A 69,467-nucleotide genomic window follows, 5' to 3' on the forward strand; every position below is an offset into this window, starting at 1 on the left:
TGGGGGGGTGGGGGGGAAGTCATGGAAGATATTTTCTGAGTTCTGCTAAATGTTAATAAATGCACTTCAGTGTTTTCCTCCTATTTTTAGCGGATACAGAAGACCAAGATACTATGCAAGGAAATCCTGACAGAAGTGATAAGCCTTCATCTTCAACATTATGACTCTACATCCAATGACATTTGTTTTAATTCTCAAATTTAATTAGCTAAAGAAAATTAAGGTAAATAAGTGGAACTGATTTTATTCTTTTAAAAAAGCTATAGTATAGTTTTCACACATATTTGTGTAACAAAAGCAAACAAAAACAGTTGAAATGTTTTTCTGTGTACAAAAATACATCATACCCAAAGGACAACACAGAGTGAAGTCTTTAAAAAATAAAAAAAACAATCCAAAATTCATCTACAGTATTACTGCAGACAGACAGTTCCAGGCTTCATGTCTTTTACTTTTCCAAACAGAATTCAAACCTTTTAAATAATTCAAAATATGCTCAAAGATGAAGGATTTGTAGGTTTTTTCATTTTTTATATACATATATGTACACACATTCACAAGAATAAATTTAAGTGGACAATAGGGTTAAAAAAAAGGCAGCCCCAAAGAAATGTCAGTATCTGTATTTAGTGGAATAATCTTTTGGTGATACCACCAAACCTCGACCTTTGCGGGCTCCTCTATAAACAGTTTCTATAATGTCAATCATCTCTTGCTTATCTTCCATTGCCCAGTTGATCTTGTTGTTATTACCTGTACCTAAATCAATCATGATGTGTTTGTTCCTTTAAAGAGAGAGAAAAAAAAACCCAGACAAGTTAATATGGTTTTATAATTCAGAAAGAAACTTTCAAAGAATGAGTATCCACTCCTGTCACTCAAGTTGACATTTTACTGCCTATTTCTAAAGCTAGAACAAAGACTGCAAACATGGTCCCATGATTGCTACTCAGTGCAATTATCCTTCAGCATATTCCTCATTGTTTATATTTCTTTCCCACTACCGTCTAACACCAGAGAGAGTTCCATGCTTGTCAGTAGCACATTTTATCTCATCAATGTAGATGCCTGAGCTCCAAAAAACCTTAACACTTTGGGTATATCTTTAAAGCAAGTTTGACAAGCTTGACTGCCGTATTACTGCAGTATTCTATACAGGCAGTTTCAGATTTAAAACTAAAAACAATGGATAATAAAAACAGTTTTCACTATCATTAATTTTTACTCTATTATCAAAACACTATTACTAGGCTAATTGGAAAACAAGCCATTTTCCTATTTAATCAGTTTACTCTTTTGTAGAGCATAAGCATCAGTATGCTGATATGCATTTAGAAGTGATCTACTGAAACACTGTATTTGACACACAAAAAATTTAACTGAGTTACATTCTAGAACCATCATGTACCTGAAGAAAAACATGACGGTACAGGGATCGTACAACTCGTACATCTTGTTGAAGTCTGGTACTTCAGTGATATCCACGAGATAAATAACAGCAAAGTTTTTTACCTAAAGAGAAGAAAACAGGAAATATAAAAGCAATATATATTACCAAGCCTTTGATTATTTGTATTACCGATTAAAAGGCGTAAGCTTTCATTATTGCAACATTTATTTTCCAGAATAGTAAGTCATAAAATCACAGTAAACAGTCTTGCCATTATTTTTAACCACAACGACCAATTAACATGGGAAATATTTTTAAATATAGCCAAATGCTCATTTCACATCCAGTATCAACTGGAAAGATACTATGCTAAATCAACATCCAGAGAAACAAATGCCTTTTATATACAATTGAGACCTCACAGTGACATGCACAGCTCTAAACAAGTAGAGTAACTGCTTTGTGCAAGCCAAACTGACACATTTTGCCTGTCATCAGCTGCTTACAAACTTCAGAAAATCAATGATCTAAAATGCCCTGGTGCCTGCCTGCAAGCATTTTTCCCCCCCCAAACCATCTAATTTGTTTAATGAGGTTCGTTAAATGAAAATAAAACTGATAATTTAATAATAAAAACTGATAGCTTTTTTGAGAGGTGTAAAGCTAAAACAGGAGCTTAAAAATTCAATTGATAATGAAAAAAAGACCTTGATGAGAAGGTATTCTCTGGACAATTCTAGTAAAATAGGCTTTCATTTTACAGAGTTACTGAATTAAACGCACAAGAATCTCTCCCCTTTAACGTCATAGTTAATGTCTTCATTCCTGAAAGAAAACCATGTCCCATTTTTGCTTCCTAGATGTAGCATATTTAACCTTAAGTGGAATTAGGGGAAGTTTTAGTTTCTAAACTTAGCTCATACGTGTACAGTAGAAATTAACACACACACATGCATTAAAATATAAGTCAGTAGGCATCTAAACTACACAAACCTTTCACTGTAAGGTATATTATCAAATACTCATGCATTATACCATGAATACACAACCTTGCCTCCCATCCTTACTTACATACAAACACAATTTTGTTTCTTCCCATTTGACTATGCAAAATTACCAGTCTGAGGTAACACCTGTGGTCCAAGACTGACGACAAACTTACTGTTTGTCACAGTACCTCCCACTTGTTAATTTTGCTATCAAACATCTAGAAATGCTATGATGAGTATAATTTCTGCTTGATGTACAGATGTTTTATTTTAGTCCACAAAACAGGATTAAACTGTACCAAAAAACCATTATATATGGTGTACCCTGTACTTAAATATCCTAGCAGGTACTTTAATTGAGAAAGTATGGAAATGTTTGTTTACAAAAAAACAGAAGCACACAGTAAATAGATTTAAATGGACTTCTGCTTCAAGACAGTTTCTAAACTATAAAAAATAATCACACTTCAAAGATGTAAATTAGTATTAGTAGTGAAGAAAGTAAAATATCTTCTGGAGTGAAACAGCATTTAAATAGTTCTTACTGTGCTTTTATGGAGCCAATTGTAATCGTAGACTCTGTCAATAATCTGATGAAAACACACCATTTAAGCCATGTTCCAAAACAGGCAAGAGGTAAAGCCTTGAAAATCCAAGCTAGTTCTAATACCAAACTTTAACACCCTCTGAAGTGATCATTCATGCCCATTTCAATTTTATATGAAAGATTTCTAAGATACTTAATGGATTGTTCAGAGTCAACAATTTAGCTGAGAAGTGACTGAAGTTACTCCCTGGTTAGCCTTAGGAGGCAAAAGACAGTCATTGGTGTTTTTTTTTTTTAAAAAAAAAAACAAACAAACCAACCCAAAAAACCTGAAGAGCCATTTTCATTTTCTCCTATCATTTCTTCTTCCATCCTGCTGACCTTTTTTAGCATCAGCAGCACAGCTTTGCTATGTGGGGAAATTTCTACAACACGTTCAGCAGTTCTGACAAACAAAATAAGTCTTTGAACAAGCATTTAACTTGGAGATTAGAAAATGATTTTAAGTTAAACCAAGCATTAATACAACATTCTTAGGACCTGCTTTGTTCACTGAAAGATTAGTCCAAGGAGATTATATGTTGCACCAGAAGACCACTACAAAAGCACTGCTAAACCAAAATTTTACTTCCAAGAACTGTGTACTCTACATAGTACTGGAACAATAAAACTTTTAAAGTTAGTTTTACATTATATAAATTTAATTTAGTTGAGCTGTTGCAGAGCCAGAAATGCTTGTCACTAGCAATGATCATCAACGGTCTAAGATCTTAGAAAAGAGAACCAGAGCTAATGAATGCATTAGCTTATCTTCTGAAACTCAGATACTATTCAAGTCTTAAATAAGTTATTACATATATCTTACTCAAAAGGACTAGATCATTCAAATCACCTTTGCACAGCATATATGCAAGTTATCACCGCAATCCAAGTATCTCAGACGTTAACCGAATTTTCCTTCTGTCCTACATGGGAATGAAAGCACAGCTACCTACTTTTATGGATGTGAAACTGATGAGAGTCACCTGCTCAAAAGCTTGTACAAAGTCTAGACCTCAAAGCTAGATATGAACTCTCAAATTTGAATTCAGAACTTCAAAAGTGGCTCTATTGTTTCCCCATGGCTTTCTTATTTCAAATCTCACAAGATTACCACTCCAAACCACTTAGCTTGCAAGTGCATTGAATAAGGATGTGTTTTGTTGAGTTTGGACACTGGCTGCCTGTGACATGGGCCTTGCCATGCCATGCTCCAACACGCATGGCAGCAGGAGGCTAGGATTCAGGCCTAAGAAGGAACTAGATAAAAACATGGATAAGAGGCTAAACATTGAAAGGGTGATGCAGAAGCACCGCAGTGGCCATAGTATCTACTGTTCAGTAGCCATGCCAGACTGGGAATCATAGAATCATAGAATCATACAGGTTGGAAAAGACCTCCAAGATCATCGTGTCCAACCGTCAACCCAACACACCATGCCCACTACACCATGTCCCTAAGGGCCTCATCTACACGTCTTTTAAATACCTCCAGGGATGGTGACTCAACCACTTCCCTGGGCAGCCTGTTCCAAGGCCTGATCACTCTTTCAGTAAAGAAATTTCTCCTAATGTCCAATCTAAACCTCCCTTGGCGCAACTTGAGGCCATTTCCTCTTGTCCTATCGCTAGTTACTTGGGAGAAGAGACCAACACCCACCTCCCTACAACCTCCTTTCAGGTAGTTGTAGAGCGCGATGAGGTCTCCCCTCAGCCTCCTCTTCTCCAGACTAAACAACCCCAGTTCCCTCAGCCGCTCCTCATAAGACTTGTGCTCCAGGCCCTTCACCAGCTTCGTTGCCCTCCTCTGGACACGCTCCAGCACCTCCATGTCCTTCTTGTAGTGAGGGGCCCAAAACTGAACACAGTATTCGAGGTGCGGCCTCACCAGTGCCGAGTACAGGGGCACGATCACCTCCCTGCTCCTGCTGGCCACACTATTTCTGATACAGGCCAGGATGCCGTTGGCCTTCTTGGCCACCTGGGCACACTGCCGGCTCATGTTCAGCCGGCTGTCAATCAGCACCCCCAGGTCCTTTTCCTCTGGGCAGCTTTCCAGCCACTCTTCCCCAAGCCTGTAGCGTTGCCTGGGGTTGTTGTGGCCGAAGTGCAGGACCCGGCACTTGGCCTTGTTGAACCTCATACAGTTGGCCTCAGCCCATCGATCCAGCCTGTCCAGGTCCCTCTGCAGAGCCTTCCTACCCTCGAGCAGATCAACACTCCCGCCCAACTTGGTGTCATCTGCATGGCTTGTCACTGAAAGGCACAAGCCACTGCATGGCTTGTCACTGGGAAGGCTTGTCACTGAAAGGCATTTTATTTCAACACAAGACAAGCCCTTCAGAACTACTCAAATGTCTCTCTCTGCACAGTATTGACCAGTTTTACAGCCTGAAGCAGCACTTACTGCCTCAGACACAATATTGGAGCCAAGATATAGCAGCACAGAGCCAGCTTCACAGCAGTACAGGGTAGCATCTGAGCTGGCTTCACACACAGCCGGCTCTAATTCACAAGGCTTTAGCTTAGGCTTCATTTTAAGAAAAAGCAATTGAAGTATTTCTGGATTCAGCCTGGTATGGATGCAGGAGTTGATCTATACTTGAGCTAGGAAGTCTGTGGAGACAAACCAAAGCTTAACCTATCCCTATCCATTGGGACATGAATCCATCCCCCAGAGCTGTCAGTTCAAAAACTACATTCCTATATAGAACAAGCTTCACTATCATTTTGAGGCAGTGGTTGCTAAGAAGTTTTCTTTCTGACTTTGAGTTATAACTGGGGATACGGTATGGATACTTTCTGACTTTGAGTTATAACTGGGGATACGGTATGGAGACCTCAGAACAAGAATTAAATACAACTCTGAGCAAGCAAACCACACTAAATAAAAGCAGCTGCAGTTGTAACAATTGAGATTACACTGAGCTTGTTAATGTAAACCAAAATTTTACTGTCCAGATAGCAGGCAAAAAACCTTGTGGTATTTTAGAAGTTGAACACATAATAACACAAGTTTATTCTGAAAGTACTTACGCTCATGACATACACTAAAATGTAGTAAATTTGTTGCAATAAGTCAGCTGCTTTCTGAAAAAACAAAACAAAAAAACCTACAACCTCTAGTGATAGACCTCCTTTTGGACAGCTCCACACTTGTTCCAACACCTGAAGATAATGACATTTTCAGCAGATAAACAAGACAGATATTAACTTCTGAATGTATTTATTTCTAAGACTGACTTCTTTTATCCATCTTTCAATTCAAAACTTTCTGTTTTACCAGGCCATTGTGGCTGATGTCCATGGGGACAGGATGGAGTAGGAAACTAAAAGTCAAACAGCGGCATGGGTTCAAAATTTTATCAGACTTACTTTCATGGGTTGGGCTTCAATTTTGGTTGGGTTTGGGTTTTTTCTTAATTACTGTAGCTTCATAGATTAGTCTACGTTACTCAACGCGCATATACAAAAACCAAAAGTACATTATTGCCCAGCCACAGTTACCTGCTATTTTAATACTTCACAGAATTTTATCTGCTTGGGTGGACTACTATTAAATCTTTAAATGGAATGGCTCAAGACTATAAAGCAGAGGAATCTGTAGGACCCTTAACATTAGATGCAGATTCTGTATCCTATCTTGATCAAGATCACACACTTAGCTGGTAAATAGGAAACACAGATGTAGGAAAAATCATATGCCAGATGAAATAAATCTCATTTGTCCGCCGAAGTTCTCCCTCCTGACTTTCTCCATTAACAATGTCATTCCAATTAAAAAAAAAAAAAAAGCATTCCTACAACATGAGATTGCCTCAACAGTATGATCAATGACTAGGAAGAATGGCAATGATCATGATGTTTCTTTAAATTTCTGTTAGGGGTAAGTAATACTCTTCTTTTTTGTTAAGATTTCAGCTCCCTTTAAGAAGCAAATCTCACAGCCACAAATTACCTTATGGCCCAAAGAGCATACAGCAAATACCTAAGGAAATCTGAGACAAGAGCTAAGATTCCATCTTTTCATCTTCCTAACCAGTTTCTAGACAATGTTTTTTATGTTTAGATGTCTTTATAGACAAGAAAATCACAGGAAAAAAAATACAGGAACTGAAACTAGCTTTTGCAACAAATCATTCAAGTTGAAGGCAGCTAGCAGTCTTGCATTACTGAACTGAAAGAGGCATTACTGAACTGAAAGAGGCTGCGAACACAGTAAGTACAAACTTCAAAGTCTGTACTGTCAATATTTATTTGATTTTTTTTTTTTCTTGCTAATTATGCTGTAAGTTTAGGTGATATATTTATACGGGAAAAGACAAAGACATTATACTGCTGAGAGCAATACTTACAGCTAACAATTTTGAAAACTATAGACACAAGTAAATGGATTAGCTTTGCTCAACTTTAATTGCAAATACCAGTAACTATAATACCAGTATGGTTTTTTTATAGCTCCCTCTTTCCCTGCCCCCTCCTTTCCTCTCTCTCACTTTTCACATAACCTTAACAGAAGGGCAGAAGGACAACTAATGTTTGAGCGAAAGCCACAGCTATTCACACTTCTGATTATGGTTAAATAAATGCAAAACATTTGAACAAACATCCCTAAGCCCACATCGACCCAATACAACCTATTGGTTAAAGTGACCTGGTTTTACAAGAGGTTATCTGATTTACAGTATTAGTCCTAGAAAAATCATGGTTTTAAAATATTTCTTAAAAAAGGGATATTAAAGTAATTTAGCAGCCAAAGCCCTGTATTTCAGGGGATGGGTTTTTATAACTGTGAACCTCCTTTTAAAAGAAAAAGTGTATTTTTGAAAAAGGTGTTCCAGAGGAATTTTATGAAACTCAATTCTTAAATGTTTGGTTGAAACTCTGACAAAGCAAAAATCTAACATCTTACAATCATCATTTGTTTTGAAACTCGGTGAAACCTTGCTTCCTTTTCATGTAACACCGGGGGAAAAAAAAAAGTTCAACTGTAAGTGGAGTACATTTCAGGGAAATATACTGCTTTGTATTTTCATATAGTGTTCTAGCTTCTTTTTCCCCCAAAAGGATTCAAACTGAAAAAATGCTGTTTTCCTATTATAAAGTACAGATAAACATTACTGCTACCCAAAAATATGCTGCAGACTAAAATAATATTGCACCATGGTATCAAATATAAAATATGGCTACATTTTCTTCAAATGTAGCACGCAATTACAGCATGTTAACATTCTGTATTATTCTCTACTATAAACACCTGTACAATTGGAACTTTTACTCACTCTTTAAAACAGCAGAGATCCAAACATGGCTTGTAAGCAAGAGGATGAGGAAGGATCTCCCCCTTTAATCTGCCATTTCTGCAGAGGGAGATTTTTAAATAAGAAGTTACATTGTCCTTTCTTTCCCCAATCACCCCTAACTGCCAATACGTCTGCCAAATTGCCAAGCATCCTGCCAAAAGTCGATACTAACAGTATCTGAACATAAGACACTCCCACCATGTTAAACACTACTAAATTAAACCATGTCACAATTCCTTACTGTATTCTATTATGTCTTAACATTTGGCTATAGGTATAAATCATTCACTATAGGGATTTTAGAGACAGAAGGTTTTTTATTTAAAGATAACATTAAAAGAGAAAGGAGTACACCAAGAAAAGAACCCTGTATCAAGTTACGCAGTACGCACACAATTTTACATGAAGATAACTGACTCCTTTTCCTACCCAAGTTACCATTTCTGGTTCAGATTTTTTTGCTTCATTTTATATGTGGGTCAGTTAAAGAAGGGCTGTCAATTTTCTACACCTATCACTACGCAAAACCTTTACCAAATACATGAAAAGATAAATTATAGCTGATTGTACATGTTGACAGTCTAATTTTTCTTCAATATCTTTCTTAAGTGAGCTACCAGCTGGCAGCAGGCATTCAGTGTCCATCTGAAAACAGCTTCAGAGTTGGGCTCCTAAAATTTAATTCAGGCCATGCAACTCAACGGAATGCCATCTGTCTCCACGAAGAATATTACTGATATATTAATCAACATCATCCTGTACATTTTAAGATCTTACCATTTTTAAGAGTCAGAATGAAAGTAACTTTTCAAGTTATTCAAATTGAAATCTGAAGCTACTATACATTCTGATTGTAAAGGGACAGTGCGGCATTACCTAGAGCCACAGCAGTCCTACTACCAAGCACTTGTTTCTGCTTGAATACTGACGTTCATTAAATGATGGATTATTAACAGGCAGAGATTTTCATTTCAGAACTTGCAACACTCTTTTCACCCCATTAAATACTACAGACATCAGAACAGTCAATGACTTTAGGAGACACTCACGAAAGCAAACCAAACCGCTTTCTCGCTGCCTCCTAAAGCGGGAATACCTCTCCAGAAACCGAGTTATAACCTGCCTCAGGCTTTGCACGAGCCACTTCAAACACTGAGCGCAGAAAGCGACCGTCCCACGTTATAGCTCCAGCTTACCTTCTCAGCAATGCTGTATAAGACTTCATCCATTTTCATGCAGGTCGGGTCCCAGTCGTGCCCAAAGCGGATGACCACGACGCGGTCCTCTTCCGAGAGGATGGCCTGGTCCACCTGCCAGCCGTTGTGCAAGTGCGGCAACATGTACGACATCCTGACGGGCGGGTGGCGGGCCTGCGGGACGACAACGACCACCCGGCAGCTGACAGCCCGGCCTGCCTTCGCACGCCGCCGCCAGCCCCCAACGGCACCGCCCTCCCCCCCGCAGGCCCAGGCCAGCGTTTAGCGGCCGCGGCCTGCCGTGGCGCAGCGATGCCGGCACCTCGACAGGCCCTTGCGGGACGCCGGCGGCCACCGGGCGCCAGGACCGAGCCCCCGAGCCACCCCGTCCCCGCCGCACCCCGTGGGCGTCCTTCCCTCGGCGAAACGGGTCGACGGAGCCACGGCGTGAGAGGAAGCGGAAGTGAGGCAATACGTTCGCACGGCCGGGCAGGTCGCTGGGAAACGCGCTTCCGCCCTGCGGAGGGGGCGGGCTTTCCCTCAGTGGGCGGGGCAGGGGTCGCCGAGGGGGCGGGCGAGGCCGCTTGGACCATACCAAGTGTGACGGCGGGCGGGGAGGGGCGGAAGAACAGCTCGGACCGTACCAAGCGGGGCAGAGGGGCCTAGGTAGCAGAGGGCGGGCTGGGGTGCCGCTGCTCATCGCCGCAGGAGTGACATGGCGGGGCCTGCGAGAGCCCCCAGCGTCAGGGCTGGGGCCAGGCAGCCGTGCCCGGGGCCAGGCGGAGGCGTTGTCCTCTCAGGGGTCTCTGTGCCCCCATCCCACCCACTGCAGAGCCAACCCAGAGCAAGGGGGCCTGGGCTGGGCCTGGCTCCTGGGCGATGGCCAAGAGGGCAACCAAAATGGCAGGTGGCCCTGTGGGGGTGTACCTGCTGCCCGGAGAGCCAGGCACACCCAACTGGGTGGGCAAGTTGTGCTGCCTGTCTGCTGGCCGGGGCCCCGGGCATCTCCTCTCGCAAGCGGGACCTGGAACCGTGCCGCGGTGGTTGGGGCAGTGGACCTGAGCAGCGCTCCTGGGTGGCACTGGGAGGATGAAACGGAGGTCACCGAAGCCCAAATCTCCAAATCTCTGCTACTGACCACTCTACGGATGTTAAAAAACATCCTGTGCCTCCGTTGGATTTGATCAAGGAGAGACTGCAGCAGAGAGAGCAGCTACACGTGTCTCCTGGTTATGGAAGACTTTGTCAATATATTAACCCGCAGCAATAAACATCGTGCTTGAGCTAGTGCTGGCTGTGGCTTGAGTGCTGGGTGAAAATACAGGTACATTTGAACCAGCTGGGTCACAACTGCATATCCATCTTCTGTGTTTCTTTCTGGTATACCCTAGACCCAGAACTAACCCTGCCCGCGGGAGCTGCACTGCCCGGCCCCTGGCAGTGGTCGCGCTTCGGTAATACCATTACGCGCTCTCATCTCCTGTAGCCAAAGTGCCGGTACTTGAACACACCGGGTAAGTGTTTCTGTTGAAGTCGTCAGCAGCGAAACCAGGACGTTTCAGCATTAGGTTTCAGAACCGAGCTGGCCATTGAGATGGGGCATCCCAGGCCAATCTGTTTGCTTCCTGAAAGGCGTATCTGTAATTCTACACCATACACTCCTTTAAAAGGTTAGTTTGCAGCAGACAGGGAGAAAAGCATATTTTCCACTATAAAAAATCCACACAAGCTTGGGCTAGGGCTGTGGGGAACACTTCTGGAACAGTAGCGTGAATTTGTCCCAAATTCCTTTGCCCCGGAGCCCTCCAAAAACTATCCAAGTCCTCGTTTTGCGGTACCTCCTGCCTAGAAAACTGAGTGCCGGCAGCGCGGGGGGAGAGGAAGGTGGCCCAGCCGCGCTTCAGACAGCAGCACTCTGCCTCCAGCTGTCCCCGCAGAAGCGGGCGGTGATCCCCCGCCCGGCGGACCCCAACCGCAGCTTCCCCGGGGGCCTTCAGCGACTTCACCGGGGACCCGCCCGCACGCACGCAGCCGGCTGCCCGGGCAGGAGCTTAGCGAGCGCCCGCGGCAGCATGGCGGGGCCTCCGCCCCCGGAGCCGGGCGCAGGCAGAGCCGGGGCAGCTGCCGGGGCGGGGCGGGGGCTGCGGAGGGCCGGGGCGGATGCGCCCCGCAGGGAGCTCCCGGCACCTCCAGCGGCCGTGAGAGCGACCTGTGAAAAACACCGCCAGAAAGAAACTAGCCCTGGTTAGTTCTTTGGTTGGTTTTCAGGTAATTCGTTTTCTTCTATAGAGAAGTCAGTGGGAGGAATTTATTCTGGATAACGCGTGCTATTAACTTTAATTTAAAACAGAGCTAGGAGAAATGATGTAGGTTTATTTTGCTATGATTTGGCGAAGTCCAAAGTGATACAGCAGTGCCAGACAACAAATCTACAAGTAACTGGTGAGTCAAGCTTCACAACAGAGCTAAGGCCAGCTTAGAAAAACAGTAAGACTACAGTTAATACTTACACGTGGTTCTTTTTATTTGCCCACTTGTCTCAATCTGATTCATATTTTCAAAGTTTTCTCTGCAATGCGAGGACAGGAACTTATTATCAGTGTTGTATTTGATTATAGATGCATGCATACATGGAATCAGATAATCTTATGTAAATAGAAAATAGGAGGAGGGACAGCTTTAAAAAAAAATAAAAAGAGAGTTAGTGATACTGCAGATGACACTAGACCAAAACCAAAATTGTCATATCCTTAACAGGTGTTACATTTAGCACACTGGACAAGACATCTGATATCTGAATAATTATGTTCAGGAGCAAAGCATTCAGTCTGTTAAAACCCATTCCCTTGATGTCTGGCCAGCCAAATTTGGCTTACAAATTTATTCATCCAGCTATTGCTTCTCATGGACATCGCTGTCACAGGAGAGGTGTGGATTACAGACAGAGGTACAAGACATGCCCAGGTAGTGCTGGAGGACAAACAATAAGTGCTCCTCAGACCAAGGTTGGTATCTGGAGAGCCCCCTTCCCTCTGCAAGGTTCTTTTAAGTGTTTTTAGTTTACTGCTATCAATATAATTTTTTAAGATTGTACCTGGTACTAGCAGAACCCCAGTTCTTGAACCAAAGCTGCAGTCTATGAATGGTTCACGTGTGCATCAAACATGGCTGAGATTGCGGTGGACTCAGCATGTCCATACTAATGAAAAGATTAATTACATGCGACTAGCCTGTTTCTAGTGCATCAGCTGGTTTGTATAACCAGCTCTCGCTGCACTGCACTGTGGCTTCCTCATGGATCACCTTTCTGCTTGTGAAGTTTAGGAAGTGCTTTTAAAATGAACGTGGGTCTCGCTCTGACCTTCATGAGTGGTGTGTTGTAATGGAGGAGGAAGTGGTGATGAAAGCAAATGGTGTAATACAGTGCTGCCTTACTGGCATCTGCCAGTCAGTTGATCATATCTGGCGCCCAGTTTTCCATCACTTAACAGCATAAGGCTTAGTTGCCGTCCCGTCTAAGTAAGTTGCTGCAGGAGCATCAGGTTCTGATCATCAAGAAGCTGTGCAACGCTGTCACAATATGACATCAAATCTTGTCTTTTATTCTATGCGTCACTCATTCTGGAGGACGAATCTAGTTTATCCTTCTAAGGTCATGTAAGAAATATAGAGACTACAGCTAGGGAAATCTGCACAATTTTCACAACCATATGGGGCTGGCAAGGTTCAAAATACTTCAGTTAGCAAGAAATAGATTAGATATATTTAAGAACATGGTATTCCTTTGCAATACGGTTGCACTATTAATCTCATTGCTTTGTTTGCTGCTGTTCAGAACTGGTTAGTGTTATCAGAGACACTGTGGTGAACTGCAGACCTGTCCTAACATGGAGGCCCCTTCTAGCCCATGTACAGCAGCAGACTGGAACTGAGGCAGAAATGCAGGTCAAGGCCAGGATAAAGCAGTATTACTGGTGTCAAGATTGTAAGCATTTAATAGATGCAGTTGGGATAAGCCTGAGTTTGCTAAGGACAAGGGTAAATATGGTTTGACAGAGACTTCCAATCTGCATTGATGCCTTTTTGTCACAGGTTTGAATTCTGGTTACTCACAGAAGGCTTGCGTGAGAGGACTGAAGCAGCAGGAAGTCTCTACCCAGCACTGTGTTCCCAGAATAAATCAGAATACGGCTGTAGAAAATTGTTCTGATTCAGTTAGCACAAGGGCAGGTTTCCTGGACCCAAGTCTGCGACACAATGTGGGATAGAGACCTAAAGCAAGTGGAGCACAGCAAACAGAATTGTAGGAAATTAGACACAAATGCTGTTAAGACATGCAGCAAATCTTCAGCTACCATTTTTGTCAATAAGGACTGCCTCTAATTAGGTGCCTGGCTACCTGTGGAGCCCCTGTCTTATCGCAGGATACAATACATTTGCATGAGTGTTGCAGAGAGGACTGGGATCAAAACTGTCTAGGCAGGGGAAAAGTTCTAGTATGAAGGACTGTGCTGTCAGTGGGACTTATCAGTATCACCTCTAGTGCTCTTCCCCACTGGTTCAGCATATAGGCATGGTTGTGCTAAATTTTGCAGGAGGTAAGTTCAGGTACAGATTGGGATGTTTAAAACACTGAAGGCAAGCAGTGTAGCAGCTGTCCAAGGATGGACCTTCATTGTGCAAATTTGTTAGACCTAAACCATTCCTGACAGATGTTTGTCAGACCCACCTGAGCCTCAGTGCCTCCCTACACTACCTGTGGATTCACCAACCATAATCAATAGGCAAAAAACTTTGAATGACTTTCTAGCAGCCTCTGTTTCACACCACTGCTTATAGAAATGTGAATAAGGTTGAGAAGCTACCAGGTTTGTGAGAAATCAATATTGATTCAGGACTAAAACGAAACTATTTGAGAAGAACACCTTGTAGGACTGGATTTAGATCTAAGGGGGTGGATATTCTTCGGTGTTATAGTCTAAATCAGCACTTAGTGAAAATACTGGGAAGTTGTCTAATGTACCACGCTAGTACCGAGTGATTTATTCTGTATCATTAAAAGCAGTATTGAGTTTCATCAGTTTCCTGTTTTACAGATGTGAATTTAAATGATCTCTACAGCATCAATCCTTTAAGGGTGTTCTCCTAAACAAAGGAGTATTTCTTCTATTCCCCTGTTGCAGGTCATGGCAGAAGAAGAGTTGCCGGGTGTTTTGGTTCTGGATATAGGGGGAACTCATGGTGTGCTAGAAAACGTTGCAGCACTTTTGAAGAAACACTTTCGCCTTATCACCATGAAGGAATTTCTTGAAAACAAAAAAGAAATGAGCAAAAAAATCCAATCTGTTTTCGTGTTTGAGGGCAGGCCAACTATTGACCAGGAGCTTCTAGAAAGCCTGCCTAATTTGAAGGTAATTGGAAACTCTGGGGTTGGAGTCGATCACTTAGACTTGAAAATGATTTCTAACTTTGGCGTAAAAGTGACCAACACCCCACATGCCGTGGCGGACCCAACAGCAGACATAGGAGTGGCCTTGATGCTGGCCTCTGCCAGAAGACTAGTGGAAGGTAATGTTTTAAATTTCCTGGATCTTAGCTACTTCTTTGGCTTATCTCACTTTTACTATGATACAGATGATCTGTCCAAATCAATATTTGGGATGCTTTTACAGGGAAAAGAATTTCTGAGGACTCCATTTTCAGAGGCCTCTGCTTTTCCTATGTCCCGCTTCTTTTTAAGGCAATGGTGACAAGAGTAAGGCCTTTGTCTAAGTTATGCACTTCAAAGTCACTTGTGGTATCCTATTTGGAATAATGTCTGGGGCTTAATTCTCCTCTGGCAGTTCAGTGGGTGAGTTGTTTATAGCTGTAAAAACTGAATACAAAATGCATCCAAATCAAATGTCACCACTTCTCCATTTCCCCTTGAAACAAGTGTTAGGAGCTACAGGAAGGTACAAAGCATTAATGGCCATGTCCCCATCTCTAGAGCAGTAATTAGTATAACTCTTCATTTTTTTCCTGCCTCTGTGAAGAGTTTGTCTAAACCAGTGGGTTGTATTTCCAGAAGAGCATCAGCATTATTATTGAAATAGCTGATAATCCTTTTGACAAAGTTATTCAAATTGTACCACCAACATTAGTTTGTGTCCTTAAAGGTAGGTGCTTTCCCCACATACCCTTGCTACGCAATGCCTTTCAGGGGAAGGAAGGTGTCAGTAGAGACTATCACAAGAAGTTGCCTCTGTCTTCAGGGACTCATAGTGTTTCTGTCACTGCTGCTCCATCCCTGAGCACCGTGTTTCCCCATGATGTTTTCTCACTATTCCATCTTGCTGGACCTCAAGTTCGTTATATGAAAGCTCATAGAGGTCCCTGGCTGAGCTGGAATTTTCAGCCTTCATCCCCACTCAAGCAGTAGGGCTGCTTTGTGTTGTGATCCAGGAGAGAAATGGTGAGATTTAACCCCAGCTAAAAAAAAGTTAAGTCAATGCTTGCGGGGTGGTAATTGTCAAAGAAGCTATTTTTGAACTTCCAAGAAAATACTCCAGCCACAGAAGAATTAATTCCCTGAGGAGCCATTTCTCCCAGCACCGTACCCACCCAGGAGCCCCCCTGTGTTGCTGGCTCCAGCCCTGGCTGTTGCAGGGAATGGCACCATCCAGGCGCTTCTATAAACTGGTCAAAACTAGCAAGGATGTTTTGTAAGGAGTGCTCCAGAGCCCTGCTGCTGTGATGGTGAGAAACTTTTTCTTTCCCTCAAATCGACGTTTATGGTTGGTTTGTACCCATTTAGCACGTATTTACATTTAGGCTGCCAGGTTGCAGTTTCTCCAGACACGAAGTATTTTGCTGTTGACTGGCTGGGAGTGGAAGTAACCAGAGCGACGCTTGGGATCATTGGGATGGGCAGCATTGGGTACAGAGTGGCTCAGAGAGCCAGAGCCTTCGACATGAGGATCCTCTACCATAACAGGAACCGGAGGTAAAAACGTCTGTTTTCTGCATGTAATTGGTCAGGGGGCAGCGACGGAAACCACAGCTCTGCTGTGTCCCCAATCTTCCTAGTGTTACAGAAATTACGCATGCCAGCCACCATAACAGGGTTCGACTCTAGGTTTCTGATGAATCAATAAGCCGAAAAGAGATTATTCTATAAAGTCCTTTTTATTAATAGTGCTACAGCTCGAGCTGGGTGCCTCCAGAGAGGGACCTTGAGCAAAGAAATCCCTGGTCAATTATACCCCTACAATCTAAATTCCCCACCCCCCGTGAAATTGTTCAGACCAGTAGTAATATTAGGGTCTGGGGTCTTCCCGTTCTTCATTAGGTCCTTTCATTGTCTTTAGATGGGCCGTTTCTTTTCTTATCCCTAAGGTTGCAGCTTCTGTTAATGAATGTGTCTTCTGTATCTTATCTTCTGGCTTGAACCGGCTCTGGGGCCTTCTTTTACTTGACTAGGTAAAAGTTCAACATATCTAGGTGAGAGTTCACAGCTTGTGGCCTAAGGCTTCAGCAAATTTAGCTACTAATGCTAAGCAAGTTATGCTAGACAAGTTCCATATAAGTAGTATACCAAATTGCACAACGCTTGTGACAGTTACAAGCAGCATGAGGAGCACCAGCGTGCCGCTGCTTCCTCGCTTTGGTTCCCTGCTGCTCCCCTTGGGAAGCAGCCCACCCTCACCTCCTGCACTCACTCTGCCCTGGTTAGCTACTAGCTAACTACTAGTTTGGAACAAGGGCCATGTAACCTTTCTGAAGGCGTTGTCCAAGGAAACCAAGCCTTGTCCCTCATTGTGTCCCCTGTCCTGCCAGACTCTTCAGGCTTCTGGCAGCATCCCTGGCCACCCAGCCAGTCACCCCTCTCCTCATCCCAGCCAGATCACTCATCACACCGGCACCAGTGAAAAGGGTCATTAGTTTTATAGTTCCCTTTCTTTCAGACTTCACTTCCCCTTCATTCCTTTTCCATCCCAAGTCCTAACTCACATGACCGGCAAGGAGAGACTCTACAGGAATTGGCATAGACGCAGGAGAGAAGAGTAGGGTCTGACTGCATCCCCCACCTCCTCTACCTAATATAGCCTGTGTGCTTCACTTTCACACATGAATCACTCCTTCAGTGTCCCACCATTCTTCTAGCCCTCTAGCTCACATCCTTCCCTCCTCCCTTCCACCATCTGTCAATGTCTTTTCTTCAGTCTCAAACCTCTCGATCTCTATGCTGTTCCAGATCTCTCCTAGGGTTGATTGATGGTTAAAGCCAGTTAGAAATAGTTGTGTCAATTTGGGGGTGTGTGCATTTTTCCTTCAGAAGAAAGGAGGAGGAAGAGGCAGTTGGTGCCCACTACTGTGAGAAGATGGAAGACTTGCTGCAGCAATCTGACTTTGTTATGTTGGTTGTGAACCTGACTCCTGAGACTCACAAACTGATTGGGAAAAAGGAGCTGGGGCTGATGAAACCCACAGCTATTCTTATAAACATCAGCCGAGGTAGGATGGTCTAAAAACACCACTGTGGCTCCACAGTTAAGGTTGTGTTTTGTCTGATTATGTTGACATTCCCCCCTCCAACCTCAGTCTGTGATATCCCTGTATTGTTTGTGTCATGAATTTTTGGCAGTCTACAAATGAATGACTTATCATAGATCAGATGCTATGTGTTAAAAGGTTCTGTGGAATCTGCTGATGCTCAGCAGATGTTCTGTTCTCTTCAGCCTTATCCTAAAGACAGCTTTTTTTGGTGGAAATAACTGAAACGTTTGTCATCACTGATGATGAATGGGGTACAATGCAAAACATAAGTTTCATTTGGAACAGCTACCTAGAAAAGAACCTTACATGGGATTAGAGATCTGTTGGCACTGAACAAGCATAGAAGAGAGAGATTATAGTTTCAGTAAACAAAGCAGAGATAGAAGAGTGGAAAGCTTGAAGAGATTAAATGATTTGTCTATAATAATACAGGAAGTCAGTGTCAAAACGAGGAAAAGACTGAAACTGGTCACATCCCAGGATGTGACTGCCTTATGCAGTGGACCATAATCCTCCTCTAATTAAAGATTAGTAAAAAAAATCTCTGTTTTGTTTGGTTAATGGTTATTAGAAAGACATTCTACTTTCTAACAAGGTGAAGATACTGTAATTTTTCTCTCTAGACCCTTGAGACCTTTTCCCACTCTCGGATAAAAACGTGTTCATTAACTCGTCACGATAGTAAGATTTCATTTCAATGCAGGTGCAGTTATTGATCAAGATGCGTTGGTAGAAGCTCTCCAGAGTAAGGTTATTAGGGCTGCCGCTCTGGACGTGACGCACCCTGAGCCTCTGCCAAGGTAGAGAAACCTGTTTTCCATTCTATTAATCTGAAATGTTTTAAACTGTGTGCAAAAGTGTGCTCATAATCTTGATCTCAATGGGGAGTCTCTCTCACTGTTCAAGGGCAAAACCTCAGCCTGTTTCACACATGTTCATAAACAGATGACAAACTATTCACCTTTCCCACATCTGTCAGTTCTTTGCCAGTCTAACTGATGGGCAAGGCAACGAGACCAATAGAGAGGAAGAAGAAATGCGTAAGCAAGCTTCCCACAGCTTTCTGCTCGTTCTGTGCTTGTGGCCCTTTTATCTCAACATGCCGTTGCTGTTTCCTGAGGTTCAGTTCTTAACAACTAGCATGGGATAGCTGCAGAGTAAATTCCCTGTGTAATACATTCTGTTCTTTCTGTTTCTTACAGAGATCATCCTTTATTAAAATTAAATAACATCATCATAACCCCTCACATTGGAACCGCAACAGTCCAAGCTACCCGTATGATGGCAGAAGAAGCAATAGCAAATATGCTGGCTGTTCTCAGTGGCCAACCCATTCCAAGTGAGGTGTTTCCCAAATGATGTGTGCCAGATGATATCACTAAATCTCATATGTGTGGGAAGGCACTATTTCTTACAGTACCACTTCAAAAAAAAAAAGCAACTGTTCCTGCATTGCTCTTGTTGTAATGATACTGCAAAGCTGTCATCTCACTAGTCTTGATCTGTACTGGTATTTACAATTCTGAAAAATAAAGTGGAACGAATAAAAGGGATTTGTTTGAAGATTTTAAACTGAGCATTAATGCACTTTGATATCTTCAGTCCATTATTTCAATGAATACCTGTGTTCTGTTCCCAGTACTTGCTGCTACATAATGATAAGCAAGTACACCAAGCAGTTTGTGTAACACTCTCAAATGTATTGAAGGTGAATTGAGCATTAATTCCCTGCAGAAATTGTACTGTATCCTGGAACACTTTTCAGCCAATATTGCAATATTCTATTTTTATGTCAAAACACTGAAGAAAGCAAACTCCCTTGAAATGATCATAGGCCTAAGTTTTCTAATGTAAGAAGAGCTCTGCTTCATCTACATGTTAAAGCAAAGCAAAGCCAACAATTGAAAAAGTATCTTTGATTTTCCTCAGGGGATCCTTTGAAAACCAAAGTAAATCCAAAGACATGTAGTTCCTCCATGCAGACAAAAATGATGCTTTTATCTTGACTGGCCATGGAACAATTGTAGATCTACCACATCACATGGGTGAGGGCACAGCCTAAAGCAAAATTAGTGATCAGTCCTAACTTCCAGCCCAGGGCCAAGCTTTTTCTTACATTCTCTTTCCTATGAGCAAGCAACAAAGTCAGAAAATTTAGTAAAATGTTTGTCACCTCCATTATTTTGCAATATGCTCAGGCTTCTTGAAGCGATGGTATATTGAAGTTTTAGCACAGGAAGTGTAGACAGGCCAAGAGTTAGACATTCAGATGCAAATAGTGAAATACTACTAAAAGACAACAGCAAGTATTGCCAGAGGGGATTCCAAGATTTTCAGCCCTTGAACAGCTCTCTCCGCAGCTATTCCCAAAATTCCTATGGAAAATAAATGGTAGCCGTAAATAGTCTATTTTAAAAAAAAAAAAAAGCTGCCAGTTCACAGACCCTCTGGGAACCAGGAAGATGGTCAGTGATTCCTGCAAAAAACCCCCACGCTTTAATTTGAGTGCATAAGTCCTTCTTGGAAAACACTTGCCTAAGCATCTATTATTTTGTAAACTCACGATAGCCTCAGGAGAAGGCGCTGCAGTTAAGTCACTGGTGTCTCTTCCAGAGAGGAGGCTGCAAAAATCTCTGCAATGAAGCATTTAAAAATTAACCTGGTAACTCAAAGTTCATGATGAAGCTGTGCAATTTATTTTCATGAAATAGATTTGGTCCGACATTTTTCTAAACTACTTAGACATGGTAATTTGTGATTTCAGGGTGGGGAAGGAGATTTACTGCACCAGAGTATTGGTGGTCTGAAACTAAGTAATTAATGATAAATAATTGTGTGTTATGAGCCTGGTGGCAATGATATGAAACCTTACAGACCATGAGGGACAGAACTTGTTCAGACTTGATTATGTGAATACCTCTGTGTGTGTGTGTGTGTGTGTGTGTGTGTGTGTGTAATTGGTAGTATACTTAAAAGAGCTGCTTTCTTGTCCTGGTTTGTTTACGTCCCTATCTAAATGTGGTTTATAAGATCTCTTGTCATAGATGTCATGAAACAGGACATGAAAGTGGTTATTCTTTAAAACGCCTGGAAATAATTATATGTCTGTCTTCTGACTCTGGGTCTTTCTTCTTTGTGCAGATCATAGGAGGAGGAGAGCTACCTGGGCTTTTGGTAAATTAAATCGGTGGCATACACGGAGTACTGCGTGGCCACATGGGGTTCCCGAAGAAACATTTCTACCTCATTACCATGAAGGAATTTCTTGAAAACAGAAAGCATATAAGTAAAAAGTTCCAAGCGATCTATTTGTGGTGGCACAAACCAGTCATTGACCAAGAGGCTCCTCCAGAGCCTGCCAAGGTTGAAAGTGATTGCAAATTCAGGATCCAATTCATGGATCACCTGGATCTGAAATTTGTAGCTAGCTTTGGTGTGAAGATGGCTAATGCTCCACATGCTGTTTCTAGCAGCACAGCAGATAGATACTGGCATGACTTTGCTGCTAGCATCTGCTAGAAGACTAGTGGAAGGTAACATCTCAATTCTTTTGTGGCTTCTAAAACTCATACAAGATTTACCTACCATTAACTTGACTTTTCCTAGAGTTATCTGTAGTGCACATAGTTTCACAGAAAATGTGAAAATCTAAATATGTTGGGTTGGCAAATAGGATAATTGGTATTTTCATATATTTTATATATCATAAATATATCTAAATTATTACATTATACACAAACATACATTTCAACCAGGTATAAATAAAATCACATGAGTTTATTTTTCACAGGTCACCAGCCTGGGCTGAAAATACTTGAGCAGAATCTAATCACATTCGATTCAAATACAGCTTTTTGCTTTACGGACAGGGCTTGGTCTTAGAAGCTGGAGTTTAGTTTTTAGAATAAATATGGCTGTAGACTTGATTTAACAGTTTCAGATGAACAACACACTGAGGTGTTCTTCCTACATATGAAAATTTCATTACCTTCTTCAGCAGCGCATTTTCAGTGACTATGACATTTGGCTGACATAAGACATGCTTCTTCATGTGACAGCGGTACAGTGCTATTGACCAAAAGTGGGGGATGCCAAAGATCAGACGATCGCTGCAATCACAGGCTGGCAGAAGAAATTAGAGTGTGGGAGGCAACAATGGAGCAGAATAAGGGTATATGCTGAAAGCTGGGGCTGACAGAGGCATGGGCGTATTCTCAGGGACTGAAATGGACTGGTGCAGAACTGGGGAATTGAAGGAGCATTAGCGAGCAACAAGGCAGTCTGCTCCAGTTTCTGCTAGTAGCATCCTTTCTAGTTTCTTCCACAATTTTTTCTTGCCATTTCCCCAAAAAACCTACCCTCTGGAGGAAAAGATCCTCCAGATTTATCCTATTAAATTTACCTGCCTTTGACTTGCCAGCTGTACCACAGGATTCATAGAAACTCAAAGGAGACTTGTCTCCCCCTAAATCTGTTTCTACCTCACAAAAAGGAGACAGATTAAAAGGGAGATTAATTTCTTGTTTCCACCTACATAAACTGTCCCTGGTGGCACTTCTGATAGCTCTGCCCTGGCATAACTGAGTTTTACCCTGAAGCATTTTTTGATACTTTCACAATATTCTGCTTAGATTTTAGAAGAGCTGGCACTATCAGAAGACTGAAATATCAGAAGCCTGTCACCTTTTTAGCAGACTAATAAGTGCTGTCTCTGTGCATATAAGTTTATTTTCCGTGTTGTAGAACTATCCAAAATTTTGCAGGTTTAACATATAATTATGGAAATTACTGAGTAGGGATTTTTAAAGAAGTCACACTTTTCTTTCCAAGGAGAGTGGCAGAGGTGATCAGGAAACCTGTTCTTATTCTAAATAGCAAAACCAACATCTGGTGTTATTCTCCACACGGCGTTTCCAAACTCTGCAGTGTTACTGGCAATAATTTTTTTGATTGTTGATGCAGAACAGGGCAATATTTGTATGAGTCTAAAGCAGTACAAGGATTTTTAGGGGAGATTACATCAAAAGGCTTTTTGTAATATGGTGAGAATAAATGGGAATGTCACATACATGTGGCAGGGAAAGATTAGGGAGTCACCTAGGACATTACAAAAACCACTGCTATTTAAAATTGTGTATTTATAACCGTTAAAATGTGCTATAGTAGCACAACAAGCCCAAACTCTTTTGCCATGTTCCTGTGTTGAACTCCATTGATTTCTCATATTGGGGTGTTTTTCTTGCAGGCTATCACGTAGCAATTTCTTCAGGTATGGAGTACTGTGAAGCCGATTTTCTGGGAGTTGAAGTTACTGGAGCTACTCTGGGGATCATTGGCATGGGCAACGTTGGGTATAAGATTGCTCTGAGAGCCAAAGCGTTTGAAATGAACATTTTGTACCACAATAGGACATGGAGGTGAAGATACGTCTTGACCCTAATTACAGCAGAAACTCCCTTTTAGATAGTCAGTATTTCCTTTTGGAGGAATTATGTCAGGAATATAGCAAGAAATGAGGGAACAGGGCCAAGATTAAAAAGGAAGAAAAAAAAGAATGGTTGCCTCAAATCAGTCTTTTAGGGAATTACTTGGTTATTAAACACTTGGAAACTTAATTTAGGTTTTATATTAGAAATTCCAAGGTTTCCTGGAGATGTGATCAGAAAAAGGAAAATCAAGCTTATACCTTTTTTATTCTCATCGTATCTTACCATAGTGACTCATAACTCTGTTTGTTTATTTGTTTATTTTTTCCCCATATTTTGAAGCTCAGGAGTGATCTTGTTGAAACTCTGACTGGAGAACTAGGAAACGTACTTGGCGCAATATGAAAACTGATTAACTTGAGAGCTGTTCTTGAGAAAACCTTGTTTCTCTTCAAACCAGTAGGAATTTTGCCAAGTATTTAACTGGATTTCACCCTTTATTTCTAGCCCCTCCTAACTCACTGGAGGTTGCCAACAGGTTGAGGACCGCCGGCATGCTCAGAGCTCACACGGATGAGCTCTGGTGAATACCACTACTCTGGTTTGAGCAATTACTGCATCCTGTGAGGTGCACCATCCCCACAGGGGATTCTGGAGAGTGGAGCGTGTGCTGCCATCTGTTCCACTGCTTAGCCTTGGTCCACTTGCAGACTTTAAAAGAAGCCCCCGGACCCTGCACTGCAGTGGCTGAGAGGCAGGCATGCAATTCACCTTTGTTTGCCACCTGTTTGCTACATGAATGTGATAATCAGATCCTTTAGTTTGTATACCAATGACATCATTGAAGAAAATACTTTCATAACTGATGCCCTGAAATACAGTGTGATCCTTTTTTTCCCCACCAGGAAAGAGCAAGAGGAGCAAGCTGTCGGTGCCATTTACTGCGAAAAGGTAGACAACTTGCTCCAGCAGGCAGATTTTGTGACGGTGGTGGTGAGCCTGACACCTCAGACACACAAGCTGATTGGGGAAAGAGAGATGGAGCTGATGAAACCCACAGCTACTCTCATTACATCAGCCATCCAGGTACCATCCAGAACCGTTGACTGGCCTGACGTATGAGCCAGCCCCTGTTGTGCTACGTGCAGCACCATGCTGCATCCACCGCACAGCTGGTGCATACACCCAGGATGAATCAGGCATGGCGAAAATTCCTCTCTCTCCCCTTCTGTTCTCTTTTCACTCTCAGATCATTACCTGCAAATGGCACTCAGAGACACTTTTACTCCAAACCACGTGCAGGAGTTGACCAAGAGGCCTGGTGACAGCTCTGCAGACTGGTGTTACCAGGGCCGCAGCTTTGGATGTCACCTGCCTGGAGCCACTGCCCAGGTTGCCGTCTCTGCTTATTTCTCAGAAAGGATGCCCGAGCCCTGGGGGAGGCAGGAGGCATCCCTGCAGGGGCAGGGGTCTGGCAGAGGCAGCCCCACCCGCCCTCGGGGTGGAGGTTTGTGCAGAAGTGCCATGAATAGGGATGGAACGCAGCCCAGATGCTGGGTCTGATAACAGCCCAAAGGGAAGCCTGGGCGCCAGGAAACAGCAGGAGGGGGCTTGTGTGCCGAGGGGAGCATTAAACCCCCTCCACAGAATCACCATATGAAGCTGCAGCAGTGCTTCACTTACAAATTGCTTTATCTGAAGGTGCAACTTGCCGCGAATGGGTGGCAGCTGCTTGAGTCATCCCTTCTTAGACCTGCTGCATTGCCCCGAGGTTTCCCTCCCTGCAGGCTTGCTTCCCCAATACAAGGCTGAAGTACTGCAGATCTCTCGGGCCCAGAGGCTACTCAGCTTCTGTAAAAAGACACCCCTACCGGAATGGTGCCTCATGGAGTTAACTGTGCTGGGCTGCATTTTGGGTTGGGGGGAGATTGGTCTTGTTATGTCTCTGTGCCAGGACATCACTGTGCGTTTTCTGAGTCGCATAACTACAGCTCAGGCCATTTTGTAGGGTTCACGTGTCAGCAGGGCTTAATCCTCTCTTCTGACATAGTTCAAATTGCTGCCTAATGGCAAAAGTCTGCTTCTGGACAAAAGAGCACAGTATAAACTCTTTGTATGTCCTTTTAACATCCACAATTACTTGAACACTGGTGATCAGGTTCTGTGGATTGAAGTGGTTCCTGTGAAGTTATATTAAATTAACTTTATATTTAAATACAGTGCAAAAGCCAAAGTAGGACTCCTCTTTATTTGGAGCAACAACAGTAGGTAACTTAGCTATCTGTTTTTGCCTTTCTTCCAGAGTTCGTATGTTGTTAAAATTAAAGAACGTCATCGTAACGCCTCACCTCGGCATTAAAACAGACAAAGCCACCTACATGATAACAGAGGAAGCAGCTGAAAACATACTAGCAGCTCTTAATGGTCTCCCCATACCCAGTGAAGTGTTCCCTAGCTGATGTGCAAAAGGATATCACAGCTCTCTCTTTATTCTTCTCTTTCCCCCCATCAGCTCTAGAGGTTTTTATTCTTATGTTTTCCCTGTTGAGAGAAACCTATTCCAAGTGGGCACGGAAGGTTCTGGCTGGGTCTCACATGTAATCAAAAAACAACTTTAACATTTTAATTTCCTTGCAAAGTGGAGGAATACACTACTTTTCTCTTCCAACCATAGATAGATGCATGCAGGCTTTACGTGGCTCTGGGAAAAACAATTTCTCATTGCCAATGCACTTACAGTTCTTGCTAGGCTCTCTAGTCCTAAACAAAACAGCATTTTAGATTGTGTAATTCACATTCTATTAGCTATCAAAAACAACAAAGTAAGCTACCTGGCTAGAAATAGTATTGATTTTCCATATAGAAGTCTCCATTTAAACTAGCTCCTGAGACAGAAAATGCTGAGGCAAAATTCAGTTTTCAGAAACGTACTCAGAATCACTTATTCAGAGCAGACTGGATTTTAGAAGACAATTTAAAGTACTAGCACTAAGAAAAATTAGTCTTCAAGATGAACATGCTACTGTGTTTGTAATACCAAATTTATGTGCAGTATACCTCCAGATTTTCAACTTTGTGCAAATATTTGGAAGAACACTTGGAGCCCCCTAAGCCTCCAGCACCATTCAGTAAATTAGTGGGAACACAAAAATCTATAAAAACACATGCAGCATTAAAATCCAAATCTATATGTTTTCCTTTGTATCACTGCTTCTGGACATTCGCAAGAATAATTATATTTGAAACCAGATATAGCAGGGAGCTGCACTGTTGTGAAGAGAAAAAAAATACTTTGACAAATTGCTTTTGTTACTGCAATTACTATAGAAAAAATTAAAATCCCATGGCTTTCCTCCACTAGAAATAGCACCTATATTACAATTAACCATTCAAATTCCACAACGAAAGGATCTCTTTGAATAGAAGAATGCTCATCCACCTCACTAAAGCTTTGGAGGAAACAGTTTAATGTCCTCTCAGTTGTCTTTATGTACTCACTGTTGTCTTAACACATGTCCAAAAGACAAATAAACCAATACACAAATCAAAGTGGCAGTGCTATGCATTTTATTATGTAGTATGACTTTATGAATAGTATGATTATTTAATCTATCAGTAGAATTTATAGGAAAGTTGCCATTTAGTGCAGCTAGGATTTTGCCTGTAGTCTCATGCATCTTTACAGAGCCATTTCCACTTCCTTTTTCTTGCAGAAAGTTGTCACTGGTGCTTGACCAGACACTTCCTTCCACCAGTTTAACATACGATGCTGTTACCAACTCTTGCAGCTCAGGGAAACAAGACATTGCAGCTTTTCAGGAGCAGCAAATTGGCTGGCAAGAATTTCAGGACTGTCCCTGGTACCTCCCTGTTCTCTGGGGTACAGGCGCACAGTATGCCTTTCATTGTCACCTGTGTGACCTTGACAAAAATAAGTTTGTTCTTTCAAAATAAAAGGCTAAGCAATAAATTACAGAGCTGAAAACAAAGCTAAAATAGCAGAGAGAAAAAAATACCTTTTATTAGATCAATATCCTAAAACTGGAAGAAACACACAAGGTTTTGCATGTGCAAACTTTTCTCCAGACGTGAAGCAGCAAACATAAAATGAGATACAGTACTTCATTTCACTTCTACATAAAACAATAGGACATGCTTGGCATTTGCTTGGAGTTTTACTTCTACTTTTGCAGATATTTCAAGAATCTGGGCTGATTAGTTACGGAAGTGCTCCCTGCGGTGGGGTGCTTTAGACAAGAAGACACAGCGCTAGACAACAGGATACCTGTCAGTCATTGAAGTGATGAATTGACTCACACACAACGCTTAATGACTTGGCATTCCACAGACTGGAAATCATTACTTGAAGGACAGCTTCCCAAAATGTGTTCAGGAAGCAACTACCTCTTTTTTCAAATTACATTGCAAAAAAAGGCCCTTTGTTTCCTGCCTTTCCTTAATCTATCAATATTTATTGAATAGTATCAAATTAACTGACATACAGTTAAGGAAGCTTTTCTGTGCTTACTAGATGCCGTTTCCCATCTCTGCTATTCTACTTAGATTGTGCTTGGAAAACACAATACATCCAATCTTACAATTACTAAAAGTGGATCAAAAAATGCAGTGGCCACATGAGCAAAGAGATGATCCATTACAGTTCACTCTATTGATGCAGTTTTGTTTGAAACATTTTGACGGGCAAACAGTAGATGATCTGGCATAAAGTGCTGCTACAGTAGTCTACTGGGAAAGCTGGCCTTACCTGTGGCAAGCAGACGGGTTAGTGATAGCACTGTGATGGTTTAGAGTCAGTGACAACAAATGCATCGCTTGAGTTGGCCTTGCCAGAAACAATAAACTTGTGAATATAGATTTCCTGCCTCTGTTTTTTTTGTCCTATGAATCCTGGTCACACATAACACTGCTTTATAACACATAACCTAGACATGGGAAATGTATGTCCTTATCCAGTTTCATGCTTAAGCTAGTCTATACATCCCAACTGGGAAATGTGTCGCATTACATTATAGAAAAGTCTTTTAGGCTAACGCAATACTTCAAAAGTCTGATCCTAAGAAACAATTATTATGCAAGCACCTTATTAACACTGCAGGCATCAGCTTGCCCTGCAGTATTACATGGACACCAATGGCAATATTTAATAATGGGAATGAAGTTCACAGATTGTGCAATACTTCTCTCCCCATACTCACAGACATTATTAATTTCAGAGAACTTTGTCACAATGCCAGTATAATAGATCCCTTTCTGTAACAGAAAACTAACAGCACACTGCAACAATGTGTAATTCAGCTTAACACACTACATGGAGGTCTTTAAGGTACTCTACAAACTAAATCTACTCAGGACACCATAGTGCACTGGTGCAACACTCTCATCTTGTTTTACCTTAATCAGACTCAGCTTATGGTAACTGTTGTTTGGCTGCTGCCCACAGTCTACTTTCTGTGACATTCTGTGTCTTAGTAACTCAAACAGCTCTTCAATCACTTAAAATATAAATGTCTTCCTGACCTCTTCTGTCATGTATGTTGCTATACAGATATATCTCCTATAGAGATATATCAGCTCCTGAACCATAATTTGAAAATTAGCTGTTCAAGTTACACAAAAAAGCTTTGAAGCCATCTGATTCTTTCTACATCTAACCCGGTAACACACCGATTTTCTTGACATTTGATATGTATGTCCTGGATTTTTGCTCAAAAAAAGAGTAACATTCTTTTGACTATTTTTTTTTGCTTCTCTGTCTAATTACTTCTTCATTTTCTTCATTCAAATTTGTTGATTTGATATACAAAGGGAAAAACTACACAAACTGTGTTGTCCTTTTTTACCTTCACTACTCAAAAGTGGTAGACCTCCTTCCTCGATTCACAGCTAGAATGACTTGAGAGGGACTTTACAATGGTCCTTCCATCTCAGGTATTGTAACCTGAGAAGTAAGTTAAAAGATCACCCATTATGTCTTATCAGCAAACTTGGAAGCAGTTGATGTGAAACAGGGAATGTGTAAGCATTTTAGGGTTTGTTGCTTTTTTTTAAAGATGAAAATTCAAGTAGACTTAACTAAGAATGCAGTTAATATGCTGTAACCCCATCTTGCTAGTTAATGAATTTTTGCTTTAAAGTTTAACTGTCTGAACTTGAAATCCATGTAAGCAAATGACACTCAGAAATCATCACCAGGATAACAAGAACAATTTATGGTTTTGTATAATTCTTACAACATTTTATTATACTTTATCTTTTCATTAGTCATTTTATAGAGGATTTGGTGTTAAACTTGACTGTCTTAATGTTCAGCACATCAAAATGTCTTTGGTAGAATTCAGGAAGGCAGGATTTTTGTAATCCATTCTTTTGCAAAGCACTACAGTAGTCGAGAGAGACGCAGCCGTGCGCAGTTGCTGGTTGTTTCCTAGCGTGGAAGGAGAGAGATCCCCGGTGCCCGCAGCAGCGGCATTTCCCGGCCCCTGAGCTGTTCTCGCCACGGAAGCCAGGCACCCCCTCGAGTGTCTGCTGACCGCCTGCACAGCGAGGGGGATCGCTCCAGCACCGAGTACTGACGCTGTCCTTGGCAGCCTCCATCACCGGGGATTTACAGTCCAAGTAACCTTGTCAGGAAAATTTTCATGCGTTTCTCAGCCGGTTTAGGCACAGGGCTGCCTGTAGCCGGGGTAAAAGCTGCGGTGACTGAGGACCTGAGTCTGCCCCAGTTGCTTGGCTCTCGAAAGGAGGTTTTGAGGGTATTCTTAGAATCACTTCGGTTGGAAAAGACCTTCATGTGTGCAGTGAGATCTGTCATTGGTGTCTGCCGGTCAGAGACAACTCTTCGTGACACGTTAACTCACGGGCAAACAGTGTAATGACCAACAGAGAGACCGGACCATAGCCGGTATTCAAAGACGGTATGGAAAAAACAGCGTGCTTGACGTTAATGCAAAATCCCGATTATTTTGAAATTACTGACAGCGCAGAAACACGATACGTTTTTAAAAAACATACAACTATTTGTGAACACCTGTTGCCCTCTCGGCTCCCCCGAGGGGTTTGGGGTACACCTCCCGCCGCCCCGGCACCTCCTCCTCTCCCCATTCTCCCCAATCCCCGGCCCGCGGAAGCACCTTCGCGGGCGGCCGCAGGCACCTGGCCGGCCCCGCGGCGGGGGCGCGGGCGGCCGGGCAGCCCCCGCTTGGGCGCCCGGCGCGGTGCCAGCGTGGGGCGGCCCCGCTCCGCCCTCGCCCTCGCCCTCGCCCTCGCCTTCGCCTTCCCACGGCCCGGCGGCGCGGCGGCGGCGAGCGGGGTCGGCGCGGGTGAGTGCTGCGTGCGGCGCCGCGGGACCTCCCGGCCTGGGGCACCCGGAGCGCCGCTGCCGGGCGGCGACCACCGGCCGCGGCTGCCCACCGTTCCCCCGGGAGTCCTCCACGCCTCGGCCCCCGCTGCAGCCTCCTGGCCGCGGCGCAACGGGAGGTCGGCGGTACCGTCGGTAGCACCGGGCGTGCGGGGCACGGAGGTCTCCCGGGGGTCTCCACGCCCCGTCCGACGGCCCGCCCTGGCTGGGAGCGGGACCAGGAGGGGATCTCGCCCGTTCCCTGCCGTCCTTCAGGGCCGGACCAAGCCCTGCAGCCGCCGGTCCAGCTCCTTCCTGTCTCTAGTCCCACCCGCAGGCTCGCCGGGACAACTGCAAACGCCGTCAGAAAGGGCTCAACCCGCCCCGAGCCTGGGAAACCAGCCCTGACACCGCGCTGCGGCGGCTGGAGGTTTGGGGGAGGAGAGGGGGGAGCTGGTCCTGTCCTGCAGGCGGTGCGAGAGCAGCGGCGCCTTGTTTCGGCAGCCCTGGGGCCGGGGGTCCCGGCTGTGCGCAGCCGGGGAAGAAGTACTGCCGGCTGCTGCCGGGCCCCCTGCGCAGCGGTCTGTTCTGCAGCCCTGGGGCGAGGGCTGTGGCCCCTGACGCACGGCTGAGGGGCCGCCTGCGGGTCTCCTGTCTTCAGCCTGGGGTAACGGGCTGCTTCTTTCCGGAGTCGGCAGGGCGAAGGGCTGTCGGGACGCTGAAGGAGACCGAGGGGAAAAAGGGTAAACCTATGTTCAGGAAATAAATTGATAACTCCGAAGTCCGTATCTGACAAATTATAGCTCTGTTATATTAAACAAGACTTTTCCTGAGATAATCTCGTTCATGCTAATTACTTAATATGGTTGTATAGGTGGCAATCAAAGGCAGAACTTGGGGGCTAAAAGATACCCTTCCACTCACATGGCCACATTTTTTAAATTGTCAGGAGTTTGGCCTTTAAATATTGAATATTGAACAGGAGTAACATCTGGTAGCTCTTCTGTTTAAGTGTTAGCATAGCTGGTATGCCAGAAACAATGTTTTCTTGTTTTATTAACAAGATTATATAAAAATTGAATATCCTTCTGAATAACACAAGAAAAGTTCTGCATGTGAGAGTGAGTACCTTTAGCCAACTCTGTCATCAAGTGGGAAAACAGCATGTAATGGAGCCAATCAATTCCTGTTTTTTAAAAAAGGTATAATGGGTCACTTAAGGACATGTCCTTTTGATTTCTCATTGCTTTTGTAGGGCATGGAGGGTCAGGAACTGCCTTACGTGCTAATTGACTGTATAGGAGGGAAGCATGGAGTATATGAAGACCACGTTGAATTTCTGGAGAAACATTTTCATCTCATCACCATGAAAGAGTATCTTGAAAACAAGGAATTTCTCGGCAAAAAGATCACAGCTATTTATATGTGGTATCACAAACCAGTTATTAATGAAGAGCTGCTCCAGAGCTTGCCTAACTTGAAGATAGTTGCAAGCTCTGGAGTGGGAATAGATCACTTGGACCTGAACCTCCTCTCCAGCTATGGTGTGAAAGCGTCCAACACTCCGTTTGTTGTTTCCACTGACACTGCAGACTTGGGGATGGCTTTGGTGCTGGCATCTTCCAGGAGACTTGTGGAAGGTAATAAGTGAAATTATTTTTGTCTTTTTATAGGAAAGGTGACTCTGCAAAACATGCAGTTAGAAAGTGTGTGCTGATGCAAAAGTAAGCTTAAAAGTAGAAATACAGGAAAATGTAGGGATGAGGAAAAAATTAAGACAAATCTGTCATGTTGACAATGCTGTACTTGCATGGAGTACATACCATTTCCAAACAGGCGTATCGGCAAGGGAGATGTGTTCCTTCTTCAGACTTCCCCAAATTCAGGCCTCTTCTCCCTCAGCCCATAGCCACTTATTCGTTCTACTTGTTCACTGCAGTCTTGCTTTTCAAGTTTTAATAAAAAGGGGATTAAAAGGAGATATTTTCAAGGAGGCTTGAAACCTGTCTTTGCCAAGCTGACATGTATCTGAGTCATTACGAACAAGCTGTCCAGAAATCTGTCCACCATGCTCTGCGTTTCTTTTCCCTGCCAACTTTGGTGTATCTGCAAGATAGCTGGGAATCATATTTTGGCCTTACTGACAGTCTTGATGATGCTACAACTGATTCATCAGTTGCACCATTCCGTATTTACAATATAGGTGACATCCGTGGCACTGCCAGTTTCATAAGCCCTGCTGATGAACCACCGTTGAGTTAGAAGCTGTGTTGCCGAGGTGCATTTCAATGGCGCAATAATCCATGTGATACACATCGAAGGGAGGTGGCTGCTTTGGCCTTACCTTCCTTATCTGCCAAAGAGGGGCTGGATATGTTTCTACCCTAAGCAAGAAATCAATGTCAGATGTGTCATGTTGACAGTGCAGCATTATTCACTTCTTGCCCAGAAACACAGTAACATTATGTTACTGCTCCTCTGCTTCTGCCTTGTCTTATGATGAACACAAGAGGGAAAAAAGTAACCAGATGCCAGGACATCCTTTAAATGATATTTCTCCTTCTTTTCCCTCCTCCAAGGCTATCAGATGGCAGTCTCCCCCGACACGGAGTATTTCCCCGCTGACTGGCTGGGGGCTGAGGTTTCTGGGGCGACCTTGGGGGTCGTGGGAATGGGCACCATTGGCTACAAAGTGGCTGAGAGAGCCAAAGCCTTTGAAATGAAGATTTTGTACCACAACAGGAATCAGAGGTAAAGCTGGTTGCAGCTCGTGGAAAGTCTATTTTGTCACTACTTTTAAACATTATTTGTACCTTTCACTGTCAAACTGATCTCCTATTCTCTCTGTGTTAGGGTAAGATGATGTGTTCTCTGCACTATTGTTATTAAATATTGTGCCAGGGAGCAGCGAGGGCCACAGATCGTGGCCGGGTTCACCCAAAAGTCCAAATCATCAGGTGAGCTCATGGTGATAAGGCAGGGCGGAGGCCAGACTGGGGCTGAGGGGAGTTGGAGACCAGCCCCGCTGCGGCATCGCTGGGGCAGGGGCTGGCGGCCCCAGTGGGAGCTGCCATGGGGTCCTGGGATGTGGAGAAGCCCCGAGGGGCTGGGCAGGGACAGCCAGGGCTGGTGGTGCCCTCAGGGCCATGACAATGAGTCGCTGCCTTATTATTGGATCTTTATTTTAAGTAGCAAAGTACGTACACTTGCTTCAAGACAGTCATTAATTTCCTAATTTATTTAGAAACAAAACTCAGGAAGGAGTGGGAGAGAGACATCTCACTGGTCTCCCCATGAGTCAGGGCTCCCTGGGCCTTCCTGTCATGCTGGTGGCATTGCAATAGACTGGGGAAAGGAGAAGTAGTCTGGGAGGACATAACTCCTGTGACTTAGGTGAGGCAGGGATGCAGGCAGAGACATCTTGCCCTTTCAGAGCCAGCTGACAATGAAAGGCCAGACTTGCCAGCCTGTTTGCTGTCTTCTAGATGGGATGTATGTGCCCTTCACATATGCCATGGCTCCCATCAGGCCCGCCCCATCCTTTTCTTTTGTGGGAATCTGATGGGAGCTGGGCAGTACATGCCCCAACCTTGTCCTGATAGCGACCGAATGCACCGGCAGGTCCTGCAGCGTATGGTTTCAGTGAACCAGCACTGAAGCAGAGAGCAAGCAGACTGCTGCTGACACAAATTTCTGAAGATTTAACCCCTGCCCTGTCTTGTGGGTTTCCTCAGTAGTTTTCAGACGAGTTACTTTTCACAGGGAAGGGAATTCATGCCAAACATCAGTCTTGCTTTTGGGTTGCAAAACAATCCCCATTACAACCAGAAGCTGTGACACAGATGCATTTATTTTATTATTTATTCTGTGCATTTACATGATACTAATTTCTTGCTTTCCATCCCCACAGATATAGTACTGCACATTTGTGTATAGAGCACTTGGTATTGTGGGAAACAGCTTAACATTCTTCTCTACTGAGTTTCAGTCAGATAACTGGCTAACTGTTTTGCACTACTGAGCGAAGAAGACAATTAAAAAACCTTTTCTCTAATGGTGATTTCAACTTTTTTTTGTTGCTTACTACTGGGGTTTAATTTTGGGTTTTTCCCCTCAGAAACAAAGAAGAAGAAAGTGCCGTTGGAGCTATTTACTGTAAGAAGATAGATGATTTGCTCCAGCAGTCAGATTTTGTGTTGCTGTCTGTGAACCTGACTCCACAGACACACAAACTGATTGGGAAGAAGGAGCTGGAGCTGATGAAACCCACAGCTACTCTCATTAATATCAGCAGAGGTAGGGTGCAGAATAAACAAACTGCATTATGGTTTGCTGGCATAAAAAGTCCTGGGAAAACCCAACCCTAGTATAGAGTCTGTCACACTGAAATTTTCAGTACATTCTCTGATTACTAGATTATTTAGATGTCCATGGTCATACCTCAGCAAAACGTTTAAGCATTTCCGTAACTATGAGCAAGTAGGTCTCTAAAATGTTAGTGAGCTTGGAGTGTTAGAAGCCCATGTATATTTGCATAATCTCCTACTTAAGCTTTTTATTTATTTATGCAGTGCTGTTGCTAACATACATCAGGGTGGCACAGCCCACTCTGAAGTCTGGCACTGTGCTTTGTTTTATGGTGCTACGTACTGCCTTTTAAAATTCCTGACCGTCCAACTCTGATGCACGTACCCAAGCTTCCTTCTCCCGCTTCACCACCCTCTCTCTGCTGCTGCTGCTGCTTTGTGAACATGGCTAGCCCTGCTGTTTGCCTGACCACCATGCCCAAAAGGATGGCGAGAGAACAGTACGGAATATGAAAATAAAGGTATCCTTCTTACTGTAACCCAGGTCTGGTTGTGGATCAGGATGCTTTGGTGGAAGCCCTTCAAAACAAAGTTATTAAGGCAGCTGCTCTGGATGTGACGTATCCTGAGCCTTTGCCAAGGTAGGACATGTATTTAAGTTAAATATAAATGAGTGTATGTCTGTAGTTCAAACGACGTTCAAGTTTGTGAGAAGTTACATAATTTTGTTGGCAGGAGTATGTGATGTATGTGCACTAGTCCTACTGAAACGATGTCCCCAATCCTTCTGTCCTAGCCAAACAAAGTTCACACTGACTCATTTGGAAGATTTGTTGCATAAAAAACCTGCAAGCTAGGCAGCAGTTTGAACTCCTCTGAGTATGCTTCGGTCATGCAATTAGTTTTTATTTTTAATTATTATTTTAAATATTTCCCTGTCTCCCTTCAGGTGACGAAATTAAAGATGAATGCTCTGTGAGTGACTATCTCAGTATTTCTTTTCCTTTCTCAGGGATCACCCTTTGTTAAAGCTGAAGAATGTTATAATAACTCCTCACATTGGAAGTGCCACCAAAAAGACACGCCGCCTTATGATGGAAAACATGACGGAAAGCATAGAAGCGGGTCTTGCGGGTCTTCCTATCCCTAATGAAGTATTCTGTAAAGCGGCCTGCATTTAATGTTAACACCATTAGCGTTTATCCTGGTGTGAGAAAAGAGTAATTTGATCACCCTTCATGTAATTATACCGTATGTGTTATACAGATAAAATGTATAATGCATGGGTTTAATTTATTTAAATAACCAAAAGCGATTCTGTGTGGAAAACTGCAGTATTTTGTCCTGAACTTCAATGAAACACTCAAGAGTCCATAGTCTTGCAATGGTGTAATTTATTTTGCTCGCATCCTCTTAAAATTGCCCACCAATTGCCACCAATGTCACACCGAATTGAAGGACGTTTAATTCGTATTCTAGTGCCACCGACGAACTACATGGCACAGCAAACCGCAGTCAGTGCCTTCGACGGGCCGCTCCTGGCGCTCCAGCAGCAATGCTTACCTTTGGGGAGCAGTTCGCAAGGCCTTTGCTGGGGCAGCCCCGTAATGGAAACGCGGCCACCAGGTTTATTTTCACTTCCAGGATAACTCGCTCACCCGAACAAGAGAGCCTGTGCACAGCTGTGCCTGCACGGGGCCTGGCTGTGCCTGTGGACGAGCCCTCCCCCAGCTCGGGCTCCGAGGCTCGCCTGCGCCCGAGGGCCGCTCAGCCTCCCTCCTCCCCTCCCGGGGACGGCAGGGCCACCCACAGCCACCCGCCGGCCCGGCCGTTACCGCCGCCCCCGCCGGGGCGCTGCAAGCCCGGGCCGCCGCGCCGCGAGGGGGAGCCGGCACCGCCGGAGCCGCCGCCGCGGGGAGCTCCACGTCGCCGGGCCGGGCCGGAGCTGCCAGGGGCAGCAGGCACCGCCGGGCCGGGCCGAGCCGGGCCGAGCCGAGCCGCCGCGGCAGCATGTGGGGCGTCCGGGCGGCGGCGGGCGCGGCGCGGCGGGCGCGGGAGGCGGCGGTGCCGCGGGGGTGCCGGGCGCTGCGCAGCTCCGCCGCCCTGGGCGGCTCTAGGAACCTGCTGAAGAAAATGCTCCGCAAAAACAAGTAGGTGCGGGGGCGCCGGGCCGGGGGGCTGGCGGGCAGCGGGCCCTCCCGCCCGGCTGGGCCTCGCTGCGGGGTGAGGCGGCCGGAGTCGGGCGGGCTGCCGGGCCTGCGCTGCCTCCGCCGGCGTGGGCAGGCTGCGCTGCCGCGGGCCCCCTCGCCGGGCCTGCCCGCCACCTGGCGACCGAGCTCCACGCTCCCGGCCGGGCCGGGCCGTACCCCGCCTGCGCCCGCAGCGCCGCGCCGGGCCGGGCCGGGCCGGGCCCTGGCGGAGGGGATTGTGGGCACTGGGCGAGGTTGTGAGAGAGGGGCTGTGGGGCGCTCCCCGGTAGCGTGGGGGAGAGCCACCCACCCCGAGTCGCCCTGCGAGCAGCACCTCCGGTGCCCGTGGGGCTCTGATAGCGGTGCTGCAGTGCCAAGTCACACCGGTCCCTAGAGAAGCTTTGAGGTTGTTCTTTCCCCCTGCTCCACGTGCAGCCTCGGCCGCGAGTGGGAAGCTGTGGGGAGAATTACTTGCAGACATGAAAACCTGGGTGTTGTGTTGCGTGCCTTCAGGCAGGTGACGTTTTAATTACACAGGGAACCCGTTGTTTCTCTGAGCTGCTGAAAGATAAAGCTGATTTCCTTTCCTTTTTCCAAAAGAAAGAAGTTTTGGTATGACAGCCCTACCCTGGGATCTAAAATGGTAAGTGCAAGCTTTGAAGGTGCTGTGTTTATCTGTGCCAGGGGGAACAAGCTTGTGCTTCTGCCATTGTGTCTAACTTTGGGAAAGGCATTTTCCGGTGGAGAAATAGCAGAATTTTGTGAATGAACACTAGAGCTCCAGTTGCATTATGACATGCCAGGATTGCTATCGAGAGAAGCCGTTTGGCTCCCCATGGCTGTTTCCTCTTCTGTGCTGATCTTTCATCCGTGCCAGCACCAACACTCTCTTACACGCTCTTGAGCCCATAGCAGAGAACTGATCCAGATTAAAACTTCTGTATACCAGCTTAGTTTTACGGAAAACAAGTTTTCGTGTTTGTTTTTCAAACAAGCAATGCTTTTCAGTTCATACATGCTGTATTTTAGAAAACTGTTTTATTGAGCTGTATGAATTGCTGCAAAATAATAAAGAAACTAAGAAACCTTGACTGTAATACATGAAGGTCAAAGATTTTGTGAACAGAAATACTCTTTATTGAAAAACCTGAAACATAAGACCTATATAAAGCTATCACAGCTTCAGTAATGGCATTCTAAGAGCATACTTAGTAGAGTGCACGAAACCGTATATAATTGCCTGATACAAGTTTGTAACTACTGATTAATGTGGTGGTGTTTTTTTTTTTTTTAAAGCTGTATAAACCAACCAAGTTGGCCTCTGTAATGAAAGATGACCAGACAAAAACTAGGAAAGAAGATAACATACGCTGCAGAGTCTTGAATGGTCTTATTCATAAAGCTGTGGCAGAGATGATGATTACCTGTGAAGTTAATCAAGAACTTCATGATCTCAAGCTGGAAATCTGCAAGGCAAGTGTCAAAGCTTGTGTTGAGCCGCTCTGACTACGCCTTGAGGTCGGCATGGCGCGCCAAAGGAGCTTCCCTGGGTCTGTGATGTGTGCAGGAGGAGTTTTACTGCATTGCTTCTGATGTGGCACAGCACAGCAAGATGAGGCTCTGGGTTCACTTTGCACACTAGGAGAACTTTGCCACTGTTGTACCTGACTTAGTAGACCTTTGCCACTATAATGCAAATGCAGCTTAGGCCAACTAAATGGTGATTCTCCTGGTATGACTTTTTTTTTCTGTTACTCAGACATGTGCTATTTGCCTTGCCCTTTCAGAAGGAGGAGCCTGGTTTTACCGACATAAGTGTATCTTTCCAAGAGTCTTTTCTTCGTGCAGTTGTGTGAGAGTTGATAGCTCCTTGTGTCCCTCGCCAGCATCATTACACAGGCAGAAGATGTAAATGGGGCATGAGCTTAGTTCCAAAAAAAGGCAAGCCTAAGAAAATGGCATTGGCAAGCAAGGTTCCAGAAAGAATTGGAATTTGTACCTGATTGTAGCTAGTGTTGGCATAATTAATGGGTTTAAAAGGAATGTTAAAGCTCTGATTCAGGAACTAAGTCAGTCTTCACATTCTTGTTTCTTGTCTGTAGTTTTTTCTTCTACAAGATTAAAGATACCAATGTTTGGCTTAAAAGCTTGCGGGACTTAGCTTTGTTAGTTAGACGCCTGGAAAAAAAATTGCACCTCATAGCTGCATCTATGGCAAGGGGTTTGTCACTTATGATTGAAACATGTTTTTGCCAGCTGAATTCATTCTGTCTGCAGGCAAGTGATTAAAATTACATGGGCAAGATTAATCTTTTGGCTCTATATGTGCAGTATCCTTCATACAGTATTTTTCTCCCTCTAGGGCTTTAAGGATTGCTTGTCTAACTTGGATGGCATGTCTGCACATAAAAATACTGGCTGGTGTAGGCAAGCCACAGCACTTTCAGGAGGCATTGCTGTAAATGAAACAACTTGTAACATGGGAGAGGGAAAGAAGCAGCCTTCTTCCAAATACAGTACAGATTTTATTATAACTGCTTGGTGCTTAGTGTTCCTGCTGCACTGGGATGTGGCTGAGACTCAGTCCTGATTTACTCTTGAGCTGATTCTGGTCCGATATCGTTACTTCCATTATCAAAAGAAATCTTCTAGTAGGCTTTCTGCAATCCATCAGAATTTGTTTTTTTCATATCAAAAGTTAAAATTACATAATAGTAATACAGATAAGAATTATGCTTCAGGCTTGATACATCAAACTTTTATCCACTCGATAACATTACTCATGGGATGATGAAGAAATGGCTTGTGTTAGATAGGGTTGTTTATGTGCTTACATTAGACTCAGTGTGGGAGATGGGGAGGGTTGATCCTGCAGTACAAACAGCCAGTTAATGATCACTGTGGGGTTTTTTTAAATGAGTGATGGGTTTCCCGAGGCAGGAGTTATTTGGTGGTGGAAAAGAATCAGTATCTACTTTTTGGTTTTTGGGAACAGTCCATTCTGCCCTAGGAAAGAGTAGCACTGTCAACAGCAGACTGTGATGCAGTTTTCACTCCTGGGAATACTCTGATGGAGTTGTCTTTTCCTGCTAATGTCTGTAGACACCAATTTGTTTGAAGAGTGGTTTCTGGACTAGATGACCTCTGAACTGTGCCTTCTAATCAGTAGCTTATGCCTTCTCCTCGCTCTTCCTCGGCTCCTTCCTTTGGTTGAGCCCGATAGGTTTATTAGAAGTTTGCTGAATGTATTCTCATAGTGAGAACCTTTTCTGTAAGATGCTGCTAGATGTGAGGAATGACAGTTATAGAAATCTTTCAGAGTCCAATTTGTGTTTCAGAAGTTTATTCTTCGGGAAGATTGTCAGTCTGACTCAGGTGTGCTTGGGCCCCTGCACCCCATGTGTTTCCAGTTGCATGCATGACAGCTGTGAATATTCTCTGTTAGTGAGCACTGGAGCCTCCCAGCAGGCTTTAGAGCTGGAGAGACTCTTACATTACAGTGGCATGGAGGGTGTCCTCTTTTCTGTCAATATCAAAACCAAACTCTGGGTGACAGCAAACCAGGCAGTGTCACAGGTCCTTCTTTAGCGGAAACTTACACTTTCAACTGTATTCCAAAACAGCATGCCATAAATTGTCATTCTGGACTATTTGTGATGGTAGCACCGTCGCGTTGACTAAATGTAGCACTGTCAGTAACATACAGGTGTTGACAGACTTCTCTGTTTAATTTCAGTTGAAGGGGAGATTAGGCAGTGACTTGCCTAAATAAAAAAGTCCTTTCAAGTACTGAATGTAAATCTTACTTGGTTTTAAACTCTACCTCTATAAAGACACCATGTAATTTTGATGCTTAAGAGCAGAGATGGAAGAAGAGATTCTCCTAAGAATTTACATATCCAGTTTGGGTCACTGTATGCTTATTCATGAATTAGAGACTTCATTGTATATGAAGTGTGTGTCTATATATAATTTCAAAGAAACGTTTGTCTTTTTGCAGGTGTCCCTGGCATCAAACTTTTCAGCGTGTCGTGTGTACTGGAATCCTGCTACTACTATGGAGAAAGAAAGTTATGTTGAAAGTGTACTGCGGAAAAGTGCTCCACGTATACGGTACTGCTATGGGATAAACAGTTAGACCACTTCATAAATTCATAGCCATGTACTAGTACCATTTCTTAAGTATTTCTAACAATTTATATCTGCCCTGTTAGGTTGCTTTAGGTTTTTAGATATTTGGAGTCAGAGCATCTCCTGCGATAAGCCTAACAGGGAAGGGCGACTCTATCAGACCAGCTGTGTGTTCTTCCCCTGGAGCACAGCTGGCTTATTTGGCTTCTGTGCTTTCCTAGGATTGGACTGGGCTGAGTAGAAGGAAAGAGGAGTTTGGATGAAGTTTCACTTCATTGTACCAGCAATGGTGGGCTGGACGTGCTGTGCGTGACAGTAGGCCAGAATATAATGCTGCTCAAGAGGGCTGGCAATTATAACAAGCATCTCCTTACAGATTCACTGGGCAATTCTGATGGCTAGAGACAATTTGGACCTCCAGAAGGGATGACTGATATTACAGAAATTCTTCACAATACTGATACCAAAAAATAAACGTTGGGATGCTTTTACCCATTTTTGGCAGAGGGTCCAGTGAGTTTTCAGGATATCGTAGAGATTTTTGTCTCTCCCTCTTTCCTGGGCTTATCCTCTACTATCCAGCCAGTCTGTTGGAGGATCAGGACTTCACCCCATGGGGAAGGTGGCGTTGAAGCATACTTGTAGAGCCATTTCCTTTCTCCCTGTTTCCCTAGGCTGTATAATTCCTGCTCCAGTACAATGCTCTCTTCTACTCCCAACAGCTTCCACTCTTTGAGAAGGAATGTTGCTGGCTGGGAAGAAAATGAGGGGAGCCCTGTCAGTCCTTCTTGCAGCTAGCGTGTAGGACTAGTTGTCTTGCCCTGCTGTGAGGGCTCTATCCTCCACTGCTCTCACCCCTACAGTGGGGATAAGGAAGCCAAATGAGTGGGGAAAGACCTGCGCCAGCCTGTGCATAGGAGACAAATCTAATATCATCAATACTCAGTGGGATCTGGAGCTGGTAGTTTTTGTATGTTATACATTTAGAGTTGGGATTCTGCAGTGATGTATTGCTTAGCAGTAACCTGAATGGATACCCATCAGACTGTAAGTTTTGCAAACCATATCCTTAAATTTGCAGTACTGCTGGAATTAATTTCACATGTTTTATCTGTCCTGGAGGTGCTGTACTGTTACTCACACAGGTGAATGCTGTATTTTTGCCAGGTATCTTCTGACGAGTCAGCAGATTCTAGGAAATGTACCCCCAATAGTATTTGTAAAAGACAAAGAAGCTGCAGCTGTAAAAGAGGTAATTGTAATCTTTGACTCAATGTACAAATATAATGATATGCGAACGTGGTGACTTAGCATACCGTAATGCTTAGGAATATGGAGAGAGCTGATCATTCAGTTGCTCTACCAATCTACATTAAAAATCAGTCTCTGTCTATACCCATTCCTCTTCATGTTCCAAAGCATTTTAGCAAAGAATCTTGAGTAAGACTGATGCTTAAATACAACGTAAAAGAATCCTTGTAGCTATCGCCTCATGAACTTTTTTTCATGCTACTATTAAAATTTCTGAAGTTTTCAGAGGCCAGATCATTAGGCCAATAAAGAAATCCTAAAAAATGAAATTGCAATTTTAAGGAATAATATAGGGTAGGCAGTTGTCTGTTGCCTGGTATACATGACTATAGAAATGAGGTCTGAGGAGCTGTCTTCCACATTTTAAATGTTACGTGTTTTTAAAATGCCATTGAATCTAATCAGTGATTTTCATTTTTTTTTTTACCCCAACCTTTTTCCATCTGTGAATTGTTAAAATGTTTCTAGGGAAGTGCAGATCTTTGCATAGAGGATGTAAGCTCACTCATACTACCTTTTTTTTCACTTTTAAAATTATCTTTACTATTTCACATTTTCTGTCAAGGTGTTGATAGTTTTAACTAGTTGAAATATTGCTACTATAATGATGTTTTCTAGGAATTTGCTTCACAGTCATTGGGACTGTGAAGTGAGATCTCTTAAATAGTGAGATTTCTGGAAGAGAAAGATGACACCAATGAGTGGAATTTCTTGAAAAATGTCTCCTCAAGCTGTTGATGTGAATGGAAGAACATCAGTTGAAAAGAGCATGTTCACATTTCTGTGCCCTGAAGTGCCTTAGATGTGTTACTATTACAGCCAATTACTGTTAGTCACTTACGGGCTCATGCGGTGTGTATTAGCAGAGCATCTAGAAATGCAGTGAATTGCTTGAACTTTCTGTGGTCAGAAAAATTCTGAGTTTCATGCTAATATACTGATCCACAGTGCAAATGTTTTTCACCTGCGTTAGCATCAACAAAAAGCACAAGAATAGAAATGAACTAAGCACTTATGAAAGCTGTTCATATTCATTATTATGCTCCCCCTAATCAACACAAGAAATTCTACACAACAAGTGACAAGTGATTATGGAAGCACTTTGGCATTACTATTACTCTGTTATTACTATTACATCTGTTATTAACATACCTAGATGGAACTACAAATACCTACTCCTGCAGGTCCTGCCTTTCAGATCTGTTATTGTGGAACGTGTTCCATTAATCACTGTTTCTCAAACTTTGTTAAATGACAACTTACTCTTTCTGAAGAAGAAAACCCCTGGAGTACCTTACCTTCAAGTTCAGTGCATAGGCACACAAGACAAGTAAAAACCCTCCTTATATAGCTTCTGTCAGTGAATGGCACTGGGAAGCACTTAGATGGATCATCTTTTCACACTTTGCAGATCATGAGATTTATGTAATCTACAGATTCGAGTAACAGGGCTTGAAATAACGTAGCTGAACATGATTCTTAAGTATTGGAAGACAGGGAAGGACCGTCCAATTCAACTCCTAGAATAATATGTTGAATTAGAAGGAAGTAATGTAAGGAAAAGTAGGAATAAAAATTTCAAATGAGAGAAAATTTTCACAATTAGGTGCAGTCTATAAGCACTGAATATATTAGATTTGTAGCATTTACTGGTTAGGTGCCACGTTAAAAGGGAGTTGGGAACTCAGTATTTACGTGCAATAGAAATACAAACTTGCAGAAAGGGGGAAGAGGTGAAAAAAATCCCAGTGTAAGGATGTTATGAAAAAGGATTTGTAAGACTGAAGTAAGACCAAATAAAACAAAAATTATATATGTCACACAATCCCTAGCCAACTGTTCAGAATGTATATAAGGCAAAAAACTTTTGCAGGAATCCCTGGATCAGTTATGCTATTTGACACAAACTTCCCACGCAAGAAGTATAAGCAGGTCTATGTAAATGGAGGAAAAGGCTATTTTGAAATGGTTTTGCCAAATATTCCAAACATGTAGAAAATAAAATATTTGCTGTTTGGTATTTGTCCATTTCTTGTGTAGGTGTGAACAAAGTAAATTTAATAAAAGGCCTTTAATATGTATTGTCTTCATGTGTTTACAGATTGAGGAATTATTGTCAATTGCTGATTTTGGACCTCCAGAAGAAATAGAAACACTATCTCAAAATGATTCTAGGTGGGTTTTTTGAATCAGAATTTTACAAGTGTCCGTTTTCATCTCTGTTGGCCAACTTAAATTCGGTAGTATTTGACATGACAGAAAGTATATTTTAACTAGATGTGTACATTGTTGTTATCTCAGAGGTCAGCAAATGGTGTTATGAGGAAATAGAAAGTAGAGGAGAGACTTTTTGGAAGACCTTACCAAAAAGGCATCTCAGCTTTTAAAGAGATCAGTTGGGCCCTTTTATTAACAGAAAAGGCTACAGAATAGCCTAGGACAAAACTTATATGTAATCATCCCAGAAATTAAATGTAGGGGACGGCATTTTATTTTGTGGCTTAAGGTTTCTTTACCAATGTTACACCCATTTATTAAAATTAAGGGAAAATATGTCTTATTATATACGCTCTGGTTTACTTCCATATTTTAGTGCAGACACATTTTCATAGGCTATTTTGTTGTTGGTTCTTGTGCACAGGTACCTTGCTGCAGACCACAGGTTTGCAAACATGGAAAGGGAAAGTCTATTTTTTATATATAAGTGGACCTCTGTTAAGCTGTGGAGAATGACTGAATTGTCACTTGTAACAAGATAGTGTACATGCTTTCAAAGGGAACTAACCCATAAAGTGATATCAAAACACAGTCTTTGAAATCAGCTGTGTTTGATGTCCGTACTCTGAGTGACATAGTCATCAGACTTGTTACTTGCAGACCCAGTGGTTGTTCTGGTATTAGTATCTTTACTTCTGTGAGGGAAATATTTTTAGAATTTCTAAGAATCCGAGACTGAATGTGTTTGTGATAATTAAATTTTAAAAAATGCTTTGCAGCAGTAATATTCATTTCTTGCTGGTAATTTTCTCATGAGGATAAAAGCTTTACGTCTACCAGTACTCCTCTACTTGGCCACTTTTTTCTGGTATAAGTTTGGATTGTTATACATGAGTACAAGTTTACTGATAAATCTCCCTAAGTTAACCAAAAGTTAGTTAATTTAGCATTCCTCTGTGAGGGGTTTTTGGCTATTGAGGCATAGGGCTGAACAATCTATTGGAATAATGATTCTGTGGACTGGATGCTCTCAAAGCCAGCAGCCTTGCACTTGTGTGCTGCGGTCTGGTGGAAATGCCTTTTGTGCCTTGACGTCTCACAGGACGGTTCATCAGGTGCAAATCAGAAATAGCTTCTTGGAGGAAGTCACTGTTGTGACAGGCTGTCCCACAGGGCACCTGACATCTTCCTCTGTTTGTGTCTTGTGGAAATACTTAAGTCCAGATTAATTGTCTTTCATACTCCTGTCTGATGTGTTCTGGGCACAGGCTGCTGCTTCTTACTTCTTGGAAGAGCTGGCAGAAGTCTAACTTCCTTGGGGCTCCCAGGTCCAGTGCTTACTGTTATATGCACACCTTTTCCCAGAAGAAAGCAGTTTCATCTGGAATATAGTTGCTTTATTGGCTTCCTCCCATTAAATATGTTGATACACTGACAGGCTTATAGACAGCCTGTCCTTGGACACACAGTACGGTGGTATCTCTTCCTTCTTAACATAGGGAGCACAATGCTGAACATAGTGCATTAATAAAGTCAAACTGAAAACTCCAGTTTATTTCTGTGTTACTCAAGTTGTCACGATTAGCATCGCCCCTTAAACTATACACAGGGGAAAAAGCCCACAACATTTGTTTTCCTTTCCACAGTAAACTGTCCTCTTCAGCAACTCAATCTTCAGATTCACCCATGCGGTCTAATCTTTTTGGTATTGATCATGAACTGCTGAATAAGCAGATAATGGACTACAAAAGACTGAAAGTGTCAAGAGCTATGGAAAGCATTGCCTGGACAGAAGAGCAGGAGCAGCAGCTTTCTAAGATTCAAAAGAAGAGGAAAAAGAAAAAACCAAGGAATCCTCCTGATGATGACATTACACCACAGAAATATTTACTGGACAGATACGAAGCTGATTACTGGGATGATAACACCGAATCAGTCTTGGACTATGAGCTGGATGATGAATTACAGGAAGAGGTAAACGAATTGGAGGTGGATGATGGCAAAACTCTAAGTCAGCCTACGGATAAACTGAAATGAAGAAGCCATTCCCTTTAAAATGGAGGCTGCCAACAGCAAAAAAAAGACTGCCATAGATACTGAAAGAGTAGTTTTATACAGCCTGTTTATCACTTCCTCTTTCAAACGAATAGCTTTGCCACACATGGGGAGGTTAGCTAGCACAAGGTATGTAAGAAAACCAAAAATGCTATTTGTGACCTTCTGTTAAGCAGCTTTCAAGCTGCTGCAGTTGTAGGACTTCCAACCAGAGAGCAGTTTTGTAATAACAAAATATACATAGTGCAGTACTGAGTTAAAACTTCTTGCAGTTCTGTTATTTCCAATAAAATTATGGTTTCTGTGTTGAAATAAAATGTCATCTTTTTTTTTTTTTTTTGAGTGATCTGGATAAAAATAGTCACAAAGTGATGGTGTCTGTTATTCTAAGGTCAAGAAGGAAGAGGGAAACAAAATAATTACAGTAGCATTCAAAGAGCAGCCTTCAGCACACAAAGACCAGGACAGGGTATTCTCTAGAGGACCTAGCCTAATGGGGGAACTCTTTCCACAAGAAGGTGAAACTCATTGAAATTATGGCCAATAAAGTTACAACCCTGAAAGAAAATAAATTTATTTATTCTATTATTCAGCCATTCACAGTTGTGCAAGGGGAACTGCAACCAGAAAAGAATGGAGAACTGCTCATCTGTTGGGTAAAATTGGGCAAAGCATTGACTGAGACAAAAAATGTATTAAAAACTCAAAGGTGGAGAAAAAGCAGCAGGGAAGAATGCCCCAGTAACTGTTTGAGATTTGGAAATGGGTGGGGAATCATATAAAAAGTGAGAATAAAGCTTTCTGGCTCAAAGGAAGTAAAAAATAATAGCGTGAGTGTATAAAGTCAGAAGGGCTGAAGCTTCAAAATAAGTTATAACTAACAAGGTAGTAAAAAGGAATTTTACCAGAAATAAGGATAATTTAATTCCCTTAGTTAACAGGGAAGTAAAGAAAGACAATATAGGGGAGGTTGCACTACAGTATGTTGCTCTAGTTTTTCAAAAAGATTTAAAAGACAGCAAGTATAAGCTCCAGAATGTAAAAAATAGTCTAAAGCATTTTTAGGTTGAAGAGAGGAGTTCAGGTCAGCAGAGAACACTGAAATTCACTGTAGGTTTTTTAATAATCTCCTTGAAGCATATTCTGAAGATTGGTTGCCTGTAAGAATATGGAGAAGATATGGGCTATGAATGTCCATAGGACATTCCTATAAGCTGTTTAGAGCTTGTATTGAATAAGGGTCAGGATCGTATAAATGTATGCATCATTTTTATTAGGATACAGGTTGAAGCTGTAGCTCACATTAGTACTTGCCTAGCTTGAAGTAGGTGAATAATCCCACAAATTTCAGCATGCCTTGCTTGGGCTTTCCAGGAGTTCCTCCTAAATCCCATGGGATGGATACACTTTGAAATAGATGCTTTAGTTTGTTTTTCAGTGAGTGAAGGTATTAATCATATCAGAAACTGTTCATGTGCAGTATCACTGTCAATCAAAGCTAGCCATGAATTTGTTGCAACTTGGCAACAAAGCTCTTAACTTTTTGAATGAACGACAGGAACCTGTTAATTGGTACTTGCTAAATGAATCCACAGAATGCTAATGTCTCCATCTTTAGTTTCTGCTGTATAAAATGTGGGACTGTCCTGACTTTACCTAAATGTTAACAAAAAGGAAAAAACTAACACCACCCAAACAGCCTACATATTAGGCTTTTGAAAGAACAAAGAGGTGTTGTGGTTGAACCCGGCAGGGAGCTAAAAACTACACAGCTGTTGGCTCACTACCCCTGCAGTGGAATGGGGGAGAGGATCAAAAAAAAGGTAAGACTCGTGGGTTGAGATAAAGACAATTTAATAGGACAGAAAAGAAAGGGAAAATAATAATAATGATAAAAGAATATACAAAACAAGTGATGCACAATGCAATTGCTCACCACCCAATGCCCAGCCAGTTCCTGAGCAGCAGACCCCGGAGCAGCGGACCCCTGGCCAGCTTTTCCCCTAGTTTATACACTGAGCATGACGTCATATGGTATGGAATATCGCGTTGGTCAGCCTGCTCGCTGGTGGGGTGGGGTGAAAAGCAGAAAAGGCCTTGACTCTGTGTAAGCGCTGCTCAGCAGCAACTAAAACATCAGTGCGTTATCAACATTATTCTCATCCTAAATCCAAAACACAGCACTATACCAGCTACTAGGAAGAAAATTAGCTCTCTCCCAGCCAAAACCAAGACAGAGAACAAAGCTGATTGTCTCTGCTGCTTGTTTATTTTGGACGTCTATAAACTAGGTTTGCAGTTCATAGATTAGATTTCATCTAAAACCAACCAAAACCATTCTCACTGTCAGCCCTAACGCCTTTACTCCCTTGTTAAGCAAGTGAGGGCAGTTGACCTCTTCTGCTTGCCACAGCTAACGTCACAGAAACCGGGCTTTGTTCAAGAAGAGAGGTGGCCTAGCACTTATCAGGGTGTCCAGGGATGGGACAACCATTCTGAACCTGGTGATGAGGAAAAAGAAGCAAAAGCAACCAGATTTAGAAGAGATGGAAAAAACGACCAGGTGGGATGGACTGGATGGAAGAAGTGGCCCAAGGGATATCTGGAGAAGAGCACAAGAGCAGGTGGGTGGGAGCAGCTGCAGCCCTGGCCCCGGCCCCAGCCCCCTCCTCATTAGTGCTCTGCCCCAGTGTCCGCTGGCGTCCCAGGGAAGCAGGGTGGGAAGTTTTCTCTGCTATGCTAGCAGTGTAATAGTCACCTCAAGACTTTTATAGCTGTAAAAGACAATAAATGAATGTTACACTCTATCTGAGCAATATGAACTATAATTACTTGCAGAATCCCTTGATTTAGTTTTTATGTATTATATAACCACAGATGGGGAAGGAACTTTTGGGGCTTTCAGACCTGGTCCCCTACCTTTAATAGCAGCCACTTGCTGCAGTCCTGTATTCAGCTGTTAATCCTGGTTAGGAATATGCGGCTGGGAATAATTGTTATTTAACATTGGCAGAATCAGACACGCGGCTGAATTTAAGCGATTGGTGTCCCTGTGAGCATGTGCTACACCCCTCGTGTTTGAATCAATGTGATTAGTCAATGACAGTTTTAAAAAACACAAGAGCTTTCATTGCTTCCTATGACTGTCAATCCATCCAAACCTTCCCAAACATTCTGGGACCCTACAAGTGTATTGTTCAGATCTAAGTTTCAGACTGAAAGCAAAGAAATACCTCAGTTATCCCTCCAATCTGATTATTTTCCTGAAGACCTGGTCCCATAAGGTGCTGATTTTGAAGGGGAAATGAGAGCACATAGGTCCTCTGCTTCATTTTAGCCAATCAATCAGTTTGATTTCTCTGACCCCTCTAAGACCTTGCCGTGAAAGTGTTTATGCATTTTGTGTCTTTCCAAAACAGAAGTGTCTCTCCAGCAGAATTGCTGAGTAACATTGCTGTGCTGCAGACAGGCTGACAGCGAGAAGTTTAGTAACCCTTTCCAAAACATGCAACTCAAGGAGGGCGACAGTCTTCTTACTCATGTGAGTCAGAAAAGCCGCTGACAAGGAATGTGTTTTCTTTGCATTCAATCACTGCTGATAGCACATTGCTGCGCTGCACTAATTTTTACTTTAAAATCTAGTATGGTAAAAGACCAGTCATTCTCATAAACACCTAACCAACAAACCATCACACTTCAAACTGTAAGAATAAAAATGCAGAAATGTTTGTCTATTGTGGTAATTACTTTTGACTTCTTTTGGTAGTGTGTTCTTCAGGTAGTCCATCTTATCTGGTGGGCTTTGCTCAAACTTACCGGAAAACAAATTCTAATGGAGAACACTTGTAGTTAATTTCAGTTAATTACTCTCTCTCTGGTTCCAAGGAATAGGTAAGGAAAGCAAGAGAAAGAAAACAAAGCCATGGGAATGGGCATAGTAAAATGGCAGTGCTACAGCAGATGTGTTGAGGTCTGTGGTGTCTTGTAAAGGAGACAAGTTCTGTGGCTGGGATCCATGGGCTGTCACGATTTTCAGCAAGTTACCTGGGACAACCCGGCATCGTTTCAAGTGATGATTATATTATTCTGCATGTTCACGCAATATTTGTAGGCTTTCGTTGAACCATCTCCAGTTGCAAGATTTATAAACTTTTTGTTATTGGTGGTGTGTTAGTGGCTTTCCAAATAAAGCAATGCATATATGTCCGTTCCTGGCTCCCACACTAAAGCCAGAAGTCAGTATTTACTCTCTTTGACATGAGGGTTTCGAGGGTGCTAGGTGCTTGCTTTGGTGCTAGACCGAGAAGTCTCTGAATGTCTCCACTGGTGTGTGTCTTGGGAGAAGGAGGCTTCTCTATTTCTACTGTTTACTTTTTCAGTGGAAAACTTTGGTTCAGGATTTTGCAGCAGTCCACAGTCACAAGACCTTATTAACTTTATTGACATTGCTGATTTGTAATTGAAAATCATCACCTGATTCTGAGGAGAGGCTTCAAACAAACAGTGAGAAAGGAGGAGCTGCTACTGCTGGTCTCTTGGCAGCTTAATACATCTTCGGCTGCAATCAGACCAAAAAGAGTCTCCTAGGAACACAGTGTGGCTCCTGACAAAAGAAAACCCAGTACAACGGAGCTTGGGTTCTTCTCCTGTTGGCCTGATGACAAGCCACAATAGCAACCACAAAATCAGAACAGTTGAGGTCGGAAGGGACCTCTGTGGACTGCCTCGTCCAACCCTCCTGCTCAAAGCAAGGTCAGCTACAGCAGGTTGCCCAGGGCCGTGTCCAGTCGGGCTTCAAGTATCTCCAAATATGAAGACTCTAAAATCTCTCTCAGCAACTTGCTCCAGTGTTCAACCACCCCCACAGTAGAAAAGTGTTTTCTTTTGTTCAGCCAAAATTTCCTGTGTATTTCAGTTTCTGCCTGTTGCCTCTTCTGTCACTTGGCAGCACTGAGAAGAGCCAGGCTGTCTTCTCTGCACCTCCTATTAGATATTTATAAAGATTGCTAAGGTCCCCCTGAGCCCTCTCTTCTCGAGGCTGAACAATCCCAGCTCTCTCAGTCTCCCCTTGTATGAGAGATGCTCCATGCCCTATAGTGTTAACAATTAATAACACTGAAATAAATGATCATCTTAATATTGAGCCTATGTTTAAGTACTTGCTAAATGAGGAGCCAAGACTTGCTAAATACATGCAGCTTTTCTAGAGTGTGATGTTCCTAAAGAGGAAGCAGACAATTCAAAACAAAAAGGCTACAGTGCAGAAGCGCCTAACCCAGTCCTTGACCAACTCCTGAACTCCAGGGAACACCTGGACTGATAACAAAAATCCCCATCCCCTACAAACTTATGGCTAGAAAATATCTGGAACTAAAGCAATAAAATACCTATCCAGCACAAATCCCATGGTATGGAAGGAAAATCGTGTCTCTCATTTGACAGGCCAATGGGAAGAAAGGATCAGCTGTGCTAGAGAAATCTTGCACCTTCTTAAATGCTGAACTGAAGGGAGTGCCTGACATTTTTGTCCTAGCCTGAGGTTTTTAAACAGGCAAAAATCAACGAGAAAAGTATGTGAAAGATGAAGCGGCTTCATTCACAGAGCGAGTGCTGCTCACACAGTAAATCTGCCTTGCCCAAGTGCTTGGCTGGAGACTGTGTCATTTTTCCTGATCAAGCCAGACTTTAATGATTACCCCCAAAACACGAAGATGGAGGTTGTCAGTTAATGGACTCCAAATAGCTGCATCAATGGCCAATTTTTCTGGGGAGGAAGCTGAACTCTTTCAAAATAAAGAGTATGTTTCTTCATCTAACTTTTCACAGTTCATATATAATGAAAGAGCCACCAAAATGCTTACTTCACATATTTTCTTTCCCTAGGCAGCACAACAGATTTGAAGAATTGACATGCAGACTGGTGTGCTTGTTGCTAGCAGTGCTAGTTTTGCTTGGTCGACTCCACATGGTTATTACAGCCTATGGAGTGTGTGCCTCCTTAAAGAAATATTGAATAACTTAAATGAATATTCAAAAGCAAAACAGTAAGCAGTGATATGCTCAGATACCATCTCCTCATTAAGAGGTATGAGAGTCAAATCATTCATCACTGCTGCCAACTCATGTCGCATGGTCTCTGCCACTGGGCAGGACCTCAAACACAGTGAAAGAAACTTGGTAAGAACCCGGGGCGTGAAAGTGGATGGTGGACCTCAGAGCAGACACAAACACAGTTAAGCTGGGCTGCAAGGTGCTGTGCCACCATGCACATGGGCAAGCCCTGAACAGGAGATCCACGTGGGCTTTTTTACCATTGCAGCCCTGCTCCCCTCCTGGCAGCAGTCACTGCAGCTGTTGATGAGGACTCAACAGCTTCCCAGCAAGTAGGTATTGGGCCCAAAACATCTGAAACTGAGAGCAACACCACCATATGCCCCTATAGTATGTTATGAAGGCTTACACCACAAATGGGAGCCCTTTTCATGTACCATCAAAAAGTAATGAGGTTTGCTACAGAACAGAGGAAACACTGCTCAGGACACAGTTTCGTTACAGAAGATTTTGGGGCAGAAGCAAGAAGGTACTGTGTCCTGCAGAAAATGCACAAGAGTGTTCTCCAGGCTGGATGCAATTATTCACCTTATCGGTACTCAGATTTCACCCCTGCCTGAGAACTATGACTACACTGAAGGTCCCCTTTCCCAGGTGGGAAGGGGGTCCGGCTCCCGGCTTCTGGGAGACCCCCACCTCTGCTGCGGAAAGGGAGGCGAGGCGGGGCGGGCTGCGGGGCTGCTGCAGAGCTACGGCATCCTGCTAACATAGTACTTGCTGCAAAACTGAAATCTAAATTTGGCCGTTTAGTTAGTTCAAAGAGTCTTCGTTGAAGAACATGATTCCAACAGCTGATAAGCAGCAAAATTGTGCATATTTGGTCAATGGAAAGTCAGTTCAAGTATTTTTCTTCTTGTTACCGCTGAAATGTATTGTAAGAAAAGGGGAAATGTCTTTCAGTCTTTCGTCTCCCAAACTCTCCTCTGTTTGCAAAGTTTCCACTGGAAATTAGACTTTTTAAAAAAAAATTTGTATTTTTGGCAGTTTGTGACAAAGAAAGGCAGAAAAACCTGTGAGGGAGCAGGCTGGGACAAGCTCTATGCACTCACCAGAGTTTGAAGGCTAACAGAAGACAGCCAGGTGCTCTCTGTGCGTCACTCCGATTTGGATGCCTGAACTTTAACTTCCTCATTGGTACCTCTGGCTGCTTTGTTTAAGAGCTTGACATTTTGTGCATTTCTATTTTTGTCACAGCAGCAGCAGTTAGTGGGAGTCAACACTTCTGTTAGGATAGAAACGAATGCCTATCACTTGGTCAGTCCCAGGCACTCAGGCTGCCATTTACCCCTTGGTGTATGACTCCTGGTAATTGTTTCCTTCTTGTGTTGAGATCTGTGGAAACCTTTAAAAATCATTATTCTGAGTGCATCCCTTATCGAAATCTTACTTTTTATTTATGTTGATAGGCTGCTGGCAGATTCTTAAGACACTTGTCATGATAAACAAACATCGCAATTCGCAAGCATAAGTGATCAAACTTGCTTCTACTTTTCCCCATATGTTTTGCCTTTCAATTTTATGAACTATGCCATCACTTTGGCTTTTTGATCTTTCTGGGGAAATTTCCAGTAGGTTTAAAAGTGGGATGGGATGCTGCAATCCCAGTGAAGTGAGACGAGATGAGCAGAGGCAGAACAGAACTGGTCTGTAAAACAACACTGTCTGATGCTGTTGTCTTCATTTCTGATCTCCAGCTCCCAGCGGTTTTGATATCTGAATATGTGCCATCTCCCAGATGATTCTGTAGCTGTAACAAAGTTTTGTCTGATAGTGCCCAAATAGCATTGTTTCACACCTATTTCACATAACTCTGTTTTTTCCCCCTTTTTCTTTTTGAAGCTACATTCCCACCTTACCTTATCTTTACAGATGGCTGATTCTGACAGAATTTATTTTTCTTTTCTCTCCTCAGACAGGTCAGCAATTTCAAGGGAAGCCAGGCATTATGGAAAAGTTGATGATATATGGCTGTATACTAGAAGAGAAAAAGAAGAATGCACTTCAAACTACTGCTTTCATTCACCTGCCCTGTTTAAAAAACTGAAAAAATTCTCTGAGCAACTGCAGCTGAAAGAGAGTTCACATTGGGTTAGTATGGGTTATCTTGTCCATTCTTATTGCTGTGGTATTGGATAACAAGTTCAAGATCTGTTTAATGTACAGAGGCTCTGTTTCAGATCCCTGGCACAGGGGGAGGCTTCCCTGTTCCCCGAGGTTGTGCTCAGGCCCCTGTGGCATCTGTGGGACCTGCTGCTACTGCAAGAAATGGGTCAATGAAGCAGTGTGGGATGTGCGTGACTTAACTGTGACTGCTTTGCAGATTGGAGTTAGATATAGTAAACATATCATGAAATTTTACACGTATGATTCTGAAAATGTATGAAAGGACTGGGGAGTGAGTGAGAAAAGAGGTGCCATTTCTTCATTAGATCGTTTAATTTTTACAGGGGCATACACCTGCCAACTAACACATTAAATCAAACTGGTAGAACTTTTAAAAGTTTTTCTAATATCTCTGCCTCTATTATACCAGTAGACAGTGCATATTTAGAGAACTATGTATTCATGTGGCACAAGACAAAATTTTTTAGGAATGTCTTCTTTATGCTGTCAGTCAGGACCTTTACAGTATTACTAGTCAGGTATGAATACAGCTTTTATTACATAGAACCATAGAATAGTTTGGGTTGGAAGGGACCTTTAAAGATCATCTAGTCCAACCCCCCTGCCATGGGCAGGGATATCTTTCACTATATCAGGTTGTGCAAAGCTCTGTCCAACCTGACCTTGAACACTTCCAATGATGAGGCATTCACAACTTCTATGAGTAACCTGTTACTGTGTCTCACCACCCTCATTGTAAAGAATTTCTTCCTTATATCTAATCTAAATCCACCCTCTTTCCATTTAAAACCGTTATGCCTTGTCTTATCACTACAGTTAAAGACCAGTGCAATCACCAGTGCAACCCATCACACACATGGGTTCACAAAGGGAAAGTCCTCTTTAACTAATTTGATATCATTCTATGATAAGTTCACCCACCTAGTGGATGAAGGGAAGGCGATGGATGTAGCTTTTCTGGATTTTAGTAAGGTTTTTGATACCATCCCTCACAGCATCCTTCTGGACAAGTTGTCCAATTGTGGGATGAGGAGGTAGATGATGCACTGGGTGAAGAACTGGCTGAACAGCAGGGCTCAAAGTGTTGCAGTGAATGGGGCTACATCTGACTGGCGACTCGTCACCAGTGGTGTTCCTCAGGGCTCAATCCGAGGGCCAGTTCTGTTCAATATTTTTATCAATGATGTGGATGCAGGAGTGGAATGCACCATTAGCAAGTTTGCTGATGATACTAAATTGGGAGGTGCTGTTGACTCACTCGAGGGACAAATGGCCTTGCAGAGGGATCTAGATAGACTGGAGTTCTGGTCAATCATCAATGGCATGAAATCTAACAAGAACAAATGATGGATTCTGCAGCTGCGACAGAGTAACGCTGCACACAAGTCTGAACTGGGAGAGGAGTGGCTGGAGAGCAGCCCTGGGGGTGCTCAATATCAGTCAGCAGTGTGCCCTCGCAGCCAAGAGGGCAAACCGCACCCTGGGGTGCATCGAACACAGTACAACCAGCTGGTCAAAAGAGGTGATTATCCCGCTATATTCAGCGTTGGTGTGGCCTCACCTCGAGTACTGTGTGCGGTTCTGGGCCCCACAATTTCAAAAGGATGTTAAGGTACTTGAATGCGTCCAGAGGAGGGCAACAAAGCTGGTGAAAGGCCTGGAAGGCATGTCCTATGAGGAGCAGCTAAGGACTTTGGGTTTGTCTTATTTGGAAAGAAGGCGGCTGAGGGGCGACCTCACTGCTCTCTGCAGCTTCCTGAGGAGGGGCAGTGGAGAGGGACGTGCTGGTCTCTTCTCCCTGGGATCCAGTGCCAGGACACGTGGGAATGGCTGGAAGCTGTGTCCCTCAGGGGAGGTTCGGACTTGACATGAGGAAACCTTTCTTTACCGAGAAGGTGCTCAAACCCTGGAACAGGCTTCCCGGAGAGGTGGTTGATGCCCCATGCCTGCCAGTATTGAAGAGGCATTTGGACAACACCCTTAATAACATGCTTTAAGTTTTGGTCAGCCCTGAAGTGGTCAGGCAGTTGGATTCGATCATTGTTGTAGGTCCCTTCCAACTCAAGTCTTCGATTCATTTTGATTCAATTTGACTCTTCTTCCTCCCTCCTTCTTTCCCTACCAGTACATGTGCTAAGGAAATCTTTGATGATGTTTCTTCCCAGGCCTGCACTAGCAGAAGGGATTGACTGGGTAATCATGTCCCAGCCTAGGCATTGGCTCTGTCACTTTCTGGGAAGGAGGCATGTCCCTTCTGATGGGGGTGAGAGCTGTCTTGAGATAATTGGACCACCTGAACAAATTTGCAAAAAGCACATGGGAACTGTGGTTTTTGAAAGTCTTCTGTGTTCATCCAGTTTAGCTGGGTTTCCAGAGGTTGGCAAAACCCCACATCTCTGACACTAGCGAGGCTCAAAGATCCAGCCCTCAGTCTGAAGCAGGAAGTGCTCTGGAACTTCACACAACAAAAAGATTGCAAAGCTTTTTGGTGTGAGCAATACCTGTTCATTTCCCTGTGGATTTTTTTTCCTTGTACTCATTTTTAGAAATGCCTGAGCTGTTTCCCTTGGAAAAACACGCCAAAACGAAGAGCCAGAGAACAACAGTACTCCATCAGAGCAAAGGTCCGTCTGGCCCAATACTCTGTCTCCAAAGTGGCCAACTGTAAATGTTTAGAGGAAAGTATATGAGCAGGGCAGGTCTCCTTCTGCCAGGGTCCTGGGGGTGCTCCTAGGCCTCAATGGCTGGGACCGGCCTCCCCTGGCACCCCCACCGACTCCTGCCAAGGGCCCTGGGGACTCAGTGGTGTCTCAGCTCAGCCTGGGGCCTTCAGTCCCTGCCTGAGCCATGCTGTAGGTGTGCCCGTCTCTGCCCCTCTCTCCTGGGTGGGCCTGGGACCCGCACTGCAGAGAGCTGCTCTCCTGGATGCACCCCTCAGACCTGCGTCACAGCTTGTCATGTAGAAATGCATGCATAACATAGCATAACTATTCTATTCTATTCTATTCTGTTCTGTTCTGTTCTGTTCTGTTCTGTTCCCTGCGCTCACCATGAGTTGAATAACAATGAGACTGTGATTTGCCTGAAATGCCAGGGGGGTTTTCAGCTCCAAAAACACTTTCAAGGACACAAATCAGAAAGGTTACAAGTGGAAACGGGATTTTATTTTGAGATTTTAGGTCATTTTAGGTCATTTTATGTCATTATATGTCATTTTATGTCATTTTTCTGAATCTGTTTCAGAGCCGATGCTCACAGGCATGAACACAACGCGCATGTGCAGCCAGGAGCAGGCTGATGCCTACTTCAGTTTAGCTTGAAAAAACATCCCTTGCAGTCTGGCAAAGGCAAGTCACAGAGCTACAGAAAGTATCAGCAGGAATACACGCCAAGCAGTCCCTGTTTCCTGAAGACTGAGGACTTGAAGAATGAGGATCAGGACCAGCCACACACAAAAGAAGAGAAAGAAGAAGAAGAAGAAGAAGAAGAAAGAAGAAGAAGAAGAAGAAAGAAGAAGAAGAAGAAGAAGAAGAAGAAGAAGAAGAAGAAGAAGGTGGTGTGTGGTACCGTGGGGTATTTTCCAAAGTAGGACACCTATCGATGACAAGCCTCCTTCTTGCCGTCCACAACTTGCTCCGCTGTGCTTCTTGGCCAGCAATGCAGGAAAAGCGCTCTCGTGCCTGCCCCGCGCTTGTGTTGCATGCAGGCAGAGCTGAAAAGTGGCAGCTCCTGATGGTGCAGCAAGCCTGGAGCCCTTCCAAGCACAGGCCCTTCCTTGTACAAGCAAGAACCCCTGGGGAAATGGAGCCAAGGGAAGAGCAGAGCTCGCTCCCATGACAAACTTGCAATGGGCAAGAGAGCCCGAGAGAGCCAGGGCCCAAGTAGAGCCTTGGAGCTGCAAGAGCAGCAGGCGAGAACCTCGCCAAAAAGGCCCCGAGGAGCCCTGGCAAGGGGCTGTGCTCAATGCTACAGAGGAAAAGCAGCAACCCTCGGGGGCCACCCTGGAGGCCCACCCTGGGAGTCTAGAAAGCTTCCTCCCCCCGGATGCGGGGCATGAGGGCCACCTTCGTGGAGCAGGAGCAGCAGGCACCTGGCCAAAATGGCCCAAAGGGGCCCTGGCAAGGGGCCGCGCTCAATGCTGCAGAGGAAGGCAAAAAACCCCCGGGGACACGTGCTAGCCCAGCGTGGGGGAAAAAAAGCCTTCCTCCCCCCAGCTGCAGGGCACGAGAGGCCATCTTCGTGGTGCATGAGCAGCAGGCAGTAACCGAGCCAAAAAGGACCAGAGGAGCCCTACCCTGACAAGTGGTCATGCTCGATGCTGCAGAGGAAGGCAAAAAACCCCCGGGGACCAGTGCCAATCTGCCCCGGGGGAAAATTCCTTCCTGACCCCAGCGCTGGCGATCGGCTAGTCCCTGAGCATGTGAGCAAGACCTGCCTCCTCCTCCCACAGGCTGATCACGCCTCCCAGGAGATGCCCAAGCCCTAGTCTCCCTCAACCTGGAGCCACCTCAGGGGCTTCCCAGAGGGGCCAAATGCCCCCAGCCTGATCGACCTTGCCGACAAGAATCCTTCCCGTGCCTGGCAGGACACCAGTGGCTGCTCCAAAGCACTCGCACCCCTGGCAACATCTCTGCATCCCCTTTCTTACGGCTGCTGCCACTGGCTCCGCAGGCGATGAGGACGGCGAGCTCTGCGGTGCTCCTCAAGAAGGCATTCCCTTGCTCTTGCCACTGCTCTCCAGCTGAAAAGGACAGAGAGCCTGGGGCATCTTCAGCTCTTGCCGCTTCTCCTCCTCTCCAGCAGCCTCGTCCAGCCTCCGGTCTTCCTCCCTCAGCCCCCTCCAAGTCATTCTGCCGCCTCCTCAAGGACTTCCTCGCGCATGTCTTCGGGCTGCCCCCGCGCCAGGTCTGGCAGCAGGACACGGGAGGAAGCTCCCTTTTATCCTCCCCAGGACATTGTGACCACTGTGTTGCCGGGTGGTGGCACTGTGACATGGGGGTGACGGGGCCCCCCATGCGCAGCCCCGCCCGCCGCAGCCCCGCCCGCCGCCCCTCTGCCCAGCATCCTTCGGAGGAAGGCCTTTGGGGTGCTGGCCCCGAGGCAGTCCCTGTGCCCAGGGGCCCCGGGGGCTGTCCCTGCCCTTGGTGGCCATGCTCTGGGCACAGCTGCTGGGCGTCCCTGACGCGTCCTCTGCCGCTCGGCTCCCAAGGACAAACCCAGTGCTGTTACCCTTCTCTCAGGCCATGGCAGAAACCAACCCTGCAGCCCAGAGACCGCCGCTATCAGCCGTCCCCTCTCTGCGCCAGAGCTAGCGGCCGTCAGGGCACGCAGCGAGGAGGACCAGGGACTCCATCTGCCTGGACACAAACCCTTTTGTGGGGCTGCAAGGGGGGCGACTTCAGCAGCCGCAGCCCGGAGGAAAGCCAAAGTGTAACCAGAGCCATAGGTTGGATGGACGGTGCCAAGAGACCGCCAGAGAAATCACACAGGCTTTGAAAAACAAGGGAGCGGAGGTTACATGGGTGTGGGGAAAAGGTTGGTCATTTTCAGACCTAGAACATTTGGATCTGTGCCCAAAGCACAGCCAGGCAAACGACAACTCTTCCAAACTGTAAAAATAGCCCATTGCTGCTATCGCCCTCACATCACCTTTTCCCACTGAAACCGAGCTGTGCCGTTGGCTGTGTTTATAGGGATACAAAATATATTTCAGCCATAGGGTAAGACTTTCAGCGCTCATTGGTTACTTTAACCTTTCTGAGAGTTATTTGCCTACCTTCATTTGTGGGAAAATTTTCAGATCTTATCTCAAAGCCTGGCAAATCTCTTTTTCCTTTAGGATTTACTATTTGGAGTCCTGAAAGAGGACTTGTCATTTTGTGCATTGGTGCCAAAATTGGTATGCACATTCAGGCTATATAAATAAGGGCATTTCTACCATGTACATTCATTTGGTTGTGGTGATGCCAGAAGTGAAAGACAAGGTTTTGGTTTCCTCTGCATCAACTTTGCTGGTCAGGTGGCCATCCGACACCAAAAGGTAACTGCCTCTCTTTAAGAGTCCCTACGCGCCTGAAGATATCTGCCAAGAAGGATTAAGGATTTTGCTTTTTATACGCCCACCTGAAACCACCTAAGAACGTCGGTATGATGAAATTACTGATGACGTTATTCAGATACAAAGCAACTTCATAGTTTTTTTTTTTTAAAATTGATAAAAGAAACTATGAAAAACGCTCTTCTAGCACACGCTTGGTAATTAGTTTGCAAAACTGGTGCAATGAGTGCAGAAAGCTGCCAGCATACGTCTATTCACTTAAAGAATCTCAACTTTTTGATGCCAGTTCAGTGGGAAGAGACAACAGGCCCTTGCATGTGCCCAAACGTGGATCTGGTGGATCAGCAGCCAGAGGGAGGCTAGAGATGAATTCCCTTTCCAGGAGTGCCCACTGTCCAGAGGGCTTTTAGGAAGAAGACAGTCTTTAAGGAGCAAGGATTTCAAATGACATGGAGTTTGTAAGCTAAAACCCAGGTTTTGAATCACGCTTTGAGTTGCAAACTGGTAGCCAGTGCATTTTCAGACCTCTTTACAAAGGGCCCCATAAGGCAAATGCATGCTGAAGTAGCGCATCCTGAAATAAGTTACTGTAGCTGTACTAATTGCATTCCCATTGTCGTGGTTTAACGTGGCAGGCAGCTAAACACCACACAGCCATTTGCTCTCTTCCCTGCTGTGGGATGAGGGAAAGAATCGGGGAAAAAAGGTAAAACTCTCTCTGGCCAGTTTGGGTCAGCTGTCCTGGCTGTGTCCCCTCCCAGCCTTGTGCACCTCCAGCCTCCTCGCTGAGAAACTGAAAAGTCCTTGACTTAGTGTAAGCACTGTTCAGCAACAACTAAAACATCAGTGGGTTATCAACATTATTCTCATCTGTGCTGGTTTTGGCTGGAATAGAGTTAATTTTCTTCATAGTAGCTAGTATGAGGCTATATTTTGGATTTGTGCTGGAAACAGTGTTGATAATACAGGGATGTTTTAGTTGCTGCTGAGCAGTGCTTACACAGAGTCAAGGCCTTTTCTGCTCCTCACACCACCCCACCAGCGGGTAGGCTGAGGGTGCACAAGAAGTTGGGAGGGGACACAGCTGGGACAGCTGACCCCAACTGACCAAAGGGATATTCCGTACCATATGACGCCATGCTCGGCACATAAAGCTGGGGGAAGAAGAAGGAAGGGGAGGACGTTTGGAGTGATGGCATTTATCTTCCCAAGTAACCGTTACGCATGATGGAGCCCTTCTTTCCTGGAGATGGCTGAACACCTGCCTGCCGATGGGAAGAAGTGAATGAATTCCCTGTTTTGCTTTGCTTGCATGCGTGGCTTTTGCTTTACCTATTAAACTGTCTTTATCTCAACCTATGAGTTTTCTCACTTTTACTCTTCCGATTCTCTCCCCCATCCCACCAGGGGGGAGTGAGCGAGCGGCTGTGTGGGGCTTAGTTGCCGGCTGGGGTTAAACCACAACATCATCCTAAATTCAAAACACAGCACTATGCCAGCTACTAGGAAGAAAATTAACTCTATCCCAGCCAAAACCATATCCACCCCTAATTCTATACCATCTACGTCATGCCTAGGTCCCACACTTTCCATTACATCCCAATTAATCACCACCACCTTTCCTATCTTTTGATATATACACACAGATATCATTCCCTTAGTCTGCGGGCCATCCCTCTAAAATGTCCATTGAGTTCATTTAGGCCATGACTTTGGGCTCCATCTATCAGTTCTTCAGGGCAGGAGAGATGGTGTGTGGTGCTGGACTGTTGCATCCTGAAGTCAGTTATGGTTCCATCACCGCTGCGCTTGTCCAGTTCTATCATCGCTGCCCTTTGCTCAGTTTCATCAAAATTCATTCATCATTAATCTGGGCAATTCTTACTGTGATACTGTTGATATGGCATATAGCGACCATAGTAGTGATGACATGCAGTATTATCTAGCAATTAACATCATATAAGTCAAACCATTGGCTATTCTCACCCAAAATCAAATCCCCTTGAGGTACACATCGGACTTCCCCATCCTTCTGCATTACCTACCATTGCACCCAGGTCCTTGAGCAAAAGCAATACCATGGATGGGTTCGCCTTTGCCCGAGACAGGAATAACCCAGGCTGTCTTCCCCAGCATATTTTTTATGTGCACAACAGGGACTTTATCCCCCTCTACAGTACGTAAGGATTTGGATTGGGCACGGCCAGCTCGATTGGCAGATCCCCTAGTGTTGACTAACCAGGTGGCCTTTGCTAGATATGTATCCCAGTGCTTGAATGTCCCACCACCCATTGCCCTCAGTGTTGTCTTTAGCAGTCCATTGTATCGTTCGATTTTCCCGGAGGCTGGTGCATGAGAGGGGATGTGATAGACCCACTCAGTGCCATGCTCTTTGGCCCAGGTGTCTATGAGGGTGTTTCTGAAATAAGTCCCGTTGTCTGACTCAATTCTTTCTGGGGTGCCATGTCGCCATAGGACTTGCTTTTCAAGGCCCAGGATGGTGTTCCGGGCGGTGGCATGGGGCACAGGATATGTTTCCAGCCATCCGGTGGTTCCTTCCTCCATGGTGAGCACATGGCGCTTGCCTTGGCAGGTTTGTGGGAGTGTGATATAATCAATCTGCCAGGCCTCCCCATATTTATATTTCAGCCATCTTCCTCCATACCAGAGAAGCTTTAACTGCTGGGCTTGCTTGACTGCAGCACATGTTTCACATTCATGGATAACCTGTGCAATAGCGTCCATGGTTAAGTCCACCCCGTGATCACGAGCCCATCTATATGTTGCATCTCTTCCTTGATGGCCTGAGGTGTCATGGGCCCACTGAGCTATAAATAATTCACCCTTATGTTGCCAGTCCAGATCAACCTGAGCCACTTCAATCTTAGCAGCCTGATCCAGCTGCTGGTTGTTTTGATGTTCTGCAGTGGCCCGACTCTTGGGTATGTGAGCGTCTACGTGACGTACTTTTACAACCAGGTTCTCAACTCGGGCAGCGATATCTTGCCACAATGCGACAGCCCAGATGGGTTTGCCTCTGCACTGCCAGTTGTTCTGCTTCCACTGCTGCAACCACCCCCACAGGGCATTTGCCACCATCCATGAGTCAGAGATAAAGTACTGGCCATTTTTCTCGTTCAGCAATATCCAAGGCCAGCTGGGTGGCTTTCACCTCTGCAAACTGGCTCGACTCACCTTCTCCTTCAGCAGTTTCTGCGACTTGGCATACAGGACTCCATACAGCAGCTTTCCACCTCCGATGCTTCCCCACAAGATGACAGTGAACAGCGCATATTGCTTCTCATTTTCTGGTAGTTTATTATACAGTGGGGCCTCTTCAGCACATGTCACCTCCTCCTCTGGGGATATTCCAAAATCTTTGCCTTCTGGCCAGTTCGTGATCACCTCCAAGATTCCTGGGTGACTGGGGTTTCCTATTCGGACCTGTTGTGTGATCAGTGCGACCCACTTACTCCATGTAGCATCGGTTGCATGATGTGTAGAGGGGACGCTCCCTTTGAACATCCAGCCCAGCACCGGCAGTCGGGGTGCCAGGAGGAGCTGTGCTTCAGCACCAACCACTTCCGAAGCAGCTTGAACCCCTTCATATGCTGCCAATATCTCCTTCTCGGTTGGAGGATAGCGGGCCTTGGATCCTCTGTATTCCTGACTCAAAAACCCAGGGGTCGACCCCAAATCTCCCCTGGTGCTTTCTGCCAGAGGCTCCAGGTGGGGCCATTCTCCCCAGCTGCAGTGTAGAGCATGTTCTTTACATCTTGTCCTGCCCGGACTGGCCCAAGGGCTACTGCCTGACCTATCTCCTGTTTAATTTGTTCAAAGGCTTGTCATCGCGCAGGGCCCCATTTGAAGTTGTTCTTCTTCCCGGTCACGTGATAGAGAGGGCTTACAATCAGGCTGTAGTCTGGAATATGCATTCTCCAAAAGCCCACAACGCCTAAGAAAGCTTGTGTTTCCTTTTTGCTAGTTGGTGGGGACTACCACTACCAAAATACCTGGCACTGGATCCAAGGGAGAAGAGATCAGCACCTCCCTCTCCACTGCCCCTCCTCAGGAAGCGGCAGAGAGCAATGAGGTCGCCCCTCAGCCTCCTTCTCTCCAAACTAGTCAAACCCAATGTCCTTAGCTGCTCCTCATAGGACATTTTTTGATCACATCCATTGGGATCTGACGACGTCCATCTTGCCATTTTATTCCTAAAAACTGGATCTGCTGTGCAGGTCCCTTGACCTTACTTTGTTTTGTGGCAAAGCCGGCCTTCAGAAGGATTTGGACTATTCTCTCCCCTTTCTCAAAAATTTCTTCTGCTGTGCTGCCCCACACAATGATGTCATCAATGTATTGCAGGTGTTCCGGAGCCTCACCCTGTTCCAGTGCGGTGTGGATCAGTCCATGGCAAATGGCAGGGCTGTGTTTCCACCCGTGGGGCAGTCGGTTCCAGGTGTACTGGACGCCCCTCCAAGTGAAAGCAAACTGTGGCCTGCACTCTGCTGCCAAAGGGATTGAGAAGAACACATTAGTGATATCAATTGTGGCGTACCACTTGGCTGCCTTCAACTCCAGTTCGTACTGGAGTTCTAGCATGTCCAGCACAGCAGCGCTCAACAGCGGTGTGACTTTGTTCAGGCCACAATAGTCCACTGTTAGTCTCCACTCTCCATTAGACTTTCGCACTGGCCATATGGGACTGTTAAAGGGTGAGCAAGTCTTGCTGATGACTCCTTGGCTCTCCAGCTTATGGATGGGAATCAGGGAGTCTCGGTTGGTGTGATATTGCCACAGGTGCACCATTGTGGTAGTGATCGGTACCTGTTGTTCTTCAACCCTCAGCAACCCCACAACAGAAGGGTCCTCCAAGAGACTGGATACACAGTCTCAGGAATGTGAGGGAACACGGTACAGGAATGCAATCCTGTAAATTGGGCCCCACAATTTCAAAAGGATGTTAAAGTACTTGAAAGGGCAACAAAGCTGGTGAAAGGTCTGGAAGGCATGTCCTATGAGGAGCAGCTAAGGACATTGGGTTTGACTAGTTTGGAGAGAAGGAGGCTGAGGGGCGACCTCATTGCTCTCTGCCGCTTCCTGAGGAGGGGCAGTGGAGAGGGAGGTGCTGATCTCTTCTCCCTGGGATCCAGTGCCAGGACATGTGGGAATGGCTGGAAGCTGTGTCCCTCAGGGGAGGTTCGGACTTGACATGAGGAAACTTTTCTTTACCGAGAGGGTGCTCAAACCCTGGAACAGGCTTCCTAGAGAGGTGGTTGATGCCCCATGCCTGCAGTGTTGAAGAGGCATTTGGACAATGCCCTTAATAACATGCTTTAAGTTTTGGTCAGCCCTGAAGTGGTCAGGCAGTTGGATTCAATCATTGTTGTAGGTCCCTTCCAACTCAAGTCTTCTATTCCTGTTTCTTTTCTACTCTATTCTATTCTATTCTATTCTATTCTATTCTATTCTATTCTATTCTATTCTATTCCATTCCATTCCATTCCATTGTATTCTACAGGCCCTGGTAAAAAGTCTCTCAGTCTTTCTTATAAGCCCTCTTTATATATTGAAAGGCTGCAATAACGTCTTCCAGCCCCTTCTCTTCTCTAGACTGAAAAAGCCCAACCCGCTCAGCCTTTCTTCATAGGAGAGGTGTTCTAGTCCTCAGATCATTTTTGTGGCCCTCCTCTGGACGCGCTCTAACAGGTCCATGTCTTTCTTGGGCTGGGGGCCCCAGGACTGGATGCAATACTCCAGGTGGGATCTCACCAGAGCGGATTAGAGAGGGAGAATCACCTCCCTCGACCTGCTGGCCACGCTTCTTTCTATGCAGCCCAGGATATGGTTGGCTTTCTGGGTTGCAAGCACATAGCGCCAGCTCATGTCCAATTTTTCATCCACTGGTATCCCCAAGTCCTTCTCCACAGGGTTGCTCTCAATCCATTCATCCCCCAGTCTGTACTGATACTGGTGATTGCCTGGGCCCAGATGCAGCACCTTGCACTCAGTCTTGTTAACCTTCATGAGGTTCACACGGGCTCACTTCTTCAGCCTGTCAAGGACCCTCTGGATGGCATCCCTTCCCTCTAGCATATACACTGCACCACTCAGCTTGGTGTCATCTGCAAACATTCTGAGGGTGCACATAATCCTATCCAATCCCATGTCAATGTCATTAATAAAGATATTGAACGGTATTGCTCCCAATACAGACCCTTGAGGGACACCACTTGTTCCTGATCTCCATTTGGACATTGAACAATTGACCACAACTCTTTGGATGCCACCATCCAGCCACTTCCTTATCCATTGAATAGTCCATCCATCAAATCCATATCTCTCCAATTTAGAGACAAAGATGTTGTGTAGAACCAGGTCAAAGACCTTACAGAAGTCAAGGTGCTCTTCCCTTGTCCACTGATGCAGTCACTCCATTGCAGAAGGCTACCAGATTAGACAGGCAAACCATCAGATTAGTCAGGCAGCGTGATGTAGTCATACACTTACTAAAATACAGTCAGTATACTGTACTACAGCTAACTGTCCTAATTGCAGAAATGTTAGAATAAATATTATGCAGAATATGCAGAACTTGAAGGCCTAACGTTCAGGTGGCCGATGTTTGTGTTACAGTTTTTGACACTACACCCCGAGTTACAAGACAGCAAAGTTCCTTTTGGTGGAGAATCCAGAGTACATTAATGGAAAGAAAAATTTTAATGCATGGGTTTACCTTATGGAGAAGTATATTGATACAGCAATTTTGTCTTCAAAACACAGTCTTCCATTAAAAAAAAATTCAACACAGTGTAACTTGCCAAGACCATTAGCCTGCTCTGTTTTGTGATTAACTCATACTGTTTTTCCAGATATGCAAGATATGGGGTGGAAAGAGTGATAGCTCTTCATAGAAAATGAATACATTAACTACATGAATTTCCCTCCCCTTACCCTTAGCGTATCCCTGAGGTCTGTCATTGCTTGGATTGAGACTCTATAGGTCAGCGGCTGACAACACAAAAACCTTAGAAAAGTGCTTTGCGCTTTTTAGTACACCTATGAGCGGTTGCTGACCATCAGAAAATACTGCAGTGTTGTGCTCTGTAGACGTACCTAGAAAGCTCTGTTTGCAGAAGAGCAGACTGGAATTTCATAGCAACAGAATTAGAAAACTGATCCATCCCTTGCTTTTCTTTCTCCTATTCTACTGCTACTTGCATCCTAGCCCTTTCAGCCTAACAGTTTTTTAGCCCACTGTGGGACAGAATTTCTTGAACATTATTCAACTCCTGGTCAAAGCTGTTTTATATGAACCTTGTGTTATATGCAACCATGTCTTTTACAACAACGTCTAGAATTAACGCACACAGCACATTTCTGGCTTGTGTTGAAGACCAGACACAAAGGTGGTGATGGGAGTGTGGGTGGCTGAGAAATATTGTGACATTTCAAAGTGTGTAAGAGAGACCACGCTAAGCACAGTGGTTCTGTCTGCCGACAGAACAGCCTTCTGTAAATCAAAACAAGGTTTATTGGAGAGCTGTACAGAGTCCCCTGCTCATGGACACTGATCACGCCTGGATCCCCTTTTGAGAAGTCCAGTTCTTTCCATGTTTTGTGTAGGAGCTTAGTCAGCCGAAGGTTTGAAATTCCACCCTGGAGAGGAGTGTCTCATTTTCAGGAGGACATGGACAGAAATTGCTGATTGAAACACCATGTAGTGAGTGAATGCAAAAGGCAGGATGAGAAATTAGCCTTCACAGGCCCTCTGGACCCTTTTTACCCAACATGTAGGCAGGTCAGCACCTGAAGTGAGGAACAGGACAGAGCCCATGGTAGGAAGTGGCTGCTGCTAAAATCAAGTACAGGGGAATGGGATGCAGCGGAGACTGTCCGGTCACAGGGCATTAAAAGCATTGTGTGCGTATAACAGAGTAGTAGCAGTGGTCCAACACAAGACATAGGAAGCAGGAAAGCTGAGGTGAAAGACTTGGAGGCACAGGTACAGACCATACCCTTCTCTACCTGTATTGCCTTGCCACAGTCTCACTCAGGGAAAAGGGCTACAGGGCTGACCTCCCTTGCTTGTGTTTATGTAAAGTGTATTTATCAAATTATATGTTTTATATTATGTATGTGGTTCTGGGGATAAACAAGCTTCCTCCAGTGAACTTCA

The 69,467-nt window shown here is 44.4% G+C and overlaps 5 protein-coding genes across 13 annotated transcripts; 4 read left to right on the forward strand and 1 right to left on the reverse strand.

Annotated features, from left to right (window-relative positions):
• Positions 1–218: 218 nt before the first annotated feature.
• TXNL4A (thioredoxin like 4A) lies at positions 219–9,976 on the reverse strand. 3 transcript variants are annotated; one of them, XM_075142862.1, is made up of 4 exons: positions 9,865–9,976; positions 9,465–9,638; positions 1,409–1,512; positions 219–785 (listed from the first exon to the last, which is right to left on the reverse strand). In XM_075142862.1, exons 2-4 carry the CDS (start codon positions 9,615–9,617, stop codon positions 614–616), a joined length of 429 nt encoding a protein of 142 aa, XP_074998963.1. In that variant the 5' UTR covers positions 9,618–9,638; positions 9,865–9,976; the 3' UTR covers positions 219–613. The 3 variants fall into 3 exon arrangements, with proteins under 3 accessions (XP_074998963.1, XP_074998964.1, XP_074998965.1); XM_075142863.1 differs by lacking the exon at positions 9,865–9,976 and adding an exon at positions 9,787–9,856; XM_075142864.1 differs by lacking the exons at positions 9,465–9,638; positions 9,865–9,976 and adding an exon at positions 8,248–8,325.
• A 1,610-nt stretch (positions 9,977–11,586) lies between these two features.
• Positions 11,587–21,526, forward strand: LOC142079158 (putative 2-ketogluconate reductase). 6 transcript variants are annotated; one of them, XM_075142867.1, is made up of 8 exons: positions 11,587–11,732; positions 12,222–12,469; positions 14,648–15,032; positions 16,278–16,449; positions 17,785–17,960; positions 18,706–18,802; positions 19,205–19,341; positions 21,144–21,526. In XM_075142867.1, exons 2-8 carry the CDS (start codon positions 12,269–12,271, stop codon positions 21,269–21,271), a joined length of 1,296 nt encoding a protein of 431 aa, XP_074998968.1. In that variant the 5' UTR covers positions 11,587–11,732; positions 12,222–12,268; the 3' UTR covers positions 21,272–21,526. The 6 variants fall into 6 exon arrangements, with proteins under 6 accessions (XP_074998968.1, XP_074998967.1, XP_074998970.1 ...); XM_075142866.1 differs by having other exon boundaries at positions 11,588–11,732; positions 17,782–17,960; positions 21,144–21,523; XM_075142869.1 differs by lacking the exon at positions 12,222–12,469 and having other exon boundaries at positions 11,589–11,732; positions 17,782–17,960; positions 21,144–21,520.
• Positions 21,527–23,240: 1,714 nt separating this feature from the next.
• On the forward strand, positions 23,241–24,904 carry LOC142079159 (putative 2-ketogluconate reductase). The gene is made up of 3 exons (XM_075142872.1): positions 23,241–23,419; positions 24,334–24,514; positions 24,678–24,904. The coding sequence occupies exons 1-3, from the start codon at positions 23,274–23,276 to the stop codon at positions 24,735–24,737; spliced, it is 387 nt and encodes a 128-aa protein (XP_074998973.1). The 5' UTR covers positions 23,241–23,273; the 3' UTR covers positions 24,738–24,904.
• Positions 24,905–32,043: 7,139 nt separating this feature from the next.
• Positions 32,044–36,585, forward strand: LOC142079161 (putative 2-ketogluconate reductase). Its single transcript, XM_075142876.1, has 5 exons — positions 32,044–32,425; positions 33,365–33,536; positions 34,903–35,081; positions 35,637–35,733; positions 36,105–36,585. The coding sequence occupies exons 1-5, from the start codon at positions 32,044–32,046 to the stop codon at positions 36,271–36,273; spliced, it is 999 nt and encodes a 332-aa protein (XP_074998977.1). The 3' UTR covers positions 36,274–36,585.
• A 214-nt stretch (positions 36,586–36,799) lies between these two features.
• Positions 36,800–47,312, forward strand: RBFA (ribosome binding factor A). 2 transcript variants are annotated; one of them, XM_075142874.1, is made up of 7 exons: positions 36,800–37,242; positions 37,882–37,924; positions 38,578–38,754; positions 41,282–41,394; positions 42,535–42,664; positions 44,825–44,898; positions 46,587–47,312. In XM_075142874.1, the coding sequence occupies exons 1-7, from the start codon at positions 37,103–37,105 to the stop codon at positions 46,975–46,977; spliced, it is 1,068 nt and encodes a 355-aa protein (XP_074998975.1). In that variant the 5' UTR covers positions 36,800–37,102; the 3' UTR covers positions 46,978–47,312. The 2 variants fall into 2 exon arrangements, with proteins under 2 accessions (XP_074998975.1, XP_074998976.1); XM_075142875.1 differs by having other exon boundaries at positions 37,088–37,242; positions 42,580–42,664.
• Positions 47,313–69,467: the final 22,155 nt, after the last annotated feature.

Source organism: Calonectris borealis, chromosome 2 (assembly GCF_964195595.1).
Source record: "Calonectris borealis chromosome 2, bCalBor7.hap1.2, whole genome shotgun sequence".
Classification (NCBI taxonomy): domain Eukaryota; kingdom Metazoa; phylum Chordata; class Aves; order Procellariiformes; family Procellariidae; genus Calonectris; species Calonectris borealis.

Bases quoted from the DNA above. Each gene is read 5' to 3' on its own strand.
- TXNL4A (XM_075142862.1), bottom strand. From the start codon at position 9,617: ATGTCGTACATGTTGCCGCACTTGCACAACGGCTGGCAGGTGGACCAG. The intron at 1,513-9,464 runs GTAAGCTGGAGC...TCTTCTCTTTAG, and splicing joins TATACAGCATTGCTGAGAAG to GTAAAAAACTTTGCTGTTAT. The intron at 786-1,408 runs GTACATGATGGT...CTCTCTTTAAAG, and splicing joins ACCGTCATGTTTTTCTTCAG to GAACAAACACATCATGATTG.
- LOC142079158 (XM_075142866.1), top strand. From the start codon at position 12,269: ATGTTCAGGAGCAAAGCATTCAGTCTGTTAAAACCCATTCCCTTGATG. The intron at 12,470-14,647 runs GTTGGTATCTGG...CCCCTGTTGCAG, and splicing joins TAAGTGCTCCTCAGACCAAG to GTCATGGCAGAAGAAGAGTT. The intron at 15,033-16,277 runs GTAATGTTTTAA...ATTTACATTTAG, and splicing joins TGCCAGAAGACTAGTGGAAG to GCTGCCAGGTTGCAGTTTCT.
- LOC142079159 (XM_075142872.1), top strand. From the start codon at position 23,274: ATGGAGTACTGTGAAGCCGATTTTCTGGGAGTTGAAGTTACTGGAGCT. The intron at 23,420-24,333 runs GTGAAGATACGT...TTTCCCCACCAG, and splicing joins TACCACAATAGGACATGGAG to GAAAGAGCAAGAGGAGCAAG. The intron at 24,515-24,677 runs GTACCATCCAGA...TTTCACTCTCAG, and splicing joins TCATTACATCAGCCATCCAG to ATCATTACCTGCAAATGGCA.
- LOC142079161 (XM_075142876.1), top strand. From the start codon at position 32,044: ATGGAGGGTCAGGAACTGCCTTACGTGCTAATTGACTGTATAGGAGGG. The intron at 33,537-34,902 runs GTAAAGCTGGTT...TTTTCCCCTCAG, and splicing joins TACCACAACAGGAATCAGAG to AAACAAAGAAGAAGAAAGTG. The intron at 35,734-36,104 runs GTAGGACATGTA...TTCCTTTCTCAG, and splicing joins TATCCTGAGCCTTTGCCAAG to GGATCACCCTTTGTTAAAGC.
- RBFA (XM_075142874.1), top strand. From the start codon at position 37,103: ATGTGGGGCGTCCGGGCGGCGGCGGGCGCGGCGCGGCGGGCGCGGGAG. The intron at 37,243-37,881 runs GTAGGTGCGGGG...TTTTTCCAAAAG, and splicing joins AAAATGCTCCGCAAAAACAA to AAAGAAGTTTTGGTATGACA. The intron at 41,395-42,534 runs GTACTGCTATGG...TCTGTCCTGGAG, and splicing joins AAAAGTGCTCCACGTATACG to GTGCTGTACTGTTACTCACA.